The sequence below is a fragment of the Callorhinus ursinus genome, unplaced genomic scaffold, assembly GCF_003265705.2.
Source record: "Callorhinus ursinus isolate GAN/ISIS: 27379988/994484 unplaced genomic scaffold, GSC_fseal_2.0 scaffold9, whole genome shotgun sequence".
Lineage (NCBI taxonomy): Eukaryota > Metazoa > Chordata > Mammalia > Carnivora > Otariidae > Callorhinus > Callorhinus ursinus.
The window spans coordinates 8,770,143-8,840,698 of record NW_027397071.1 but is presented as its reverse complement, the minus strand read 5'-3'; the positions used below and the strand labels follow the sequence as shown (position 1 = coordinate 8,840,698).

The window sequence follows — 70,556 nt, the reverse complement described above, 5'->3', positions numbered from 1 at the left end:
GAGGCCCCAGCACTGGGCAGCATCTGTTAAATCCTGGTTACCTGTCAGGCTCCCTGAGAACAACAACAGTTCCACGGGGTGGGTGCTATCACCCCCCCTTGTCGATGAGCAAGTTGGGACTCCTCAAGTCCAGTTACCCAGACAGAAACCAGCGCTGGGATTCTGAGGCCGACCTGCCAGTCCAGTGCTCAGGCTCCTTGCCTCCTGGAGCACTTCTTCCCCCAGAGTGGAAGGTACTACTCAGTGAGCACTTACTGTGTACCAGGCGCTGTGCCAGGTGCCTTCCAATACACATTTCATCCTCACGGCTGCCCTTGAAGAGCATTATCCCCTGACCCCCATCTCTGCTTTATAAATGAGGAGCTGGGGTCAGGCTGTGGGAGGGAGGAGGGAGGCTGGGGGAGGGGTACAGAACCCCCTAGACTTCCTCCTTTCTCTAGATCAGGAGCTCAGGTTCAAGGGAAGAAAGCTTTTTCAGGAACTTTTAATATAGCAATTGCTCATCCACACCTTGCAGCCTCGTGAATCTCGTTGACAAAAACACCTGAAGAGGGTGATCCGATTCCATTGCACCTCGTAATTCCTAGACTTCTGGACTCTTCCTCAAGATGCTTCCTTCCTATATTTTCCCGGAGGCTCCCAGAGACCAGAGGGCTCAGGGGACAGAGTTGCAGTCCTTGGTGGTTTTTGCTGCAATGTCTTTGTAAGACCCAGCTGGAGTTGACTGCGCCAAGGGGGCTGTGGTGTCATGGCGAGGGGGCTAGATTTGGTTTCAGTGGCGTCCAGCTCTCTTGGATCTGTCCTATTGGGTCCTTTCGAGCTTGGGCAATTACTTTGCCTCTCTGAGCCTCAATTTCCTCATCTAAAAATTGAGAAAGTGACAAAGACCTCACAATTATTGTAAGGATTAAATGCGATAAGGCAGGCAGATTCTCCAGCACAATGCCTGTGCATGGGTGTCTTACATTTTGGTCAGATCTGAATTGTTTATTCAGTCAGCATGTTTACTGAATATCCACTCACCTGAGGAACCCTTCTTTGTCTTGATTTGATAGAATTCAGGGTCAAGGGCTTAGGTTAAGCTAAGAATGATCAATGCAGGTCCTAGGACTTTGTGAGGATTTGTCTGATTGTGTGTGTGTGTGTGTGTGTGTGTGTGTGTGTGTGTATAACCCAACCCTGACTCCAAGGCCCAGCATCTTATTTTTTTAAAAAAATTTTATTTATTTCAATTCAATGTAATTAACATATAGTGTATATTAGTTTCAGGGGTAGAATTTAGTGATTCATCAGTTGCATATAGCACCCAGTGCTCGTTACATCAAGTGCCCTCCTTAATGCCCGTCACCTAGTTACGCCATCTCCCACGCCCACCCCTCCAGCAGCCCTCAGTTTATTTCCTATGATTGAGATTCTCTTATGGTTTTCTTCCCTCTCTGATTTTGTCCTATTTTTCCTTCCTTTCCCCTATGTTCCTCTGTTTTGTTTCTTAAATTCCATATATGAGTGAGAGCATATGATATTTGTCTTTGTCTAACTGACTTATTTCACTTAGCATAATACCCTCTAGTTCTATCCAGGTCATTGCAAATGGTAAGAATTCATTTTCTTTGATGGCTGCATAATATACCATTGTATATATAGACCACATCTTCTTTATCCATTCATCTGTCAGTGGACATCAGGGCTCTTTCCTTATTTTGGCTATTGTGGACATTGCTGCTATGAACACGGGGGTGCAGGTGTCCCTTCAAATCACTATGTTTGTATCCTTTGGATAAATACCTAATAGAGCAATTGCTAGGTTGGAGGGTAGCTCTATTTCCAACTTCTTGAGCAACCTCCACACTGTTTTCCAGAGTGGATGCACCAGCTTGCATTCCCACCAACAGTGTAAGAAGGTTCCCCTTTCTCCACATCCTCGCCAACATCCGTTGTTTCTTGACTTGTTAATTTTAGCCATTCTGACTCATGTGAGGTGGTATCTCATTGTGGTTTTGATTTGTATTTCCCTGATTCAGAGTGATGCTGAGCAGTTTTTCATGTGTTTGTTAAGGACCGGCATTTTCTAAGGCACTAAGATCTCTTCAGTCTTGGAATTTGGGAAGCCTGTAGGAACCATTTAGATTCTAGTCCCTTGGGAAATGGGAAGGGTTTGGCCTGGGGGCTGCTGTGGGCCTGGGCAGGCTTTGGAGGGCAACTTCTCTGGGACCTGTGGAAGTGTGTGCAGTGGACAAGGCATTAGGAGTTGCAGGGCACCCTGACCCTGGACCATTTGCCTCCAGTGATTCAGACCACCTGTATGTAAAGACCAGTCTGACCCCAGAAGTGGAGATTAGAGGTCTCTTGTAGGGCCAGAGAGAAATACAGAAGTAAGGGAGTCCTAAACATGGCCATATCTTTGCTGTCCCAATGACATGAATATCTTGGCCACCATTGTGATGATGTGATGTAAATAGTCATTGATTCAATGAATATTTATTGTGCCTGGCACTGTCTCAGATGCTGGGGATTCAAAGATTAACGAGACACTTAAAGATGCCTGGTTTATGCTGGGAGAGAGAAGGCACCACAAGCCACCAACACAGAATGGCTGTGGTTTTGCTTCTCACATGGTTGTTGGTAGCTCCCCAAATGATCAGTGAAATAGTGTATATCTTCGTCAGAACAGACATGGGAAGAGGCTGATTTTCCTTGGTACAGAAAGCCATGCAAGTGGGAGATTTCCCTTCTAACTTCACTACAAATCATTAAGCACGGAGCTCTGGCTAGTGGTCAGGATGGAATAGGTACTGAGCCAAAAAGCCTTGATCTTTTTTTGATAAGCCAATCACTTGTGGATGTGTTGCTTACTGGCCTATATGAGGAGTGGGTGTGAGGGGTGGCCTAAGGGAACAAAAGGGAGAGAAAATCAGAGCTGACAGATTCAGAGATGTCCAGGCCTTCTCTGGTCAAAGAGAGGCAGACTTACCTCATTTGCCTATCATTTAAATAGCACTGATTTCATATCAGAATATGAGGTCTTTTCCCCACTGCCATGCTAATCCAGCTAGGGAAAGAAACTTCAGGTCTGAGGCCCAAGCACCGCTAGAAAGAGATGTCCTGGGAGTGGGGTCTGGTCTAGCTCTGTGTTGGGCACTCACTCACTGTGGGTAAAGTTTGTCTTCCCCTGGAAGGCCCATAAGGGCAGAGTATCCTAAGCACCAAGTGCAAAAATATTTTTTGAATAAATGAATTTTTCCTGAACAAATGACAGTGACTTTGGGACAATTACTTTTCCTTCCTGGGCATTGGGGAGAAGGTGTGGGATGTTAAGTCTGACTAATGGTTTTGACAGCTGTGGACACTGTCCATGGAAAAATGACCACACCACAATGTGTCATACAATTCCGGGAGTTTTCTAGACCCTCTGAAGTTAATTCTTGTATCTCTTAGCCCAGATTGGGAACCCCTGGACCAGAAGAAGTTGAAAATCCTTTGCCTTTTACATCTCAGATTCCTAAGCATCCTGGCCCACTTGGGTCTCTCAGGCATAGGAATCTAAGAGAGAAGATACATTCACTATATTTTTGGGGTTCCTACTATGTTCCAGGTGCTCATTTAATCCTCACAAGATAAGGTAGGCATCATGGTTCCTTTTATAGAGATGAAGAACCTGAGGTCAAAGAGAGTGAAATGGTTTCCTCGGAGCTGGGATTCAAACCCAAGCCTCTGGCCCCAGGACGAGGTGGGCTCGCACCCCACCCGATTAAGTGCCTCTCTTCATTGGGAGGCACCAGCTGGGCAAAGCCCAGAGCCCCAGCCTTTGTGGTGCACCGTGCACAGGGCAGGTGCCCCAGGCCGGGCAGGGAAGGGTCCAGTGTGCTCAAGTCTACACTTGAACTAGCGGAGCCATCCCTGCCACAAATGGCAAAAGGAAGGGGGACCCTGGTGTTGTAGCTTCCACACAGCCCCACTCCCTTTCACTTCTCCCATTGACATATCTATCTAACAAAATCTAAATGGTCGGGGTCAGACAAAACTCTCCAGCTCCCATCCCCCCGCCTTTAAAGGCAGGAGTTCTATGTCTCGCAGGAGAAAGTGGCAGGAGGGACCGGACCTTGGGAACCCAATTCAGTTTCCCATTTCTTTGGGGGTCAGGAGACCTATTAGGCACTATTGGTCTGCTTGGGGCTGTTCTGACGGGTCTAGAGCTCTTCTGGGTACTTCCCGGTTCCTACTCCATGCCGGAAGAAATGCCCACTGCAGCAGCTGCCGTCCCAAACAGCTCTCATCTCTTTATCACCCTCTGCCTTGTCACTGTAGGACCTGCTGCCCGGAAACAGCACCTTCTGCAGGTGAGATCAGGGTGGGGGGGGCCAGTTTCTTCAGTTGGTTGGTTTCCTAGAGGCAGAGTATGGCAGACCACGAAGGGGACATCATTAACAAGAGACTAAGGGCAGGGTAGAATGTGCTTGCTGGTGGCCGAGGGCAAGGACTTCTCTGTTGTCATACCCCATACCAAGGCTATTTTTGAGCCATCTGAATGCTGGGGAGTCCAGGGAGGGACTAGATTAGCCCTCAGAAGAAATCAGACAGATGTGCCTCAGCAGTGTGTGTGTGTGTGTGTGTGTGTGTGTGTGTGTGTGTGTGTGAATATCAAAATCTTTTCCCAGGAGGTGCCACTGCGTCACTGCATGGCTGGAGATCCAGGGCCCTCCTGGGGAGACAAAGGTAGAAGGTCCTCCTCACTTGAGTGCTGAGAGTATGGTTGATCCAGACCCCTGGGCACCAGCAGGAATGGGCAGAGGTAGGTGCAACTGGAGTTAAATGAGTCCCAGGGGTCTGACTGCCTTTGGTCTTCAAACCGGGCCCCCCCTTCCCCACACATCTCCCCAGCTCCACAGAAGATGCAAGCAGCACTGATCTAATGTGGGACAGGAGCTCAGACTCACCCACCCATTGTCCCATCCATATTCTCTGCTTCGTGTGCACTGGGCCCTCAGGCAAGGGCGGGTGGGCACAGGGCCAAGGTGGCCCCAGATGCAACCAGGGGAGCCCTCTTCCATCCTGCCCTGGTCTCTGGCTGGGCCCTCCCAGCCGCAGAAACTGGAGTGAGGGTGAGGTGAGCTCAGGTGCATGTTGTAGGGACGATAATCCGGTCAAGCAAGCAAGAAGGTGGAGACCATCTGTGTCTGTCAAAAATTTTATTTCTTCATTTCACACAGAATGATGTTAAAATAAATCCTCAGTAATATATATATTTATATACCTATTTACTTGTGTTGATATTTACAAAAGACTGTGGAGCTCTCTGAAGTCTATGTACACCCATAATCAGGTGGACAGGCGATGTTCATTGAAGCATTTATATACACACATATGTATAACCTATGTACAAATATCAGACCCTACTGACACAGGAACTCTCAGCTGCAGAAGTCCTGGGTGGGGCAGTGTTGGTGGGGCTGAAAGCTTCCAGAATATGTCAGCAAGAATGATAATACCTACACATCCTGTGCAATGCACTTACAGCTGGTGTCTCAATTTTCACGGAGCAAACAGTTAAATGCCTCCCTGACTCCCATGAGTCTTCCCCGCAAGTCCTGCTCCGCCTTCTGCTCCCATTGGTCCCCAGCCTCTTATCACCATGGAGACCACGGTTCCCTTTCGGCATCATCCTTACGAAGCTTTACCATCAGCCTTGGAGTCCCTTCTCCTATTGATCCCAGGGAGGCTTATTTATCTGCCTCAGCTTTTCGAGTTTTCAGCAATTAGTAGAGACAGGACACGGGAGGGCAGCTGCGGAGTCATGCATGGGCAGCAAGGAAGCCGGTGCAAGCCCTAATTAGAGTCTCTGCTGCATGAGCCTAAGTGAGCGGCCATTTCCACGTTTTATATATGTGTGTGTAATATATAAAATCTCCAGAGACATATCAGCACATAAGCACACAGGTCTAGAGAAGGAAACAGCATCCTGCACTCATGAGCTTTACAGGTCCGTCCCTGCTGAAAAGTGGAGAATCCTCCTTGATGGCTGGCACCATTAATTCTGAATGTTCCAAGATTACCTTTAGTGGAGAGAGGGGTGCAGGGATGCAGAAACCCAGGCAGGGGCCAATTTGGCCAGGGCACTCTTTGCTCAGCAGGCTGGAGCTAGATCATGGGACTTTCCAGCTTCCTGGGGCCCTTCAAATGAGGGAATCATCCAAGCACGACAACAAAAGGAAACTGGGTCGCCAGATCCCACGTGAAGGCGGAACTGGGGCAAGCACAGAGCATGTTCAGACCCTCTGGAGCTGACACTCACCCTCGCCAACACCAGCTGGGACACTCTTGCTCTTCTCCCCCATGTCCTAGCCTGCAGCTCTTTGCTCCTTTCCAGCCCTACCTGGCAGGGCACAGTCCTTGCCCTGCACTTCACAAGCGAAAAAGGCAGTTACGTCAGCAGCTGATGTGGAAAGTGCATGGTAGCAAAGTGGGCCCCTGAATATTCCCTTCCTCCCAGCCCTACCTCTCGCTCTCTCCAGCAGCCCTTGTACAAACAAGGCAGCCAGTGTCTAGGGGATCCTTTTTAGGGAGAAGCAGGGCTTCCGAGCCTCTCCTGAGGGCTGAGAAGAGACACAGGACTGAGTCCTCTGGGTAGCTACCGAAAGTCCAACACAGCCACACCTATGCTGCCCTCAATTATCTAGATGATGCAGCAGCTGTTCACATTATTATGTAACCACACCTGCCCTGTGCATCCGTCACTGGAATGATGCAGGGAGTTCTCAGCTGCAAACTCATCTGGAACATATCTGACTATTTTAGGAGTGCAGAGGAGCAAAGAGTCATATCTGTTTCCACGCCGAGGTTCATGCAGTGTAAGAAGCAGTCATCCAGACAGGCTGCCTCGGCTGCCCCAGTTTGCCCGCTGGTCATGCTAAGTCTGGGTGCTGGGCTTCTCCCACTGGGTCATGGCCAGCTTGGCTAGATTGGAGGACTGCTGTGGGTGGTGGGAGGTGGCAGTCACCCCTGCATGCCCCAATTACCCTGGAGAGCAGTGAGGAATCCCTCCCACCCTCGTCCAGGTAGATTGTGCACAGTCACATGCAGGACGTGAGGTTGGAGCTTTCTCCCATGGGTCTAACGTGCTGCTGGGTAAGATGGAGAGTGAGAGCGTGGCTCAGCTCAGAGCTAGCTGTTTCTCCAAAGAGGCCAGGGACTTATAGCTGCTCTCCTGCCCAGACCCACAAGCTACATTCGGTCAGGACAACACGGTGGGTTTGTTGCTTCCGTTGGTTATCACACATCTCGCCTTCCACGGGGCAGAGGTGTTCTTTAGTTCTTCATCAAAAATGTTATGTGCAGATCTCCTGAAATTCAAGTCTAGGACACCACCCATGGCAAAGAGAAAGCCTCACAGAACAGTCCTGGGCCACTCGATGTCCTTGAGCTTTCCACCCCACCCCCACCCCACCCCCCCAATCCAAAAGTTTGGAATAACTTTTTTTGGCTTCAGTGATGAGGTTACAGCCAACCTGGGCAGGCAGAACAAAGGATAAAGCACCTGGCCCTTAGATCAGACTTCCCTTTTATCCCTGAGTCAGGCAGCCACCTGGGAGGGAGAGGAGAGAGGTAATCCTGGAGCCTGATCGTTTGTTATGAAAGAACTGCCTTCTAGAGAGGTTCCTACATAGAAGTAAGAGAGCTGAACTGGAGAAGTCGTTAAGAATGCAAAGGGATGGCATTTAAAAATTCAAATAAATGCAGTTTATTCCTCGGATTGCCAAATTTATTCCACATTAGCGAAGCTAAGGGGGTCGGTCACTGTATAATTTTTGAAACAACGGTATACATATATACATATACACAGATATATGTATATATGGAAAACCTCTGATAACACAGGACCAACGAACCCAAACCTCAATTAACGCAAGCATTACGTTTTCTTACTATACTTTCCATAGAAAGAGGCAAATGACAGCAAGGGCATTATCTGGTGAGCCAGGATGTGCCCAAACGGCCAACTTCCGGTATGCCTTGCGGCCGGCGTACATTCAGCCTATCTCTTTGGTCTCCTCCGTCTGCACTTCCGTATGATGAGCGCTGAGGTTTACAGTGTTGACCCTGAGCAAATGCAAGGTCTTCTGTCGTCTTCAAACACTACTTGCTAAGGCAGGAAAGTTTATACTAACCTACTTAGGAAATGGGTTGCTTTTTTTTTTTTTTTTCAATAGCAAAGATTGAACCCAGACACAGGGTCCCATTCCCACTCAAACCACCATAATTGTAAAGCAATCGGGACGTTCCCTTCCCTGAGGATTTCCCCGTCAGTTAACAGTACAGTTTTGCTGTATACATGTGTATAGAGCAAGGTACGTAGAGAAGGAATGGACTAGGACCCTGGGGTTGCCAGCCTTTCTTGATTGTCCAGTCTGAATATCTAACCTTACAGATTTTTTTTTCAGGAGAGGGGGATTCTTCTGAAGCCCCCAGTAACGTGTGCAAATATTTGTGCAACTGCACACGGTAGTGGGGTGGTGGGGCTTTTGCTGCTCCAATGTCATGCCCTAACCACCCACTTTCTACCCCTCTAGACCTCTCCCCCCAGTAACTTGCTTCCCTTCACAGCTCTCATGGAGTCCCTTTTGGGGAAGCAAGCCAGCTTATTTTGAAGGACAGCCAGAGGGCCCTTCCCCAAATCTGCCCAGGGTACTGCTCCCAGGTATGAACCTCCAGGCCACATTCCCCCAGCATCCACCTCCCTGGGGGGGGCGGGGGAGGGAAACAAATGGATCAAGTAATGGCTTTTAGTGCATGGAAGTGATCTGTAATGGCTCAGGATGCTTTATTCTTATCTATTGGTAAGTGCTTTCCTGCAGGGTTCCATTACACCCTGCCAGATTGACTGAGAGTCAACGAGATGGGCTGGCGTGAGGTCACCCAAACTCAAGGTTGCAGGGCCTACAGGTTGTGAGAATGCCCTGGCAGACAGGGGTAGGCGGGAGGGAGAGAGGGACTGAGGTGCACACAGGGACAGAGAGCCGTGCACGTGGGAAAGAGAGCGACAAAGAAAGCCTTCTCTGGACCTTCCTCATGCATACGTGCATACATGCATGCATTGCACCTCTGCAGAGGTTTACCTTCCCAAGGAGGGTCAGAGCCCCTGAGGACAGGGGTCGTGTGAACATGCGGGAGGAAGAGGGAGCCACAGACAGGGAGCTAATGCCCTGAAGCCAAGGGCATTATCTGATAATCCAGGTACTATCACTTTTCAGTCCTGAGAACATGGTTTTGAAATAGCTATTGCTAAAGAAAACAGTCACTATTTAGTTTATTGCACGTTTCCTCGTTAAAAATACTCGAACACAAACTAGGAGAGATGGAGCTGAGCTTTGGCGGGAAGGGAAGCAGAAAAAAGAGAAAAGTGAACTAGATCAGTTTGAGAAAGAGACCCATCCCAGCTTGTAGAGGATCCTTCCCCTCCCCCAACCCTGCTTGCTGCTTTGATGAGGAAACGGGGCTGGTCTCAACAAGGGCAGACTCTGAAGATACAGATGATGGTCCTGCTAGCCACGTGGACACCTCCCAGCATCCAGCACCCTGCTAGTTGGCTCAGGTGGCTAACGATGTTAGAGGTTAAGGTCATGCGTTCAAACCTGGCAATGGACACTTTGCAGAGGCTGGGGGACCTCTTCTGGGTAGCCAAGGAGCAGCCCAGGCATTACGGCTTATGTGGACCAGCCTCTCAGACCAGGCAGCCATCACCCACATGGAGGCTGTTACGATAATGGCCCCCAGGAAAGCCAGAGCTGGAGCAGAGCTCACCATCCTCACTCCTGGGTAAACCATTCAAAGCCCCATGCTCCTCCTGCCTGCCATGGGGGCTATGGTGCTACCCTCATATGCAATATGCAAACTGTCCCACCGTCTCCTTTGGGGGAAAGTCAGCCTCCACCTCTTCTTCTTTCCTCCCCTACTGTGGGCCGCACTAAACCCCCACCCTGAGACTCTTCAGAGGGCACTCCCTCTCTCAACATGGGTTATCATTGATATTTTAGGCAGACTCTGAGGAAGTAAGTTGGCCAAAGTCCTCACTACGACGGAGTGAGAGATCCAGGGACAGCAGATAGGACGAGCCAGTCCTGCAAGCCTCCCCACCTGAGACAGCCACATGAGCACTCAGGCCAACAAAGCTCTCATGGAGTCCTTTCCACATCCAGCCAATGGAGTTTGGAGGCACACTCCCTGGGGGCTCCTTTCAAAAGGCTAACCTCCTGGTGACATGCCTATTCCATCCTCAGAAGCCCAGCTGAGAGGGACAGAAGGAAGCAGAGAGGAAGGCAGACAGTGTGTCCGACACCATAGAAGCTTCAGGAAGCAGAGAGCCTTAATTATGTCCTCAGCTAAGTTTCAGCTCCTGCAAAGTTTATGCTGCAATTTGACCCTCTCTTTCTGATCATCTCCCCACCTTTCCTGGACTTCTTTCTCTTTAGCCTCCTGAAAACTCTAACATACTTGAAAGTTTGAGCTCATGGAGACACCTGCTGAACCTGAAGGGAGAATTGCTCCCTTGACTTGGGAGCGCGCAAAAGACCTGGCATCTTGCCCTGAACATGCACACTGGACCCCATGCGTCCATTCCCTGCTGCTGGTGCTTCCTTCGTGGAGACTGGGAGCTGTGGCCATCGTTAGGAGGGACATACCTGGGAGGGCCACAGGAGTAAAGACGGACATGCCTGAGCCAATGCCTGACTTCAATTCCCAATTTCCTTCTGAGGTGACACCTTGGCCAACAAGCACCCAGCTACCAGTGGGAAGCAGCAGCTCTGTGCGCCAAAGAGGAATCTTATGAAGCATTTAAATCTGGCCTTAGAATGCAGGATAAAAATCAGGCCTTCTAAAAAATTGTTGCTTGCTTGTGTGGCATTAGGTTCCCATCCTCAATCGTGTTTTTCATAAGCTGAATTAGCGAGCGTTTCCTCAAGGCGCAGCAAATTGGATGGGAGGCAGGGCATCCAGGTAGAGACCCGGCGAAGGAGAGGAGCATGCCTGGGATTGGACCCCCATAAAGGGGACTCAGGAGTTGACCCCACTGGGCTTATGCCCAAGAGCAAGTCAGATGCACAAGCAAGGAAAGGGGGCTCATTTTAAGAGACAAGTCTTAAAATGAGTGTGGTCTCGACTTTCTCTGACCTGCCCCTGACAAAGCCAGTGGTCATGGAAGGGCAGTGAGGTCTGAGGACTGACAGAATGTTGGGGGCATCTTCACTCCGGTTTTGGGCTCAGGACCCTGCAGTTTCTTGAGCCATCACTGCTTTCAAGAGAATGGAGCTGAATCTAGAGATCCCAGGGGTTGGGAGTAGGGGAGCCTGGGCAAGGGGGTTGTCTATGTGGACTTGCTCCAAAGGCTAGGGGATGGCAAGGAGGTGTGTGTTAATAGGCTGCTGGCTGTCCCAGGTCCTTCCATACCCACATTTCTGGTGGGAGGAAGGTGAATAAGGAGAAGCCCTATGAGACTCCCAGTCTTAATCCGAGATCTGCTTTAACAATGGTGGCTCATCTTTTTGCTTTAAACCTCAGGGGCGTTACTTCTCTGAAATCTGGAAGTGGGAGAAAGAGAAGAGGGTAGAAGAAGAGGCTTCTTGAAGGCTATTGGGGGAGTACAGATGCAGGCTAGGGAAAGGTGGTGAAATCTCATCTTTTGTTTGTGCCTACTGATTTAGAGCTTTGGGGGCAGAGAGATAGAGCTGAGTATAGGTGTACCCTCCATGTGAATTATGTGTGTATGTGCTTGGGTGTGTGTGCTGTATGTTGTGTGCCTCATATGAGTAAATGCATTGTGTGTATAAACTGAGTTTGTGTGTATTTGGTGGGCAGAAACAATATAAAATATCCTTGGTGTACTGTGTATACATACCCATTGTGTTCATGTGGTTTTTATGCATTTTGCATCTGAGTTGTGGTTGTGTTCTTGTATGTGATATGCGTAGATCTTCTGTGTTATGTTCTGTATTGGTAAGTATGTTCTAGGTCTGTGGTGAATATGCCTATTTTGGAGACAGCTGTAGTTACATATCATCTGTGTATGCCCTTTTCAGTAATTGACCTCTGTGCATTTTGTATTAGTGTGCGGCAACAGTGTATCTATTTTGCAGTGGGTGTGTATGCATTGTGCCTGCACCTGTGGATATTTTATAGTTCCCCCCTGCCCCCGCCCCGTCAAGACCAACCGGATAGGAGATCTCCTCGCTGACCGAGGCCTTGGGTATGGGTTGTTTTACCATCTGTTTCCCAGGGTCTGCGCCCTTCCCACCCCATGTCTTGGAAATTCAGCACCACCTCCCATGAAGGAGAGGAAGAGAAGCATAGAGGCTTCACGCTGGGCATGGGGCGTCCTGCAGATCCCTGGGGATGTGGGTGACCAGGAACTAATGAGCACCCTGGGCCTAGCACCCTGAGCTGGTGCCCCACCCCCAAGGTAACTGTAGGAGCTAAACAGCCAACAGTGAGGCTAGGGCTGGAGCCGAGGCTGGGCGACCTGACCACACAACTCACTGTGTTTGGGAAATACAAGCTATTATGTCAAAAGGTGAGGAAGCCCAGTCTGGAAGGCGGAAGCTTCCCCACCTCAACCCATTCCAGGGCCAGCCTGAACTCCACCCTTAGGCAAAGTGCTCATTCCCTCTCAATCTGTCCCAGGGCACGGAATGATTATTTAAGCAGCTCTGGTTGCCAGTGCAATGGGGAGAGAGTTTGAGCTGGGCCATTGAAATGATGCCCGTGGATCATCTAGTGTCTCCATCCCTTGGCCAGGGACTTCTGGAGTTTCCACACTGAGGAAGCTCCCTTCAAGTCTAGACCTGTGGCACTGGGTCCCTGGTTTCAAGAAGGAGATCCATTCTGGCTCTTTATGGAAAGGGTCATTAAAGTGACTGATGCAGAGCCAAATGACAAGAAAAACTGAAGAGGGTGGGCAAAGATGAGAAGGGAGATGATGGAACATGATGGGCTGTAGAGAAGAGGCCTGGGGTGGGTGTGGCCCAGGGCAGCTGGAGCCGTGAGGGCCATGGGCCCTTGTGTACTCGGTGAGACAAGCTTCAGCCATGGAGAACTGAAGCTGCAGCACATGGAGGGCAGAGAGACAATTCTAACATCTAAGAATCCATGAAGACTGGAGTGTCTGAGGCAATGGCAGCAAACCCAGTCCCAGTGGGGTTATCAATGAGACAAACCAACCCATTAGGCCGCTCAGACAACCAACCCACCAAGCAGTGGATTTGCTCCTGAACCTGAACTCCAGAGAATGAATATGTGTGTGTGTGTGTGTGTGTGTGTGTGCATATATACATACACACACATATGTATGTATGTATATAATACATAATATATACATACATACGCTAGTGCACATAGTCAAACACATGCATAAATTGCCCTGTGTCAGAAATATTGCATAAGCTTATACAAGGTTCAAATGCAATTTCTTCTATAGCTAGCTAGGTAGAGGAACTCGTGAAAGAGATACTCATATATTTATATACACTGGATCCACAAATTCGCCTGTCCTCGGGACCAGGTGCCCTGGTCAGCTATAGAGTCATGCCCATGACTAAGTTCAATCGTAAGGTACAGTTATGTGAGGTGTTTGGGGCACTGCTTTCCCTGCTCCCTTTCCAGGCTTTGCAAAAGGTCTGTGCCCCGACGTAGAAGAAGGGGGATGGGGTCGGCTGGAGAGCCGGAAGTCGTGGTTCCCCATTCCAAATAGTCTCTTCTTCTTCTTCTTCTTTTTTTTTTCCCCTGACTGAGGGCTTTTGTCCTCTGATGGGGAAAAAAAAAACAAAAAAAAAAAAAAAAAACAAAACCAAAACAAACCCCTAGCTCCGTGCCACTCCGGGGCTATTGATACTCTAACTATGAATACTGTGTAGGCTACTAGGAAAATAGGTTATCTCCTGTGTTTTAACTACTGAGATTCATGCAACACACACCCATGCAGCTCTATCGCATCACTGGAAACTGCGCTGTGGTGTCAGGGCCACCAGCACCGCGCTAGGAAAGCAGGTGTCTGCGAACTCCAGCGTAACGCAGAAATCGGGCGTGTTTTGTGACTCCGAAGCCTGCAAAAATGGTGAGGTCCGAAGCTGAGAGGTCCCTTGGTCCATTAGCTTCTCCCCATCGGCCTAAGGGTGAACGTGCAACTGGACAACTTGCCTTTGGTCATCCTGACTGTCCCTCCCCCTGGGGTTCCCCCACATCCACACTGCAGAGAAAAACCAAAAGCAGACTTTTCCGTTATGAAACACAAGCCTCCGGAGCACCCATTGGGCAACTGTAATTCACAAACCCCAGCCCGTGACACAGAAAGTAATTCTAATATGCAAGACTGTGTGTTCTTTTCAATGCAAAAATGGGAAATGACCTTTTGAATAACTTCTGGTGCTTTCAAGCTAAGCCACCACAGTTTTCCTCTGTGAAGGGGGAGGTGGGCTCATATGGGACCAGGGGCTTGGGGGCCCGGAGGCTCGGGAGGGGTGGGGTGCGTCTCCCCGGGTATTGTGCGCGTTTAATTCGGGAGGGAAGATGGTACAGATGGGGCGGGTTATGTATTTGATAAGAGGTGGCCCCAATGTGTCTTTCTGAAATTCTGGCTCCATAGGTGACTCCCCTGTTTAGAACCCCCTAGGCCAGTGATGAAGATTTGCATGAAAGCCAGGGATAGATATTCTGTGTTCTAAATCAAAAATCAAAAGATCAAAAGTCACTTGCACTATTTGCTTTCCATGCAGAACCAGATACACACTGTAGAACACACTGACTACAATGCAGGCTATTTATGCAGTATCTGCAGTATTCCATGGAGCTGCGGGTAGGTTAATAGGTTTCAATCAGACATCAGTTAACATTTTGGTAATATTCACATAGTTTGTATTAGCCAAAGTGCAGTTGGCCGTTTTCAAGTTTTCCTCTCTAAAGTCCTCGTTACTATTGTTTACCCCCTCCTGGATCTCCATGTAATCGGACTTACTAATGGTAGAGGCACTTCTACTTTTCTTCAGGTCAGGGGAGGATGGGATCTTTGGACAGCTCGTCACTTGCAGGTACTGGGCCTGCTCCTCTCCCTCTGTCTCCCGGTGGTAGAAGTAGTTGAAGTTGGACACTATGACGGGGACCGGTAAGGCAATGGTTAACACACCTGCGATTGCACAGAGGGAACCCACGATCTTTCCCCCAATGGTAGTTGGAACCATGTCTCCATAGCCTACAGTTGTCATGGAGACGACTGCCCACCAGAAGGCATCCGGGATGCTGGGGAACTGGGACTCTCGCTCATCGGCCTCTGCGAAATAGACAGCACTAGAGAAAAGGATGACCCCGATGAAGAGGAAGAATATCAGGAGGCCCAATTCTCTCATGCTGGCTTTGAGGGTCTGACCTAGAATCTGGAGACCTTTGGAGTGTCTAGACAACTTGAAAATCCTAAAGACTCTTACCAACCGGATGACACGGAGAATGGCCAGCGACATGGCCTGCTGGCCCTGCTGGGCATCCTCTGGCTTCTCAGCCAGCTCCGTCCCCAGGGTGATGAAGTAGGGGATGATGGCCACGATGTCAATGATGTTCATGATGTTGGTGAAGAAGCCGGCTTTGCTGGGACAGGCAAAGAACCTCACCAAGAATTCGAACGAGAACCAGATGATGCAGAGGGTCTCTACGATGAAGAAAGGGTCAGTGAAGGAAGTCGACTGCTGGTAGCCGATCGTGCTGTTGGAGTAGGTGTGGAAGGTCATCCCACTGCCGTGCATGTCCTCGTTCTCATCCCGGAAGATGGGCAGGGTCTCCAGGCAGAAGCTGACGATCGAGATCAGGATCACCATGACAGATACAATAGCAATAATCCTGGCAGGCCCTGAGCTCTCTGGGTATTCAAAGAGAAGCCACACCTGCCTCTGAAACTCATTTTCGGGCAGAGGACGCTCTTCCTCTTTGATGTAGCCTTCGTCTTCCCGAAACATCTCCATCGCTTCTTCTCCCAGCTCATAGAACCGAATTTCTTCGGAGAAGATGTCCAAGGGCACGTTCACGGGCCGCCTCAAGCGGCCCCCAGACTGGTAGTAGTACAAAATAGCGTCAAAGCTGGGCCGGTTCCGGTCAAAAAAGTACTCGTTTCGGAGGGGGTCAAAGTACCTCATCCGCTTCTTTGGGTCCCCTAAGAGGGTCTCTGGAAACTGAGCTAAGGTCTTGAGTTGGGTCTCAAAGCGCAGCCCCGAGATGTTGATGACCACTCTCTCACAGCACTCGTGGTCGGCCTCGGGGTCGTACGTGTCCTGCGGGGGCCCGGGGAGGGCGGCAGCCTCATCCGCTGGCTCTCCGGTGGCCACTGTCATAATTGGGGCTGAGAGAAGGGCCTCACACTATGCCTTCCAGCTGCCTGGTGGCAGGGAGCTCAGGGTGCTGCTTCCGGCCCCAGGAAACACAGAAGCATTGGCCTGGGGTCCTGCAGGAGAGCCCCGAGGGCTCGCTGAGGACCAGAGACACAGCCTCCCTCGGCTGAAAGACAGAGGCAGTTAAGGCCGTGAGACCACTCAGCACTGGCAGCCCGACCTGGGTTGCTGCTCCTTGTCTCCTATCTTTGAGCCAAGAGCTCAGAAACATCACCACCACCACCACCACCACCACCACCACTAAAAAGCAAAACTTACCTTCACTTTGTAACCTGGCTGGGGATCAGAGGCAAGCAGGTGGCAGTCTCTCAAGAACGGTCCAGATTGCCCTGTGCTGGGGGAAGGTGGCTGGTACAGGCCCCCTCTGCACCACACGGGCTTCAAGGAGCAGCACAGCCCCATACTAGAGGCTGAAAGGGAGCCCTCTCCCAGGCACTGAACTAATGTCTTGCAAATACCTGCCCCCAGGGAGGTATTCACAGTGGTGGATCTTGGGCTTGGGTCTCCCTCACTGCCCCCACTCCAGTGACTCGACATATGGCTGTTATTAAAAATAGATTGATTTACCTGGCAAGGCAGGAACCTGAAGCTCTCTTCCTGGAAGAGCTGATCAGATACCGTGGGAATCCTAGATACACAAATAGGCAGCCCGATACACAAATCACGTCTTCTCACTTGAGCGAGAAATAATGGTGAGTCATTCTGGGCAGGAGGGCAGGCTCCAGGTCCTGGAGGTGAGCTCCAGAACTGCGCTGGCCTGGAGGGGCAGTGGAGGGTCTGGCCAGGGGAACGTGGGGCTGGAGGACGCAGAACTTGGGTCTGGAGCCTTTGGAAGGAAGGTGGCAAGATGCGAAGTCCTCCTGGCTGTCCTCAGGTGTGACCTTGCCTGGAAAAAACAGCAGCAAGGTGGAACCAGGGCTTTTGGGTGGCAGGTGCCAAGATTTAGGAGGGCTCTGGCGGCTTTCCTTCCATGCCCACCTTCCATGCTGGTGTCACACCTGAGGACTACCCCTCAGCCTCCCTGCCTCCTCTGGGCAGGCTTCCAACAGCTGGAAGCTTTTTCTCCCAGGGAAGGAGCCTTCAGGCCGGGCTGGGCCCGCCTCCTCGGGGGCCTGCCAGGGCTGAGCCAGATCTCCCTCGGTCCTCAACAGCCATCAGGAGGGACTCTGGGCAAAGCCCTCCAGCCCCCAGGTCAGGACGCTGCAACTCCCAAGGGGAGGGCTTCCTCCACTGCAGCCCGACTCTAAGCTCTGACCCCGGCAAGGTCCCGGAGGAGGAAGAACGCCTTCCCCCCTGCCCCCCCCACAACCTCCCCGACGCATACGCCTTCAGAGCCCATCTAGGGAGACTCCTCACACAGAAAGGTCGACTCTCCAAAAGCTGGCTGGCTTGCTCCCAAGACTTACTCTCCCTCGGGGATCCCTGGGGTGGAGACTTCCCTCTGAGCAGGGTGGCATGTGATTTGGGCAGGCGCTCGACCACCGATTTCTCCCCCAAGAGAAAAGCCCTCACATCTCCTCGGCAGGGAGCGCAGAACGAACGCCCGGCCAGCCTGGCTGCCAGGCGGCTTGGCAGCAGCGAGAGGGGGAGCCTGGAGGAAGCCGGCTTCCGGGCTGGCCCCCTGCCGGCCCAATCCCGCCGGCCCCGGGGCGGGGAGGGGTCCGGGCCCTCTCCCCATCGCCCCGACTCCGGCCGGGATTCCGCCAGGCGCGCTCCGCGCTCGGTTCCGCGCCGGCGGACCAGACCCACCAGCAGCTGGCCGCCGCGGCAAGCGCCGCCTTAACCCCTTCCTGCCCGGCCGCTGCGGGCCCGAGCGCAACCCGGTTCTCTCGCCCCTGGGGTCCATCTCCACCCGAAAACCCGGGAGCCCGAACTCTGGGGGGTGGGGAGGAGGGTGCTGCCCCCGGAGCTCCGCTTCCTCCTAAGCGCGGGGGCTCCGCCGCAGCGCACGGCCCCGGGGAAGCGGAAAAGCCCCGCTCAGCCGCAAAGCCGTTTTCGTTCGGAGCCGGAGAGGGGAATGCAGGCCGGCGTCCCAAGTGATTCGGGTCCTACCAACCGGCGCTATTCACCAGACCCGGTTCTGCCCGTCAGCTGCACTTCCCATCACCCGCCAGCGCCTCGCTGCGCCCTCCGCCCGCGCCGTGCGCAGCCCAAGGGTCCCGAGCCCATTCCGTGCCCTCTCCTTACGCAGGGCGCCAGCCCCCCTCGCCCGGCCCGGACTCAGCCCTAGTCCGCCGCGCTGCAGGCTGCGCCGCCCGGTGCCCCGCAGCCCCTCCGCGCGCCGCAGCCCGGGCAGGGGAAGCGGCACGCGCAGCCCCTACGCGCCGACACCGATTTACCCTTCCCGCTGGGCACCCGGGGCCTCCATGTTCCTGGGTGACCGCGAGCGCCGGCGGAACGGCGGCTGCGGGCGGCGGCAGTAGGGGTGCAGGCGGCCAGCCGGGAGCCGGCTCTGCAGTCCCGCGGGCGGCGCGTACGGAGCGCCCGGCCGCCGCCCGCAGCCGCACCGCGCCGCACCGCGCCACGCAGCGCCGCACCTGGCCCGGCTGCGAACTCGAATTAAAGGGGCCGGCGGGGACCAGAGCCGAGCAGGTGGCCGCTGAGTTGGCCCCCCGGGGATCGGCCCCCACCCTACGAGGAGAACACCCATGCTGTGGCAGAGCCCAGCTTACTAACCAGAACCTCGTGGAGAACTCAGCTGGGTGCCGCCGGGGCCGGGGAACCGGGGACAGAAGTTGAGGGGCGGTCATGAGAGGCTCCTGCCAACATAATGAAGTAGGCGAGGAGGAAACAATCGATAGCAGCTATCCCAGGCCCGATGAGGGATCCAACCCCGCGGGAAATGTGTTGCTATTATGATGATGCTGCCAGACAGAATCTGCAGACCCCCTCTCGCGCCGGCTCGCCCTCTCCTCCAGCTCTGCCTCCCCAGCTCTCTCTCCCCAGCCAAAGCCCTGGCTTCGCAAGGGAGTGCAGCAGGTACGGCCCGCAGTGTGGCTGAAACTCGCTGCTAGGTTTCCTGCCAATGAGCCCCAGGAACGGGCAGAACTGCAGAGCCGGCCCTCTTGGCTCCCGCCCCCCAGGGCCGGGCAGGGAGGGCTCCGGCCCTGCAGTAGCCCCAGGCCTGCTACTCACAAAACCGGTCTCCTCACAGACCTTAACGGAGCCTACTGGCCCACCGGGCTGGGAAATTGGGACGGTAGCTCTTGGTGCCCTTGCACCCAGGGACCGGGGGCGGGCAGAGGAGGATGCCCTTTGCTTTTGGAAGTAAGTGTATGGGAAGCCCAGCCTGCCCTCTGCTCAGGTGGTGGATCTGAGAGGGTCCAGGGTGCTCTTGGGAGCCACGTGACAGCCCCATGCCCCTGGGAGTTCTGGTCTCAGTTCCAAACAGTGATTCCTTGAGCCCAGAGTGCCCCAGACACAGAGCCTAGGTGCAGAGGGGCTCCAGTCCCAGGGAGGCTCCTGCTGGGCCCTCCTTGCTGAGAGTCTTCCTCTCTAGGCCTGTAGCTTGTGATGGAAGTTCTGAGGGCCTACAAGGTCCGGCTCTGTGGAATTCCAGCATTTCGTCAGGGTAGTCTGCTAGGTATGGTTTAAGACTGGGGGCCTAGCCAGAGCGGTCCAGGAGGGCAATGACCTTAGTGAGCTCTAAGGATGATAGATGACTATAAAGCAGGACTGGTTTGGTCTGGAGCTTCTAGAAGCTAGCCTCTCAGTGTCCCAGCCTGAGCGTGGCCTGGGTGTTTTGGAGCCAGCCAGGCTGGGACTGAAATCCCTGCCAGGTGCTAGGTGAATGAATTCAGGTCTCTGGACCTCAGTGTCCTCATCAGCAAAATGAGGGCTGTTGCAATGGTTAAGTTGTTCATGGGAAGAGTTTAGCCCCCAGCAGACACTCCACAAATGATGGTTTCTCCACTGGCTTCCCTGTGAAAGTCTCCATGACTTTCTCCACGACTTTCCCAGCCTTGAGCTTAGCTTGTGGCTGCTTCTCTAAGAGCCCGATCAGCAGGTTTGGCTGGCCCATTCTCTCTGCCTCCCAGTATACCCCACTCCTCAATTGCCCTGAGGTTTCAGCCATTCCTACGCCTTCAGCAAACTGTCCCCCAGTCCCTGCTCCACACTCCTTCTGGAAGCCTCTCCTGCCCAGCGCTGCAAGGCTCTGTTTCTCCTTCTGGCTACATCGGGTCCTCCTGTCAATGGAAGCACAACGGACATCCATTTGATAACACCTCTACGTTTTCCTTGCCCTCCTTTGTTAAAATGAAAGCCGTGGACTGAGAAAAGCTCTTGGGGGAGAATGAATAATCGTGCTAATTGGTAACGTGTGCCTACCATGTGCTAAGTAACCCCAGCGCAGCGGGAGGCTGGATCCTCACAGCTCTGTGAGCTAGTTTTTATATAGGTACCGTTTCAGGTGAAAGGAAACTGAGGCAGAGACAGGGGAAGGAATCAGCCTGAGGTCACTAAGCGGTGGCTCTGAGACACGAATCAGGTGTCTATGACTCTAGGACAGACACCCTTGGCTCCCACACCACCCTGCTCGGGTTCAGCGAGCAGCCCTCCAATTTCATTTCCGTCTTTGGGATCTTCCTCCGACCCCTGGCTCCTGTCCCATCTGATTGGCCTCAAGGGTATGTCATCCTCCTTCCCCCCTTTAAAGCCTGATCTGAGTGTCAATGACTGGAGAGAAATTAAGAAAAGAAGGAAAGAAAGAAAAAGAAACATAACACCGTTGTCCTAGGGCTCAGGGTGTGGGTCCCGCCCTGAGAAGTCTGTCTTGGTTTGGCCGTGCTGTGTGAGAAAAAGAACATGGACCCAATTCCCACCTCTGACACTTGCTAGCTGTGTAAACTTGGCCAAGTTATTTAAACCCTCGGAGCCTCAGTTTCTAATTCGGTGCATGGGACAGCGGAACTCCTCACAGGGTGATCAGGATTAAATGAGTTATAGTGGACAGCCAGTTAGCTTAACCTAGCTAGCTGTTTCATCACGGTTAGCTCTCTCCAGCCCTAAAGAGGTCACCAGTTCTTATTTTTGGCCACAAAAGAACAGCAGGAGTGCCCTCTTGATCCCTCCCTGGGGGCGGATCAAACCCCTAATGGCCACTCCTTTGCCCTTCAGTCAGGTTTCCTGCTTGGGGGCCGTGCCTTGCCTTCCTTGGAGTGAGCTGCCAGTGATCTGAAGTTGTTGCTTCCTGAGCTCTGTGACTACAGTCACTGAAAGGAAGAGTTTATGACAGGGTGCGTCCATGCCCCCCCGCAACTTCCAGCCCCCAACACACACACACACACACACACACACACACACACACACACACACACAGAGGCACTGCAGGTACAAGAGGGAGGGTCTCTTTATTTTTGCCACCACAATTCATGAGCACAGAGGACTCCAGCAGGTGTCACTCCCAGAGCAGTGGCTCTCCTTCCTTTCGTGACTGTCACCTCCGCAGATGCTTGGTCCCCCACCAACCCGCTGGGCCCACTGTGGCAGCACTGCCCCCCCTGATCCACAGGAAGCAGGTCAGGGAGGCATGGAATGTGGGTCCAAGCACCGGCTGACAGCTGTCCATAGGTCGTTTGATGGAATCCCTGGCACCACCTCGGGGGAAAGATGCCATGATCTCTATTTTATAGATGAAGATACTCACAGAGGACAAGTCGCTGTCCAGGGTAATTTAGCTGGTAAGTGGTGAGGCTGGGATGGAACTCAAGAAGTCTGACTCTACAAATCACTGTTCCATTCTGCTGCCCACTTCGACCGGTAGCCGGGTGCCAGCCCTCTGGGCTCGCTTCCTGGTCTTAGGATCATGGCTTCAGTCCAGCGGACCTTCCAGACCTGTAGGGCGTGCTGTCGAGTTTGCCCAACCTGATGGGAGGTCTTGTTTTAGAAGCTGGGTGGTGGTGGAGTCAAGGCAGTGGCACAAGACTCGGGACCTGGAAGTCTCCACCCTGTGCCCCTGCCTGGAGCAGCTCTACTGATGCTTGTCACATCTGCAGGGCCCGGGGCTGAGCATCCCTCCCCCTGGGGCTTTCGTCTAGGCATGCAGAGCTGTGTGACCCAAAGTCACTCGCTCAAACTTTCTGTGCCTCGGTCTATTTGTAAAATGGGAAGGATAGCATTTGTCCCCTGGCTCCCCTTGCTTCGTAGAGTTTAAAGAGAGTGGAAGGAAGGAAGGAAGGGAAGAGGAAGGAAACTAACATTCACTATTAGTGTGTATTAAAATCTCATCTGTTAGCATTGAAGAGGAGAGTTCATGTGAATACACTTGGAAAAGTGGGAAGCCTGGTCAGTGAGGAAGAGTGTGACCTTTTGTTGCTGCTGTCATGATTGTGCCCTGCCAGTGTGCATCATGTCTGATGTCCAAGGACTTCCCCTGGAAGTGGAATGAGCATCATCCCAGCCCCCTACTTACCTGAGGGCTGCCTCCTGCAGGAAGCCTTCCGAGATTAACTCCTGCTGCCTCCAAGGAACTCCTCTGTGGAGGTCTGGGCCTTGGCTCCTGTACTGCAAGCCTTGGCCAAAAAAAAAAAAAAAAAAAAAACAAAAAGAGGGCATTAAGGAATGATTGAAGGGGGTGGACTTTTCCTTCCCTTTTGGAGCCACTATTCTGGGTCAGGCACCATGCTGGTGGTCTCACCCTCTTGCCCGTGCTGATAACAGCCAAAGGTAGAATGGACCAGCGCTTGAAGTACAACCCCTGGTGCCGGTGGGTCTAGGGCCCACCCCCAAGCCTGCCATGTTTTAGCTCCAGGACTCAGTTCCCTACCGTAAACTCTCATTGGGTGGCTGGGATGTAAAGCATCTAGAACAGGGCTTATGCCATAGCACACGCTGAGTGTTGCTTTCGGCAGACCATCCTTGGCATTGTCGCCACGTTTTCTTTTAGGAATGAAAGTGGAGAGGTTCATGGTGGGCTGTGACAGGGACGCCTTTGGTATTCCAAACCACATCCCCTAGATCACCTGTAATTTCAGCTGCCTGTGGAGGGCAGTTCCGAGCACGCTGGCGGTGTCCCCTTCAATCACTGTGTCTCTTGGCTTTTCTGACTCAGGACTCTTTCTGAAGCTGTGGTGGCTTGCTCAGGCTGCCTGCAGTGGCCTGGATATTGGCGGGGTGGGGGTGGGGGTGCATCTCTGAATGTCCCAGCCTGCCAACTGTAAGAGGGACGATTCATACTGTACAGCTGGCTCGTTGGACGGCTCCCATCTGTACGGAGCCCCGGTGGCTCAGAGGTAATCAGCTCAATCACGTGAGCCAGCTGGCCTGGGTCAGGTCAAGGTCCCGAGCAAAGGTTTCCCAGCTCCTTGCACTTATGTTCCAGGCAGCTGAGCTGGCTCCCGGCCCTGCCCACGGCTGGCTCCCTGGGTGCTCTGTCTTCAGCTCAGGCCTGTCTCCAGAGCTGCAGGCTCATCAGCCTCACTTCCCAGGACTGCGTCTCCCTAATATTCCCCTGGTTGGGAGAAAGACCACCTTTTCCCCTGTTGCCGAAACCAGAAACTCGGGAGCCCTATCAGCTCTCTTTGCTTCCCCGACCCCAACATTCCTTGCACTCAGTCCATCCCTTGGCCTTGGCAACTGTTCACTTCTCTCTGATTCCCTCTCCCTCCCCTGCTACCCTGGTTTCAGCCGCCCGCAGGTGGGGTCTGAGCCACTTATGTTCAGACTAGCTCCCCCTGGTCCTTTCTCCCCATGGTTGCCATAGTGATCTTCCTAAAGTGTAAATCCAATCATGCCACTTACTTCTTAAGTCCTCCTTGGCTCCCTATTGCTGTGACCCAGACTACATGTTCTAAAAGGCAAGCAGAGCCCTTCATGATCTGGTGTTCCCCCCACCCCCACGTTGTCCCCCTCTTAAAAGCCCTGATGGCTCTACCTGGCTTCAAACAGACATATCAAATCAAGTCCTAAAGTCAGACAGACCTGGGGTTGAGTCCTGGCTCTGCGCTTGCCCCTCACGTGACCTCAAGGTGGGGTATTTTTCCTCTCCGAGCTCCAGTCTGTAAAATGGGACTAATGCCTAGCGCTTGTTCTGAGGACCAAATCAGACAATGTGCACAGAGACTTTATCTCAGTGCTTCACCTGCAGGATAGGCTCAAGAAATAGGAACTTCCAAAGGGTTCCAGGTCTTTCTGCTTTGGCTAGCAGCCTCTCACCCAGAACACCCTGGTTCCCCTACCCTCCATCACCCCAATGACTACTTTTTAAAAGACTTATTTATTTATTTGAGAGAGAGAGAACATGAGGGGGTGGGGAGGGAGGAGGGGCAGAGGGGGAGGGAAAGAGAATTCTCAAGCAGACTCCCTGCTGAGCGTGGAGCTCAATCTCAAGACCCTAAGATCATAATCTGAGCTGAAATCAAGAGACAGTCCCCCAACCGACCGAGCGCCCCAGGCGCCCCCCAGTGACTCCTTTTCTAATATTTAACTCATGTCACATCCTCCATGAAGCCTTTCCGGACCCTCTCCCTGGTCTCCACCCATCAATACAAGGCCTGCACGCTGCCCAGGGCACAGACCCATCATACTGAATTCTGGGGGCCCGTCTCTATCCCCCCACTATCTTCCACTGGGCAGGAAGCCTCCTGAGGGCAGATGCCTGTGTCTTCTGCCTGCATCTGTGTGTCTGGTCCAGGCCAGGCATAGAGCAATGGCCCCAGCAGTGTTTGTGAACCAGTGAATGTTGGCAGATGCACCGACTCTGCTGCACCCCGCAGCTTAACAATCCCCTCTGCCCTTTAGCTCCCAGACGGGGCATCTCTGGAAGGCCCCTGCTTCTGAAGAACCCGTTCTCTTGGGACACTGCTGGGGTAATTGCTCTTGGGGCCTTGCCGTTCTCTGAAAATGACTCTAACTTTCAAGTGGGCCTCACGCTGAGGTCCCCAGAGAAGAGCCTTTTGACCCAGGTGTGGCCCGATCAGCCCAGAGCGGTGGGGGGTGGGGAGAGCTGGGGTGGGGGTTAGCACTGCTTTTGTCACACAAACGCAGCCTGGCACACACTGACTCCTTAGTGTCCACGTTCCGTGGCTGGTTCGTCTGGGCCTGACTGTTACTCTGACCTCTGAATCTGAGGGTCCAGAAAGGCTTCATGGAGGATGTGACATGAGTTAAATATTAGAAAAGGAGTCACTGGGGGGGGGGGGCCTGGGTGGCTTGGTCGGTTGGGGGGCTGACTCTTGATTTCAGCGCAGGTCATGATCTTAGGGTCTTGAGATTGAGCTCCACGCTCAGCAGGGAGTCTGCTTGAGAATTCTCTTTCCCTCCCCCTCTCCCGCTCCTATGTCCTTCTCACCTCTGTACTGCCTTAGTCCATGGACCAGGAGAATAGAGCAGACAAGCGAGAAGCCACTTAACAGGGAAAATCCACCAGCCTGGCAGTTGCAGCCCTAGCTTTGCCATTACCTGGGTGACCTTGGGTTTGTGACCTTGGGTACATCAATTCCCTTCTTTGAGCGTCAGCCTCCTCATCTGTAAAATGGGAAAGCTGGACAACATGATATATATGACCCCCTTCTTGAGCTAGGACTAGTTCTTCGATCTCATCCCAGCTAAGGAACGGAAGCCCCGTGTAAACAAATGTACATATCTCATTAACTAGTATCATAAGTGCTCCTAGGATAACTATTTTTGCTGAGAGGACATCGAGGCTCAGAGAGGCATGTGACTTGTTCAAGGTCACAATGTTCATTCTAGATAGGATTCACGCCCAGGCCCCTCTGACCCCCAAGTCAGCAGCCCCCATCACGTCTCACTGCCTGCTTAAAAAGGGAGAAAGGAATTTTGGAGATGCTAAATCACTTTGGAATGAGTCCTGAAAAAATTCAAAACAGTGCTAACCTGACGCTCAGCGCATCTTAATGATGTTCTCTGAATCCAAGAAGGGTCATTACAAGGGGAACTCAGGGATTCTTCAGCTCTGAAGCCCTACGGAGAGAAAATGGGCCGACCCTGCAGCGAGAGAAATGGGGGATAACGAAAGGCCCTATGGGACATTTGACAGACCAAGAGACCCAAGGAAATCATAAAGAACAAAGCAGGGGCCTGACTGCCACACAGTCAGGTGTGGCCTTCCCCCTAAAGCTAAGGAGGTAGAGTCAGGGGAGTGAAAGATTGGAGAGGAGAGTATCAGGTGGCAAATATGTGTTTGTTAAATGGAATGAGCTCTGGTCTGGAGAGGCAGCAGGGCCTTGTCCAGGGAGCTCAGATCTGAGGTTCTGGATGACTCAGCCTCTCTGCCCTGGCTTTGAATTTAGGGACAAGGGAAAACAGAGAACGGAGGAGATGGAGACATCTTGGCAACTTTCCTGGTGTTGCAGAGCCAGGATGCACCCGGAAAAATGAAGGGAAGTGGACAAAGGCCTAGGGAGGCAAGGGATGACTAGACAGAGGGACAGGGAGTTGGAAACGGTGTTTTCCCCCCGCCCCTGCAAACTCCCAGCCCCGGCTTGGCTTGCCTTCTGGTCTCCGGAAATTCCGGGATCATGCAACAGTGCCACTCAGTGGCCACGTGGGAGAGGTGCAGAAAGATGCCCAGGAAAGCCGAAATTAGACGGGAGAAAGGAAAAGTACTAAGGCTCCCAGAAAAATAGAAAGCTCTGTGTTTCTTCCTCCCTTGAGGATGTGGCACAGGACTCCCCACAGGTCTCTAGTTCTAGGCAGAGCTGTTCTGTAATGGTCCACACACCCCAAAGGACTTCCTCTTTTCTCTCAACTCTGGCACTTAGAAGCTGCTGGGTTAAGCCAGCGCTCCCCTAATCCAGAGGTCCCCAGGCCCCGCTGGGCATGGACCTGAAGATACAGGGGTGTCTGCAGCCCCTCCCCCAGGCCCCCCTTTCTCGGGTGATGAGGGGATGAGAATGGAGCTGCCAGCTGGCCCTTCCCCTGGGTTGATATGGTCATGGTCAAGGTCATGGTTGTAGTGAGGTTAGCACGATGGGTCTCTGGGGCAGCAGTGGAGGGGGCTGGAAGTCACTTCACAATGGACTGCATACCATTTCTCTTCCAGCTGCACCTTCTCTGTGGTTCATGAGCTTTTAGGAAAGAAGCAGAGCTCTTCCTCTAAGAAAGGTGGGACCCCAGAGTTAGATCGTAAAGAAGGTGGCATGGTTCCTAAGAAAAACACAATAGGACCTCACTGAAACCCTTCTGCCCAGGATTATGTTAACTATAATATCTAACAGAGCTGGGTACTATTTTCATTCTCATTCTACAAACACAGAAACTGAAGCTTAGTGAGGTTGAGTTACTGGCGGGCGGCCACATAACCAGTAAACAGGTACGAGAGACAGGAGATGGTCTATGGTCTGTCTGACTCACTAGCCCCAGCTCTAAACCAGGCACGAGCTCCAGCACCACGGGGGAACACTTGACTTGCAGGCTTGACTTGTAGGAGGTGCTCAACAAACATTAGTGAAAGTAGATCCTTCAAGTTGTCAGCAAATGACTCTGACTCAGGGCAGAATGAATTGGCTTCAATTGAAGAATAAAGTACGACAGTGCCTAAGACAAGGCAAGCCCTCATAAAAGATGGGGTATTGGAGAGGTGTCCTTATGAAGAATGTCCAAAGGCCTTGAAGGGGTGTTGAGGCGAGGGTTGGGGCTTTCTGCATGGGGACGTCTGCACACCTCACCCCTGCATTCACTCCCTGCAGAAACGCTCTCCGGGCCAGCCTGACTCAAACAGGAACCCCTACCCTGCCCCTTATCATGCTGTATTTCTCTTCAGAGCATTTATCTGTACCTGTCAATTAGCTATTTACACATCCATTTACTGTCTTATTCCCTGCTGCTAGAATACAAATTCCATGAAGAGGGATTTTGAGGATTTTGCTCTTTCTTGTATGCCCAGGGCTTGGGATGCTGAGGCTCATCAATACATCTTTGTTAAATAAATGCCTAAATGGATGAGTAGATTCCAGAATAAGGAGACAAGGGGGTTAGAATACGGAAGCAGTGTTGCCTGTCCCAGGAATACCGGGTCGTACAGCAGGCCTGGAGGGAGCCGCGTGGAAGGACATGGGGAGACAGGAAAGGTCATTGGGGAAGATTGGGGAAGGCTTCGAATGCCATGCTGAGGAGTTTGATTCATCTTGTCCTATAGATGAGAGTGAACTTTTGAGGGTTTTGTGTAGGAGAGTGACAGGATCCAGCTAGATTTCAGAAAGATAACTTAGGAATGTAATATAATTCGTAATGAAATTTGTCATGAAGATGTAGTGTGGGGGCTGATCTGAGAGCAAAAGCAGGAACCCAGTGAGGAGGAGGTGTTGACAGGGAGGAAGGGCGACAGGGAGGAAGGGACTGAGCGGTGGTCAGGGTAGTAAAGAGAAAAGATCAGCAGGGAGCCACTGCGGGGGAGGGAGAGCGGCGAGGCTTTTGGCCAAGCGAGGGTCTCAGAACAGTGGCACGTGTGTGTGCCCCTGCACGTGTGAGCTCAAGTGGGTGTTGGGGGATGGAGCCCATGGCAAGGGGCGGTCTGGCAGACATGGGCGTTGCAGGGCTGCTATGGCTGGCCGGTCCTTGGCAACTAGGCAGGCTACAATGCTGGCCTGATGCTCAGGGGAGAGGCCAGGGGCTGGGGATGGTGTATTTGGAGCTGGGGCGAGGGGAGATTGAGATCCTCCAGGATGAGAGTGTAGATGGAATGAGAAGAGAAGAACACCCACATTATGGGCAAAGGAAGAGAGAGGAGGGGGAGGAGCCCGTGGAGTCATGGTCAGAGGGGCAGGGGGAAGGCCTGAGAGCCATTACCCAGACAGCTAGGTCTGGGCTGGGGCCTCCCTGACACGCTCACCTCCCCCACGGACACGACTTCCATGGCATCTGAGCCCTGTGGCCCTCTCCTTGGTTCCCACACAGAAGCGTAGGACATAGCAGGGTCTGACACCAACGGGGCCCTAGGTCGGGTCAGTGTTTGTACCACATTAGGGCCGACGCTTCTACTTCAGGAGGAAGCAATCATTTATTAGTAGTAGCCCTATCTTTCCCACTCGTCTGTTTGGAAGAGCGGACTGCAGTCTAGAGATGGGACCCAGTGTCCAGATGTGGGTTGGGAGGAAGGGGGGGCCGGAGGAGTTTTGAACAGGGTTTGTGACCTGGAAATACCTGAGCTCATAATGCACAAGGGGGGGGGTGGGCAGTGCTGGGCACGGTACATTCAAGGAGACGTGGTGGCCGCCTCCTTCCTATGGCTCGCTGACTGGCAGGGGAGACAGACTTGCAGACCTCAGGAGATGGGTGCAAAGATGCCATGGGAGCCCGACTCCCTCTGCCAGGTGGCCGTGGTGGTGGAGAACAGAGAGGACTCGGACTTGGCCTTGGAACGTATGGTCCCGCCTGCTCCCTGCTGGGGTCCACGGGTCCACACTCCCATAGTAGGATGGGCTCAGCGACATGAAGAGAGACCTGCCAGCTTGCATAAAAGTGTTTTCTCATCTTCTAATTATTTTTTGGAGGGTCTGAGGAGCCCAGAATCTCAAGGTTTACTCTGACTTTGCCATTTAGTTGAGGCGTGGCCCTGGAAGATCAGCGATGCCCTTTGGTCTTTCTGTTTGGAATAACTGCTCTGGGTGGACTTTCCTTCTGGGAGGTGGAATGGAGGAGGTGTGGCCCTCCAATGGGAAAGAGACCCAGGGGGGTTTATGAAAGAGACATAACGAGAGGAGGAAAAGGATAGAGAGCCCTGCTCGGGTGCACTTGACCTCATTACCTAGATTTCCAACAGGCAACTCAAACTTGGCATGTCCCAAACAGAATTCTCCTTTCTGCTCCTTTGCCCCCAAACCTGACCCTCCCCCATTGTCATTACCATTGCTCACTCAGTTGTTCAGGCCCAAACCCTGGAGACAGCCTTTTACTAAGCCATCAGCGAATCCTATTGTCTCTACCTTCAAAATGTATTCAGACTCTGATGTCTCGGCTTCTCCAAGGAGCGAGGCAGGTACCAGATACTTCCATCTCTCACCTGGGCTCTCAACAGATCTCTCTGCTTCTATCTGTGCTTTTGCAGAGAAGCCAGAGTGAATTTTTAAAAAATGTAAATGAGGTTGTGTCATGCCTTTGTTCACAATCCAATGGTTGTTTACTGGCCTTAGAACTAAACCTACAGCTCTTCTGTGGCCTGGAAGGCTCTGCACCATCTGTGCCCTGGATACCTTTCTGACCTCATTTCCAACCACCTCCCGTGTGCACTTGGCTGGGCCAGCTGCCTCTTTGCCTATCCCCAACCCCAGCAAGCATATCCCTGTTGCAGCGCCTGTGTATTGGCTGTCCCCACTCCCTGGAAGACTCTTACCCCAAACCTTCTCAGGACTTGCTTCTTTTATGGGGTCTCTGCTTACATGTGATTTCCTAGGAGGAGCCTGGCACATATTGAAGGTATAAATGAATGAATGAATGAATGAATGAATGATAATACCTGTATTAGCCCAGTGCCTGGCACATAGGAAGGGCTTAATAACTGGCATGGAATAATAGCCTGGCCTAAGCTCTCTTGTCTTGGCTGTGAAATCTGCTCCCACCCCCAGCGGTTCCACTGGACCTACACAGAGGTGGAAAATCAGCTCTGCAGAAAGGACCAGATGCATGTACTGTGCATAGCCACTAGAGGGCGCCACACGCAGCGTCAACTGCACACTGCGGCACAGGCTGCGTCTGCCGCCGCCTGGGGACGTTAGAGGCACCCTGCCCAACCCCCCAGGCTCCCCCAAAACGGGAGAAATGGGAGGTAGACATTCTGAACCAGCACCTGGCTCCCTGCATACCTGCTAGCCAAGGGCTTCTTAAAAAAAGGCAGGTGAGATTTTGAAGGTTAAAAATATTCCCCCCCCCAACTCGTTTATTTTATTTGTTTTGAATCAAGATTTCTTTTATTGGCAAGTGGTTTACCATGGTTACCTTTAGGGGTGAGGTTTATGATGGGAAGGAGTCCCGACGGGACTTTTGGGTTTTCTTCCACTTATTTATCAAACTCCAAACCCCAACACCTCCAGTTACCTGAGGTCCTGTTACTGCCATCAATCCTCCCACTCCCCACTCTGCAAATAATGTCCAGAAACTGGAGCTGTAGTGTAGTTAAGTAACACAAACCCCTCTGCCGGACAAGCCCATTTAAGCACCCACTCGTCCAAGAGCAGCATTCCCAGCCTTTCCAGGCTGACTTGGGTCTAGCGCCCTAGGAGGCCACTGTTTTTGTCTGCTCATCTCCCATAGCAAGTGCTGCTCTGAACTGTAATTGTGTGACTTTCCCGAGAGGGGAGGGAGAGAGAGGTTAAGCACTCACTTGGTGAGCACTCAGGGCCAGGAGGCTATCAGACTTCTTGGCCCCCAGACAAAATTTGACATCTCTAGCATCGCGACTCACAACCTGTCCTCATACTTACCGTCTCTCCTCCGGACCCCTCCCTTCCCCTCTGGGTGAATCCTGTGCAGGCAGGTGAGCACTCAGTACAGCGGTGTCTTAGAGGTACCTCCCCACTTCTTGGGCACATCCAGCATGCTGGAAACCCACTGCTCACTTCCCCCAACCCCATCCCCGGTCCTCAGGTGCGTTTTGGCACACTGGGATTGGTGGAATGTCTTCCTGACGGTAAGCAAATTCCCTCTCCCAAGCACAGCTGCCCATGATCTCGCCTGTCTGTCCCACTGCTACTTCTCAGGGGCCGAAACTTGTGTCATTGAGAATGGGGTCTTTACTTAGCAGAGGGCCAGAGAGTGGTGGGAGTGGGCAGGCATGACAGGGCAGGGAGTGAGGTGGTGAACTGTTGGCCTCGCCAAACAACATCCTGAGGTGAAGATGTGCGTGGGAGTCGAATAGGGGATCAGGGCCAAGTAACACCTGAAGTGGGCTTAGTCAGGCTCCCAGGTACTCCCAGCCTTTATAGCTCTGCTTTTTGGTCATTCCCACTGAAAACTTCTTTTAAAATATCCTCCCCACCCACCCCCAGGAACCCCATGTGTGGGATCATTTTGCCTGCAAAACAAACTGCTTTTATTATGTAATGATGAGTGTGCCTATCCACTGTAAGCAATGTGAACATTTATAACAACCAACATAGCTTCTGGCTAGCATGAGAGGCTGCTGACTGCCTCGCTCAAGTGTGAGAATTCAGCCCAAAGTAAAGCCACTTGACATTCTGTTTTGCCTGGGCAGCCTTGTTACAAGTAAAGGTGTGACTTTTCCTCAGGGTTTTTGAAATTCTAAAATAACTAGAGTGCTGCAGTATTATCCCCTCGGACACCAAGTCTCTAGAGATTCCTGATTGTGGACCCTGGATTTAGCATCTGGACAATTTTTGTCCTTCAAAGTCCTACTCCTTAGAATGCTGTTCTTTGGTGGATGAATAATGGTACATTAGCTAATTTTGCACAAGCTTCCATAAAAAAGTGAATTAGTGGACTAATTTTAACTCTAGCCCTCCCAGGTAGCATAATGCTTTAGCTCAATAAAATACGAGTGTCTTTGGAACATAAAAGTCTAAGTCCATTAAAAACAACAACTGGTAAGATTTCCAGCTATGGCAAATCCTCTCATCCAAAAATAATGTTAAACTGGACAAAATTGTCAAAAATAATCATTTCAGGGCTCTGAAAGTTGATCAAATACAAAATAACACACTGAAAAATGTTTATTCATAAAAAATTGTTGAGCTCCTAGTCAGAACAATGGGAGTCTGTGGTGTTCTTGTTCAGATCTGCCCTCCTACCTCCAAGCTTGGGAGAGGCAGAGCTACCAGGGTGTGGCTGGCTATGAAAACCAACAGTATCATTGCTGGAGGAGGCTCTCTTGATTTGGAGGGGAGAGCAAAAGTCCCATGTTCAGCGGAGTTTTCAGTAAAAGTAGCAAATGTGGAATGAAACAAATGGGAAAGCCTAGAGCCCTGTTTGCTTGAAGATTCATGCTGCTTGGGGTGGGCAGCAGACCAGTAGAGTACTCAGAAATTTAACAGGAAAATCTGGAAATAAGATAGTCACAGAGAGACTAGATAAACACTCCACACATCTCTGTCTGACTGGGAGGCTGTGCTCACACACAGGCAGGTTCTGGGAGGATCCAGTGGAAAATAAAAGCTGACTTAAGAACCTGCCTGAGCTTTGAATTTGCTCCTCAGCCCACACTCAGATCCATAGGTAAGGGGTAGAAGCTTTACTGGTTCAGGTGCTTGAGTACGGTCTCTGACCAATCATTGGCTGAATATCAAGCTATGCAGACCAAGGGTAGTCCTTCTAAAGACAGGCAAAAACAAAACAAAACAAAACAAAACAAAAAAACGGAATAAGGGGGGGAAAAAAAGAAAAAGGAACTGAGCAGATGCATCAGTGAGGCACATTGCAGAGAGACAAATAACCACAAACTAAACCGAGGCAAGTTACTCAAAAGACAAAACCAAACCAAACCAAAACAGTAAAAATTCTCCGAGGAAAAAAATCAGAACCCAGAGTTGCTACAAAATATTACCTAAGAATTTCCAGTTTTCAACAAATTATTAACAATAATAAGAATGTAACAAGGACGACGATGATGGTGATGATGATGATGATGGCAGTGGTTATAACCACTATTTCCCAGGAACCTTCTGTGTTGGCACTGTGGTAGGTGTTCTTTTGCATCTCTTTTAATCTTCCCACCAAAGAAGGAGGAATTACCATGTCACACACAGGAAACTCGAGCCAGAGATGGCTCCGCAGAGTGACCCGAACCTTAATCTTAATATCTGGGGTCACGTGGGCCTGGGCTAGACTCCCAGCTCAGCTCCTTCCCGGCTCTGTGATTTTGGAAAGCTACATCATCTACAGAAGCTTTAATTTAATCGTCAGTGGAATGGGTATAATAAAAAGTTCCTACTTGAAGAAGTTGTTAAGGATTGGATGAGACATTGGGAAGAAAACATTCCGCACATTGCTTGGCACATAGTAAGTGTTTGGTTAGTGTCCAGTCACAGAGTGTTTGTAGTTGCAGACTCCAGCTACTACCCAGTGTAGAAGTCTCCCTCCCTTGAAATGTGAAGCCTTAACCACCCGAGCCTCATGTTATCACCAACAACACCATGCCAGCTAATGCCATGTTATCTCTACCTACTTCCATGTGTCCTTATCAGTTGGACTGTAAGGGCTCAGGACCAGGACTAGCCCTGCATTTCTCTGTATGGATACTCCATGATCGAACCTGGCACTTAACAGATACTCATTGAAAGTTTGTTGATTAATTAAATCTGAAGAAAGACGGTAGGCAAAGGGACAAAAGGTGGGAGAAGAAAACTAAAATAAAACTAGAGACATCTTAAAGACTAGTTTAATTTTAGAAAACATTGGTGCCAGATTTGGTCAGGAGGAAGTGAGAGGCAGGAACCGTATGAGGTGGACAGGAAGCAAAATAGCAAGGACAGGAATGGGGAAAAGAGGTATTGAAAGTGGTCCCATGCATTGAGGAAACATTTATATTTAGAGAGGCTGCTCTTGGGCAATGTTGAGTTTCCCCTTTTCTTGAATTCAATAAGATATTGAGGATTGAAATGAGATTCCAAAGCCCTGCTATTCCCAAGTGCCTTACCCAATAAAGCCTTATTGTTTCCAGATTATGGTGGTGGTTGATGGGGCTTTCCACTGATCACAGGCTGCTCATGTGCCCTGCTGGTCAGGAGAAAGCAGTGTGCAGCTGGGAATGTTAGTGGGCATGGGTCATGCAAGGCCAAGAAGCAATCCCCAACTCTGTCCTCCACCCTGGGCATGTCCTGACTCTAGCAAAATAGGTGAGGAGGAGTGAAGTGCTTTCCTCTTCTTCCATGTTCACCCTCAGAAATCCCACCCATCTTTTAAGGTTTGCTGCAAAGGATCCTTCTAGATGTCAGAACATCTAAATCTTCTAGATGTCAGAGCTGACCTGGCCATCCTCCATGTTCCACAGCACTGGTTTCTACTCTGTGATGGGGTTCACCCCAGACTGTTTCATGTGAGAGGAATGAGAAAGAAAAATTCTTCACCCTAGTCTGTGAACACCTTGAGGGCAAGGATCTTTCTTCTTCATCCTTATACTGCCTCAGGGGCTTCATCCACTGCCTGGTACCTGGTGCCTGACATATAAGAGATGCCCTGTACATTTTTATTGGTCCAGTTCTCTCTTTAGAGGGCTGGAAAAGAGCAGATGATGTAAAGGGCAGGGAGCCCAGATTAGATGCCCCACCGCAGTGTCCCTGTGGCACCCTGGACATCCTGCATCTTTTCAGCAATCATACAAGATTCTCTTGTATGTTTTAGACCCACACCCCCCCCAACCAGATCCTTGAGAGCAGAGATGGACTGACTTGGGCTCAAAGCAGGCACAGAGTGAGTGTAGAATGACTGTTAAATGGTGGAAACAACTTTGCAATGTCGTCCATTGACTTAGAGCCCGGCAGAGCTATTTCCTCTAGGAGTCATGGCTTTGCCCTTCAAACCCAGGAGCGAGTCCCTGGTGGCAGGACCTCACCTGCTCTCCTCAAACTCCCATCTGATTTCATTCATCTTCCGGACCAGATCCATGAGGATCTGCAAGAGTGGTTCCCAAACTTGTGCATTAGAATCTCCTGGAGGAGGTTTAAAAATTCCTGGTATCCAAGCTGCATTTCAGATCAACTAAATCAGAATGTTTGGGGTGGGTAAGAGTCTGGCATCAGTGATTTTTAGATTCCCAGGTGATCCCAAGGGCCTCTAAGTTTTGGAACCACTTGTTTGGGAGATATTCCAATAAACTGGAAAGGTAAATTAAGGACACCCATACCTCTGACACAACATAAATGGGGTAACCATCCTAGGACATTTATCAAAGAGCAAAGGATCTGCTGTGACAGCCGGAATTTACAGATCACTGGAGAAGTAGGCTCAGTTAGGCACCTCAGCATGGTTGCTTTCTTTTTCCTGTGTGCTTGTTCAGTCTTGTGATTGTTTCTTGCCATGTTTTTGCCCTCACCCGACCTTGAGCAACTGGAGAGGAGGACCCACGTCTTTATAAGCACACCAAGTGCCTGACCCGCAGTGGATGAGTGATGTGTTTGTGTAATAAGCATGTCCATGAGTTCATTCATTAGTTCATTGACTAATTCATTCACTTATGCAGGCACGCAGTCAACAAATGATAATAATGGCAGACAGAAGGTATAGCATGGGCAGAGAAGAGGATTTAATTAGGAGGAGTGAGAGAAAATATATAGATTCCATGAGGAGATAGAATCAAAAGTAGGGGAGTAAAAGCCAAAGAAGAAAAGAGAAAAGCGTACTCATTCATGTAATGCAGCCGTATGCATGTCAGGCTGGAAGAAGCTTATGTTTTTTTAATCAAATGGACTCAAAAGTTAGTTACCATCTATAAGTACTCTGTACTTTTTCTCCTATTTAGTCTATTAATCACAATAAAATCAATTAATTACTATGGTACTGTTTGCATAATGTCTTTTTCCTCCTCCAGGCTGTTAACTCCAGGAAGGCAGACCTTATGCATGGCACTCACCTCCATGTCCCCAGTGCCTAGCTCAGTATGACATACAATGGTGCTCAGCAAATATTTACCAAGTGACTCAGCAGATTGCTCATGGCTTCAGTTCTTTCTTCTATTAAAAAAAATCATAATATACTCATATCAAGGTTGTTATAAGGAATAATTAAGATAATAATAGATCTAAGTACCTGGTGCATGGTAAGCATTCAACAATTGTTAATTCATTATTATTATTAAGAAAGAGAAAATGCCTACTCTGTGCCAGCCTGTGCTAAATAATGGCCAAAAATAGACAACTGAAAGAGCAAAAGAATTGCACCTTTTAGAAAGAGTAAGGATTTGAGGACCCCAGTGTCACCACCTTTACAGCTCAAAGAGCCTCAGCAAACTCCAACCTCCACTCACAACACCCTCCCTGGCCGCCCCCACCTCCGTGACTCCTGGAACCACTAAGACTGTTCTTCCACTCCGCCACCACCAGATGGCAGCACAAAGCCCACTGACTGCGGGGGGGTGGGGGGGGTGGTGCCCAAAGCAGGCCCTAGATGGGTCCGCGCCCTGCACAGGGTCTCTATCTGAAACACTGGAGAAGGAGGGGACTAACCCTCTGGTCTTGATGTGCTGTTTGGGAGTTACAATCAGTGCTGTGGTATTGGCCTCTTCCTTTCAATTTTCAATCCTCAGATTCCAGCCTATTGCCCTGGGGTCACCTAAACACCTGGAGTGTCCTTATTCAGAATCCTTCCCAAAGCACCTTCCTTTCACCTTCATCCCACTACAGACCCCCATATTGCTTTTTGTGAAGGCTCAGAAAACCCTGTTTGGTCCTTAAGATGTGTCCCCAAAAAGTTCACCGCCTTATGCCTGTCACTCCTCACTATGGTTCGTGAGGCAGCGCCTGTCCTCTCTGCCTTTGCTCACATCATTCCTTGTCTGTTAATACCCACCCATCATGCTCATATTTGCTGCCCCTCTTTTCCTCTCACTCCTTGAAGACCCAGCCCAAAGCTCACCTCTAGGAAGTCTTCTAGTTTGACACTAGATTAGAGCTCTGTTGAGTGCCCCATCAGCACTTCCTTTCTTGGTAAGTGCTCTCTGGGTTTCAGGTTTGGTGGTTTGACCTGTTTGCATGATGCTTTACCAACAATCTCCAGGTGTTTCCTGTCACCCCAGTAGGGGAGGGCAAGAATAGGTCTTTCTCCTCAAAGGAAAACAAGTCCTTTTCCCCTCCTCTGGCCTGTGCCCTGCATTCATCAAGCCCTTAATCATCATGGATGAGTCGAAGAGAGAAAGAAGGTCTGTGAAGGGTGTGTGGGGGGGGGATGAGAGCAGAGGGTACCCTGGAGAGAAGCTTTGGGGAAACCATCCAGATCCCCTGTGAACCTGAGGCTCCTTGGTGAACAAGATGGGAAGGACACTATAGAAGCCAAAAGTCCCAGGGAAATTGGATTTTTATTCTTCTTGGAAATCTAGTGCCTTCTGAGACTTACTAAGAAAACATAATCTCCTCTTTCATTCGTTCATTTTTTCAGATCAATGTTTTGAGCACTGACTGGTCTGTAGGTATTAGGAACACAAAGATAAGACCCAGTGCCTGTCCTCAAAACCCTCAAAGCCTAATGGGGACACAGGCTAGTGAACAGCCAGTTACTGTGGAGCAGGAGAAGTGCCACGAGGGAAGAAAGTGCAGGGTGCTGTGGGAGCCCAGAAAGGGAGGGGCTAAGGGAGGCCATGGAAGGTTCCGGAATCAGTGACTAGGAGTTGAGCACCAAAGGGCCAGTAGGAGCTAGTTAGCCATGGGAAGAATTAGGAAGAGGAATCAGCACTTGTGAAACCATGAGGGGAGACAATACGGAAGGTCCAGGGATCTATAAGCAATTCATTATGACCAGAGCATCCCGTACAGGAAATCACGGAGAGGCACATGGAGAGGGTAGCAGGAGCCAGATATCACAGTGTCAGTCTGGAAGGTTCTGCAAAGGCTATTTGGGCTTTTCGTTGGAGGTAGATAGCCTGGAGAGATTTTAAGCAGGAGGGTGACATGTTTGGATTTTCCTGTTAAGGACATTCGCTCTGGCTGCTGAGAGACAGATGGGAGTGAGTGGTGCAGGGGGTGGGAAGGCCAGAGGGAAAGTTATTGCTTGTCCCCGCAGACACCATGTGGGCATGACCTGGTAAGAGATACTGCAGCAGTGGGGTCACAGGCTCAGTGACCTGGGTGGACCTTGCAGAGTCTGAGGGGTCCATGGCAGGCCTGAGGGGTGAATGCAGTGGGATTTAGAGATCTCCTGGAGCTCAGGAGACATCTGGGGCTGGATCCCCAGGGAGATCTGGAGTCTGCATGGATGAGGCCTCCAACATGGATGAGATGACACTAGGGGCAGGGTTGCAGAAGAGAGGGAAACGGGGACATTTAGGGACCTGGAGGAGAAGGAGGAGCCACCAGGGAAACGGAGAAGGCAGGTCCAGAGATTCGGAAGGTAAGCTGGGGGCAGTGATAATGGAGAAGTCCCAATAGAGGTAGGCAGCAAAGTCAAAAGCAGCTGAGCTCAGGCATTTGGAGTTAGCAACATGGAGGTGGTGGTTTCAGTGGGCAGTGTGGGGCAGAGGCCTAGGCCATGGGCCAAGGGGGGAGTGGGATATGAGGAGGCAGGGAAGAGGACTCTGAGCTACCCTTGGAAGAAATCTGAATATAAAAGAAAAATTAAAATGGCAGTGATAGAAGGAGATGTCAGAGTAAAGAAGAGTCTTGTTTGTTTGAGGCCTTTTGGTTCGGGATGGAAGAAATATACGGAGGGAAATGGCTACAGAATGAGCAGTTAAGCATGCAGGAGAAGTAAGGGAAGAGAATTCCCAGAGGGAGGATGGTGGAGCACAGATGGAGGGAGAACCATCAGGTAGGGCTTGGAGCACTTGTTTGATGAGAGAGAGGGAGGTGGGCTTTGCTGAGAGCCAGGCTGTGTGGAGTCTGGTCTCAGGAGCTGGAGCAGAAAGCTGTTCGCTGAGGCCGACTGAGCTCTGTCCTGAGCGCTGTGGGAGGGAAGGACGGGGCAGTACTCTTATCCTCATGGTTCTGCCACTTTTTCCATCCGGACTCTGTAGTCTGGGGAAAGGAGTCAGGAAGGCACCGTAGTCTCCATCCAGTTCCGGGGTGTGATTTGCTGGGGAGGGAGAATGACAGCAGTACAATGAGGGTTCTTAGAGTTGAAAATACAGCCAGAAAGTACTTAAAGCAACGAGCAAGGGTTCTGGGCCACCTATTAGCCCGAGTGAAGAGAGGAGGAGGGGAATAGGCTGGGGGAATAGAGAATGATCAAAGGTGAAGGTATTGATAAGGTGTCCAAGCCAAGCAGAGGGAGTTGGGAGAGCTTGAGGGCTGGGTGAGATGGGGTGTTGGAGTTTAAAACTCCCAAGAAGCAGCAGGTCTCATCAAAGTCCTGGATGTGACCCTGGGTGGGGAGTCCGAGTGGAATCAGAATTTGGGATCCTGGAGTGGAAGAGGGAGAGGTGCTGGATGGACAGAGCACAGGAGCCTGATGTCAAGATGATGCCCAGACTTGAGGGGAAGGCTTCGGGCCAGGAGCCAAGGCTTTCCATGACTGGAGAGAGACTGGGTTGTTGACAGGCACCGAAGGAGGAGGGGAAGCTGGTGCTGCAGCCAGGTCCCAGGAGCTTCACTAGAGCAGAGGTTTTTTTTTACTTTAAATTTTTATTGTTATGTTAATCACCATACATTACATCATTAGTTTTTGATGTAGTGTTCCATGATTTATTGTTTGTGCATAACACCCAGTGCTCCACGCAGAATGTGCCCTCTTTCATACCCATCACCAGGCTAACCCATCCCCGCACCCCCCTCCGCTCTAGAACCCTCAGTTTGTTTTTTAGAGTCCATCGTCTCTCATGGTTCATCTCCCCCTCCGATTTACTCCCCTTCATTCTTCCCCTCCTGCTATCTTCTTCTTCTTTTTTTTTCTTAACGTATATTGCATTATTTGTTTCAGAGGTACAGATCTGTGATTCAACAGTCTTGCACAATTCACAGTGTAGAGCAGAGGTTTTTATAGGAGGGCAGGGGGTAGTGGCTCTGAGAAGAGGGGCATGGAGGACAATGAACCATCGCTATCTGAAAGGGCTGCAGACTCCGTGGCCGCAGGCGAGAGTGAGATTTCCTTAAGGTGAGGAGTGCAGGTGGTGCTGGATCTAGCCCCAGCCTCAGGCCAGCTGAGATACAGTGGTTTGCCTGAGTACAGGCAGCTAGAAAGTGGCTGAGACAAATTTAAAATTGACCAAATGTGTGTATTCACTTACTTTTCCTACCTGCCCAAGCTGCCCATTTGTACAGCTGTTTTGGCGCATTGCAAGCTTGGTCTGCAGGTCCTTTTATTCTGGCTGAATTTGTAATATGTATTTACCATGTGACCTTGGGAAATTCATGACATGCTCTGTGGACCTCGTACAATGTGGGGTTGAACCAGGGGTCAATGTCATGTCATTAGAGCTCCAGTGACTCAGTGGAGGAGGCTAAGGGGCCCCCGGGGGCAGGATTGCAGGGAGTCTGAGTGGGGGTGGGCTCCTGGCGCCACCCTGGTGTCCACCCGAGCAGCTACCCTTGGATCTGCCTGAATACTGTGGTTCTGCATGAGATTTTTGTTTGGAGGGAGGATTCAGCTGTCCAAAATAATGTTAAAATCTGTGGTCTCACTTGGCCCTTACCCTGCATGAGCCTTTCACTGTTGTGTGCTATAGGGCATGTCCTTGGTCATGCGTCTTTATCTGTGGGCCCCTGTCAGTTTGAGTGTTAAGGACTTGGTGGGCAACTGGACAGCTCCAGGACCTCTCTGCACCGAGCTCACTGAAAAAACAGCGCTCTTCTGTGGTGGTCGTGATACCCTTCCAGAAATCTGATTTTACTAAAGTAGTTGTGATGGGCTGAGGGCTCGAGTGCAACACAGTAACTTCGATGATGAATTACATCCTGAGTCTAGCAAGTGGGACAAACAGGTCCTGTAGCCAAGGGACAAAGCCTGGACCTGTTTTTCGTCACCTCACACCAGCTGGAATCCCTTGTCGCTGGGCTGGCAGCTGTGAGGGATCACTTGGCCACCAGGAAACCTTCCCAGCTGGGACCTTTGTGAGAGTCTGTGCCAGAGAAATGACATCTGTGAGTCACTGCTCAGGGGAAAACCCAGCTGCTCTGCTCCATCCCGGCCCCAGTGGCCATGGGAAGGGCCAGCAGGCAGAGCAAGGGTAGAAGATAGGCCACTTTGCTTTTCTTAGTTTTCACAGCAGCTTGCCAGATTTGCATTTCCCCATTTCAGAAGGGAAGTTGGGAGGTGGGACTAGAAGCAAAGAGGCCCCCTCCCTGTGGCAGATGGGAAAGCCCACAGCTACTGAGTGTGGAGGGTTTGGGCTGAGCTGTTGGAATTATTTCTCGGACCCACTGGGTTCTCACCATGGACGCACCCCCTTTGTTTCTGACCATAGGTGGTGACAGCCAAGCTTTTAGACTGCACGTGGTATGCTCTGGGCAGTGAGTGTCAGGAAATGGGGGTGAATCTTACAATGGGCATGCTGAATCATGTTAATGTCCCCTCAGATATCAGGATAGGGGAACTGGGAAGGAGGGTGAGGTTTGTTTCACAACACAGAGGGATGGATTCTTGGTGCCATGCGCAGTCTTCTCTGGAAGGAAGGTCAGCCAGGTGTGGGCCTGATAGCCGTAGGTGTTAGCTTGCTAACCCTGGAGCAGTCCCTGCAAGGACTGGGGTGATTCTTTGGACCATGGTGGGAAGCGCTGGTGACTGGGGATGTCACTCCCCACAACAGGGGCAATGACCTCGGAGACTGAGAAGCCCTTCACGGGTGAGAGGGACCAGAGTCTCTTCACTTAGCCTGAGGCAAATCCTCAGCTCCCAACAAGCCAAGTGGTCTTGGGTTCCATTCTTGGGCAAGTCTTTGTGGGGCAGGGAGCCTGCCTTGCTCTACATGGCACACACAGACCTCAAATATAAGGCTCAGTTCCAAGCAGTGGATTTGGGGAGTCCTGTGAGCAGGTGGGAATGTGCCTGGGCCATGCCTGGAGGAACAGCCAGCATGGCCAAGGTCTTGCAAACCAACCAGGAGGGGAATGCTTGAAGCTGTTGGGGATGTTTAGTCTAGAGAAGAGGACAGGAGAATAGTGTTTTGGAACGCTTGTTGCTTCAGATGGCAGAACTGAGGCCAGCAGATGGAAATAACAGGAAGAAAAGTGGCAAATCACCAGACATAGACCTATCTAATCATTATAACGCAGTAAAGGCCGGGGATTAAGACCCTGGGCTCAAAAGGCATGGTCACGAACCTGCTCACAGATGTGGTTATGAGATCCATTCAGTGTTGACCTGCATTGTGATTTAAAAAAATGCATTGGTAATCAATACAAGTTGGGAAGTTATGCTTATAAATCTATATTTATAATTTCTCTTGAAAAACCTGAAGGGCTGATCACCCAGGGGCATATTCTGTCATGGAACAATACACCCAAAGAAGGCAGTTGCACCCCAGTCCATCACAGGTGCCACCTCCTTCCACCTTTCTTCCACCTTTCTTCCACCTGATCCACAAGTGCCCAGCCCCTCAGTGGGACTGCAGTTTGCAACACTGCTCTAGTTAAGAGCTCAGGGTTTGAATCCTGACTTTGCCACTTTTAAGCAATTGTGATCTTAGACAAGTGAGTCAACCTCTCCAAGCCACCATTTCCTTTTCTGAATCTGGGAATCATAACAATAGTCCCCTGGTGAGACATGGAGTTAGAGACATGGACAGTGGCTAACACAGAGTGGGACACTTGGTGAGAGCTTGCCAACTCTTAGCTGCCTGGGAGTGTCCAGCAGTGGAGGGGACAGTCTCATAAAGCCTTGGGGTTCCATCACCAACACCAGGCCTGCAGAAGCTCAGGACTGGAGAAGAGGAAAGCCACCAAAGATTTCTGAAATAAATGGGTCATGTGCCAGTTCTCCTTGGGCCCTCCCCAATGGCCAAGTCAAAGGTTTTGGTTTAGGGCTGCCCCGATGCTCTTTAAAATCAGATTTTGTCTGAAAGGAACTTTGAGGAGCAGGAAAGAATGTGTTACCTTGGGACGCCTGGGTGTCTCAGTCGGTTAAGCATCTGCTTTTGGCTCAGGTCATGATCTCAAGGTCCTGGGATCGGGCTTCTTGCTCAGCAGGGGGCCTGGTCCTCCCCCTGCTTGTTCTCTCTCTCTGACAAATAAAATCTTAAAAAAAAAAAAAGAATGTGTTACCTCGAGTACCTTGCACCTGCTTGGCAGGCTGTTGTATGCTCAGAGTGAGGTGGGGTTCCGGCCATAGCTGCCACTTCCTTTCCTGCTGCAGGATTACTTTGTGTTCACTGGCAGCATTTCCTCCCTCAGTAGCTGGCATAGGCTCATCAGTCAGCTCTGCAGAGTGAGCAGTCCCAGGGCAGCCAAATCCATCTGATCGCTTAGCTCTGTGATAGAGCCTTCAGGATGTCAGGACCTGCCTGGGACCTGGGTCTCCCTCTGGGTGAGGCTTGAGCAGTATGAGTGCCCTTCAGAAAGTCTGATGAGAGAGATTTTGGTGGCTGGTTCCCATCAGGCCCTGAGAAGTCCCCTGCTGAAACAATGTGGGGTGACTGAAAGATTTGTTTCTGTGTCCTAAGCCTTCATGCATTTCCTGACTCTAGGAGCTTTATGTACTTGGGATGCTGAGCTGAGAGCAGACACAACCTTTCTTAGGGAGGTATCCAAGGAAAGGAGAGAGTGGATCTACAGTTCATGAGCATAGAAGTACAAGGGAGACAACCCATGTGTACCACATATGCTTGGGCAGAAGTTTGGGGGAAACGGGGAGGGACCACTAGGTCTGGAGTCGACAGGAAGTCAGCCTGTTGGGATCAGAAGGTGGTGGCTACAGGCATGGGTGCCAAGGATGGCAGGTGAAATGGGGTGAGTTGAATGAGTGGGGCATTCACTCCCTGAATCTCTTTCCCTCATTGCTTCTCTACTCCTCCATTCTTCTTCTCCTCTCCTCTTTGGCATCCACTGTGGCCCCAACACCTACAGACTGTTACAGCCAGAGAGCATCTGTCAGGAACCTACCAACTTTCCTCCGCCCTAGGTGGCATTTCATGTGCTTGGATCTCCCTTCCAGATGGCCTGAAGAGAACATGGAGCAGCAGGAGGCTGATGCTGGTCCAGAGCCTGGCCACCTACAGAATCTTTAGGCCAAGCCCTGACCCGTGCCCAGCTTATCCAGATGTCAGGGCTCAGGCTTTGGTTCCTGTGCTTGAGCTAATTGTTCTGTTTGGAGAAACATTTCAGCCTCTGCCCTCTGGGCACCTCTTCCTGGGAAGCTGCCCTTCATTCAGCCTTGGCCTTTGTACTGGGCCTCTGTAACTGCTGAGTTATCATTCTAAGCCATGTCTGATGGCCTCTGGCTTAAATCTGGAAAGCTGAAAATTTGTCCAGACAGTAGAGTCTAAATTAAATATTAGATCTGGGAAGGTTTCACATACTTCATAGTGTGACCTCATTGGGATATGTATTTGCTGTTCTTCTGGTTCTCCCAAATTAATAATTGAGTAAAATCCTGTTTTGACATTCAGAGCTGATTTGCTTACATTCTCCTGAATGGCACCTGCTCTGAGAGAGAGTGGGTGTGTGTCAGGAGGCTGGGAGAAGTGGGGCAGACAACAGAAGCTTTAATGGAGATGCATGGCTTGAGCATTTTATACATAAAATTATAATTCAGCCCTAAAACTGTGGGTCACCTACTATATGATAAGCCCTGGATTAGACTCCGGTGGCAGAATAAAGTCATGGATGGTACCGTCTTCTCTTAGGAAGTCTGTGTTGGGGAAATAATACACAAGCACCTGCTGAACAGCAGAATATCCCTCCTTCCATTGCACATACACTCACAATCAGCTACACATCTGTACATATCTGGCCACACATGGGAAGACCTACCCAGGCTGTGGATTTTGAGATTTTGACCATCAAAACCTACAAGTAAACTCTCCCTCCCTTTTTTTTATTATGTTATGTTAATCACCATACATTACATCATTAGTTTTTGATGTAGTGTTCCATGATTCATTGTTTGCATATAACACCCAGTGCTCCATGCAGAACGTGCTCTCTTTAATACCCATCACCAGGCTAACCCATCCTCCCACCCCCCTCCCCTCTAGAACCCTCAGTTTGTTTTTTAGAGTCCATCATCTCTCATGGTTCATCTCCCCCTCCGATTTTCCCCCCTCATTCTTCCCCTCCTGCTATCTTCTTCTCCTTCTTCTCCTTCTTCTTCTTCTTCTTCTTCTTCTTCTTCTTCTTCTTCTTCTTCTTCTTCTTCTTCTTCTTCTTCTTCTTCTTCTTCTTCTTCCTTCTTCTTCCTCTTCCTCTTCTTCTTCTTCTTTTCTTCTTCTTCTTCTTTTAACATATAATGTATTATTTGCTTCAGAGGTACAGATCTGTGATTCAACAGTCTTGCACACTTCACAGCGCTCACCATAGCACATACCCTTCCCAATGTCTATCACCCAGCCACCCCATCCCTCCCACCCCCCACCACTCCAGCAACCCTCAGTTTCTTTCCTGAGATTAAGAATTCCTCATATCAGTGAGGTCATAGGATACATGTCTTTCTCTGATTGACTTATTTTGCTCAGCATAATACCCTCCAGTTCCATCCACGTCATTGCAAATGGCAAGATTTCATTCTTTTTGATGGCTGTATAATATTCCATTGTGTGTATATACCACATCTTCTTTATCCATTCATCTGTCGATGGACATCTTGGCTCTTTCCACAGTTTGGCTATTGTGGACATTGCTGCTATAAACATTGGGGTGCATGTACCCCTTTGGATCCCTACATTTGTATCTTTGGGGTAAATACCCAGTAGTGCAATTGCTGGATCGTATGGTAGCTCTATTTTCAACTTTTTGAGGAACCTCCATACTGTTTTCCAGAGTGGTTGCACCAGCTTGCATTCCCACCAACAGTGTAGGAGGGTTCTCCTTTCTCTGCATCCCCGCCAACATCTGTCATTTCCTGACTTGTTAATTTTAGCCATTCTGACGGGTGTGAGGTGATATCTCTTTGAGGTTTTGATTTGGATTTCCCTGATGCCGAGTGATGTTGAGCACTTTTTCATGCGTCTGTTGGTCGTTTGGATGTCTTCTTTGGAAAAATCTCCCCTTTTTGCATCTGCATTTCATTATAGCATTGTGGTCTGGGATGGGCTCTGAGCCAGAGGGTCTGGGTGAGAACCTGGCTCCCTGCATACTAGCGGTTTGAATTTAGACTCACCATATAACCTCTCTGTGCTTCAGTTTCCTCATCTGTAAAATAGAGATTACAGCATCTACTTCACAGGATTGCCCAGAGGTTTAAGGAAGGGAAAACAGGTGCAAGCTTAAAACAGCACAAGACAACATGGGCAGTGCTCATGCCATAGGGGGAAAAGGAGGCTCATTTTTAGGATGGGCACAATTAAGAGAATATTTGCCTGGTTTTAGGAGAGGCTAGGGTCCTCGCCACTTGATGTTCTCCACATGGCCACTGAGTCCCAATTCAGTTCCACTCAACAAACATACATGAGAATCTCCCATGCATACATTATGTAGGGTTGTGGGAAAACAGAGATACTTGGGGCATGGAATCCACAGTCTACTTCAGGAGGTGAAACAAATAGACAGATAAAAACAAAGAATAGACCATGAAAAATACCACAGAAACTTAGGAAGACTCATTAAGTTGTGGGTAGGGAGGTTAGGAAAGACTTGTGGGTATTGGAGGGAAGGTGTTGAGGGTTTTAAGAACAGCATGGACCAGAGGAGGCAGGAAATTTTGGCATGTATTTGAGAACAGGGAAGAATCTAATTTGGTTGAAACAAACTGGAATAAGAAGGGTTGGTTTGGGTTACCAATGTAGAGAGGAAATGCAAAGCCAGGGTGAGACTTGGCACTTTGTCAACAGGTAACAGAGGGCCATCGAATGGGGTAGTCATAAGAGATATTAGAGGTCAAATCCTTTTATATTTTAAAACTGATAGAATATAGTGGGTGAAGAAGATGAAAGAATCAAAGATTACAACATAATTTTCTAACCGGGTGACTGAGGGCATGGTGATATTTGCTAGAAATAGGGAAGTCAGAAGAAGGCGCTGGTTTAGTAAAAGGCAGAAATTGCTCTGTTTGGACAGTTTGGGTTGGAAATGCTGGTGAGTCATCCCAGTGGCAATGACCTGCAGACTGTTGGAAATGGAGGCACCAAAGAGAGAGCCTAAGGACAGGGAGAGGTATCTGGGAGCTATCTTCAAAGAGAGTGACACCATGGGAATGAATCATGGCCCAGGAAGGGACTGTAGGACAAGGAAGGAGGACTAAGGCTGGACTTTGGTGACGGAACACTAATGGGACAGGCAGATGAAGAGGAGCCATGAGGAAGACTAAAGAGGAATAATACTAATGAGGAGAAGCAAGGCAGTTCAGTGTCATAGAAGCCAAAAAAAAGAAAATGGAGACGTCAAGAGGGTAAGACCCCAGAAAAGGCTTGTTGGAGGCTGCCAGTGACCTCTGAGAGCCATCTACGTACAGTTCTGGGATGGTGCCATATTGACAGGGTCCAAATAATTGTTGGTTATTGAAAAAGAACAGACTATGTGAGGACCAAACGTTTAAGAATAAAAGAAAGTAAGGAGTGAGAGAGTGAGGTAGTGCAAGGAAGAGGCAGTTCAAAGAGTTATGAGAAACCGGAGAGGCTTTGTAGACTAAAGGAAGAGACGCACGGCTGAGCTCACCCTGTCCCGCCTCCCTTTGTAATGCAGGACATTAAGATCAGAAAAGAGAACAAGAGAAGATGGCTGGATGGTTGCCGGACACCAGAGATGAAGAAATTGAAGTGAGTGGGAGACGGCATATATAAACTCACCATTGAGAAAACAGAGATTAATTACAAAATAGAATTGCCTGGTTATGAACTAAATGCTGAATCAGTTAAAATATTTTAATTTTATTCTTTTTCAATAAATAATAAATTTATTGATGATATCAAATATATTCAGAATGCTGGGCAGGCAAAGGGGAAGCAGCTCATGGTTCTTTAACCCCACCCTTGACCAGCGCTGTGACTTTCTGAGAGTTACTGACCCCTCTCTGTCTCAGATTTTCATCCGTGTAAAAGGGATGGTAACACTTCACAAGGTTGTTGCATTGTTGTAAGGACTGGATGAGATATTCAGGAATCAGAATGTGTGAGAGCTATTATGCCGGTGCTTTCCACGTTGTAAGCAGGTGCTCTGTAAATACCGGTTATCATTACAGTAAGCTTTTCTTGGCTGTCTGTTAGTGCAGTCTTGGAGGGAGTAGTTGGGCAGTCAGGGCCCTGGGATTTAGCTGGACAAATGCTAACACTTGCCCTGGATAGATGAATGCAGCTGATGTAGAGGTGAAAGATTGCGTGTGACTTCACAAAAGAGAAAAGGGAAGAGAAGGGGGAGATTAGGGAATATCAGAAGTACGTGTGTGTGTGTGTGTGTGTGTGTGTGTGTGTGTGTGTGTGTGTGTAGGGAGAGATGACAAAATTAGGGAAAGGCAGCATTCCATAACTGGTAGAAATGGATTCCACTGCACCACTGCATGGCTGACTTCAGTACAGGAAACCCAACCAAGTTGTGGCTTCCCAATTTGCACTTGTGAATATTGGAGCCCCTTTTTAACTCCCCAGCCAAGCCTGCAAATATATAGTCCAGAGCCACAGGTTTCTCTCATTTTGACTTTGTAGCAATGTTCTAATCAATGACTATCTATTCCCCTCCTCCCCAGCCTCTACCTCAAGAAATGAGAGGAATACTGAGAACATCAGACCCAAAGATTTGATGTATGGTTCAAATTCATGATCTATCTTCTCCAAGTGTTGGCTTTCTCCTCTCTGATGATGACCTACTATGTACATTCTGAATGTCTATGGAGTTAACTAAACTTACTTCTCCAAGTATTTGGCTCAGGTGTGTGTTCTTCTAGGATATGGTGATCAAGTATGATCAAGTATGTATTGATATCACCCAGAACCTTTGTTCTCGTGCTTCATTTTTTTCCAGCCTGAGGATCCCTTACTCTGCCTGGGGAGACAACTTTTCTGTCTGGCAACATTCATCCCTTCAGTCACGATATCGGAGTTCCTGAGCCCTGCCCCATGTGCATGAGGGCTGACCAGTGAGGAAGCAGTAGAGTGAATACTGTACCCCAGGTGTATGTGGTATGGCTCGCTGCTTTGTAAGGTGATCTGTGGGTTATCTGGGGCCAGCTTTTAATCCCAGACTACTTTCTCCTTAACCAGCTTCCCCTTGTTATCTTTCAGAGTGTGTGGGGCAGGGGAAAATGCAATCTCACTTAAAAATTAACTCAAACATCTGCTGGTAGCCTCCACTACAATATATTTCATGCATTTCCAAGTCTTAGAAATAACTCTTGGACAATGTTTTGTTTATCTCCAGCACTGCTCCCCTCCAGGAGCAGAATAGCTATAGAGCTGCTTGTGCATATCTACATGGACATCTCTCTCTCTCTCCTCTGACCCTTTCCACTCCACTCCCCACCATCCCCCAAAGCAGAAGTGTTAATGAGTGGGGATAGCGCATCGTTTAAGCTGTCACAGTGTGTGATGAAGACAGACTGAAGATGATGTAAGCCATCAGTATTAATTCCATTCACCAGGAGAGATGGGAAATTCTTGGGTGCAGTGGGTGTAATCAGTTTATTTCAGTCTGTGCTGAATTCCATGGGCTACTGTAGGGTGGAGTAATCCCAGATTGCTGAGGCTGGTCTCCCATGCATCAGATGAGTGTGAAAGTACTCGGTAACCTGTAAAGTGATGAATAAAAGTTATCCTTTTATCCTAGGTTCCCGCAATAATATATTTTGGATTCGTTATATATGAATTTATCTAATGTCTAGTGAGTGGGTGGAGCTCCCGACAGTCCTGATCTTTCTTGATCTGCCTGGAGGAAATCAACAATCCAGTAGTAAGGGGTGGGGATGAGGCATGGTGTTTCCAGAACCAGTATCTAAAAACATGCACAGAGTTCATGGGGGATAGTTCTCTGGAGGATGGCAGGAGAATTCCTGCTTCCTTGTGAGATATATTCATTTCTCCGTAAATCATTTGTCGACGCCATGTTGCTTGCTGACCTGTGTGGCTGAGCCATGTGGTAAAGCTGATCACAAAGATTTACCTCTGCCAGGCTCCTTGCACTTTGAGGAAGGGTATCCCCTCGTGAGGCCCACCTTCTGCTTCCCAGCTCATCACTCAGTCTGAAACTCGTCTCTGTCTCGTCTCTCCCGATCTGTCTCATTCCATTTGTGATCACGTGTCACTCAGACTTCCTCTAGTTCCTTTTCTCTATTTACTATTCCTTAGTCTTCCCTGCTCTTTGAAAACTGAGGGAGGGCTGAGTTGCCGTGGCAACCCCCTATCCCCACCTCTTTTCTGTTTTTCAACAATTTTTCTACATTTTAATAAAATCACTATTTAGAGTGTGCAAAGCTTCAGTCCCCTCCACCGCAGCTCTGCAAAGGAGGTTTCCTGTCTGACCAGAACACTAATGACTAAAACATGGCTTTCCAGGGAGGCCAGCAGTGAGGGGGCCGTCCAGGGCAAGCACTTTGGTAGACATATGTGTTCAGGACCAGGGTTTGACCTGTATACTTGAAGAACCGCAGTGGACAGGGCTGAACACCCAAGCTTTGTAAAATATATCATGCTGGATACATATAAAATATACATGTTGAATTTGGCTTGAGGGGAGGAGGCATGAGATAAGGTGTTCTTACCTTTGTTACACTGACAGAGGGAACTGAAGTCCTGGGCTCTGATTGCACCAAGCTGAGATAGAGCCAGCCTATTAGGAATAGTTGGCATTTGCAATATGGAAGGTGGCTCAAAGCTAGTGTGGAATCATGGGGGGATAACACAGAGGCTTCATCTTTTACCAGCTCTAAGACCTCAGTGTTCTCAACTGTATACTCCTATCTACCTTGTAGGACTGCTGTGAGGGGCAGAGATATCGTACCCCAGGCATTTGGTGATAATATGGCTAAGCGTCTGGGCTCTAGAGTAGGCTTCAACTCCCAGCTCTGCCAACCTCAAGGCAAGTTACTTAACCTCTCCATTGATCAGCTTCCTCATCTCTAACATGGGGACAATAATAACAGAATCTGTCTTTTAGGGTTGTTTTGAGAATTCAATAAGTTAATATGGTAAAGACTTGGAACAGTGCCTGGTAAAGTGTTTACTGTCATTGATTATCAGCATTTGATACATGAAAACTACTATTTTACCAGTTTATCAACACTAATGAAGACTAGCTCAAACCTGGGGCTTTAACAAGGGTTTATATCTATTGAGGAAGAGGTTTGGTAGAGGGCCATTTCGTTATGGAATGAAACATTTAGACTGCACTGAGAAGTAGAATCTGATTCCAATGGAAAGATATAGTAGCTTTTCTATTCTTAGTGTTCACGAATGAAAACATTCATTCTTCGCCATGGTGTTTTTGGACTTTATAAAAACAAATTTATACAGAAGCAAGGTGGATTATTTTAGCTTAAATCTGATTTGAATTTAAAATATCGTTCAGCCACTCTGATGGCTCGCAGGTGGAAAGTCTCTGAGTGAGGTGATGTAGTAGCCCTCTGATGGCAGTGTTTCTTAAACTCTCATGTGCCTATGATTTTATTAAAATTCAGATTGTAATTCAGTAGGTTTGGGGTGGAGTCTGAGATTCTGCATTTCTAACAAGCTTTTAGGTGATGCTGATGCCGCTGGTTCTCGGGGACCATTTAGTAGCAAGATTAGGTTTTTGAGTCCAGCTCTTCCCAAAGATGACCTAAAACAGAGCTGTGGGTTTAGAGGAAGGGAATCCTCCCATTTCTTATCCATATACAAAGCTGGAATCACCCAATATTAATATTGGGTGGGCCCTCATGAAGGAATGAGATTAAGAACGACCAGTGGAAGCTAGAAGCCTCTTTTTTTTTCTGAGATCTTTTTGACAAAGGAAGTCAAGTAAAGCTGTATGCAATTGTCTGCCTTTTTGGCCAGAAAGCTCAGAGGTGCTCCGACTGCATTATATAAGCACTTTCCTCTTGCTTTACAAGTGTGGTTACTCACTTTGTTTTGTTCTTGAAGTGTTTTTAGAATCCAATAAAGCCCATCATTTTTAGGGTGGCATTTTAGGATGGGGAGGCATTGTTTGATTTATTCAGAATGTTTTGAAGAGATGATTGTTGGACTGACACCCAAATGAAATTGAGCCAAATAAAGACATAATTATTAAAACATTAACTTGAAATTTCGACTCCTGCTTAATAGCACTGCTTTCCTACTATAAATCTCTGGCAATCTGTTATTTCAGTTTAAGCTTTGGTTAAAAAAAAAAAACACCTCAAAACAAAACTCTTGACATGGTTGTAACAACTAACAATAATGGTGATATATAACAGCTGCAAGCTCACTTCTGAATTACCAGTGGAGGAATTAAAGGTCCGTGTTATAAGATGAGAAGTTTAGCTACTTTATAAGATGAATCAGCCAGTGACTCACAATTACCAGTTGTGTGATTTAAAAATCCCAGTAGTTGTGAGCTTTACTTTGGAGAATGGGCAATCTTTGAAGAAATATGTGACATTAGAGAGAAAAATTTGAAGTATACTTTAAATTCAAGATTGACCATAATTCAAAAGAGCATGGTAAGACTATATATGCTCCTTTCATTAAAAAGATCATCTCAATTAGATTTAGGTTTTTAGCCATGTGATCTACCGCTTTTAGTCAAGGCAGCATTGTACGGTCACTTCCACTAGGTTATTGAATAAGGTATGCATCATCCCTCTAAAAGGTCCACAGATTGGGGCGCCTGGGTGATGCAGTTGGTTGAGCGGATTTTTGGTTTCGCCTCAGGTCATGATCTCAGGATCATGAGATCGAGCCCTGCATCATCAGCCTCTGTGCTCAGTGCAGAGTCTGCTTGAGGTTCTCTCTCCCTCTCCATCTGCATCTCCCCACCACTCTCTCTCTCTCTCAAATAAATAAATAAATCTTTAAAAAAAAAGGCCCACAGATCAAGAGATGTTGATGCCAGCTAAGGGGGCAATTGCCCCTTTAATATCAGATTTAACTCTTGTAGGTGCCAACCCAGTCAGGAGATGGGCAAATATGACAGAGATGGACAGTAATATATATTTCAAAATACAAAGGTTTTTTTTTTTTCCCAGCATTAGATGTTAACAGTCTTTTCAAATGGAAACCACGCAAATAGGATTCCAGATTAAAGTCTCCTCAGTTGGCATATAACCATTGGGAAAAATGAAATGAGATTTATCTGAGAATTGCTATTATGACCCATCCTTAAAACAGAAGAGCTTTGTTCCTTCTGAGCTAGTGGAAATCTGTTACAGTAGCAGCCTTATAATTTGTCACTGAATAAATCACCAACACCAAGTTACATTAATTATATCTTACTCTTTGGTTCCCTAAATTCTTCTTTAATAGGCCTGAAGGAGTTGCAATGAATAATATGGATTGTGACCCATTTGCAACCTTTAGAGTCAGTTTTTCCTTTCCAGTAAATCTATATTCTTTCTCTTTTATCATAACAGGAAAATCCATATTTGAAGTTTTGTTAAGAGGTTTGCTTGGAATTATCGGTAACTAAACTCTTACTTTAAGTGAATGGTGCTTAGTGATTGTAATGATCTAAAGTTTGGTGCCTTCTGTAGGCTTGCTTCCAGCAGATTCCACACGAATAAGAGAATGTGTATATATTTTTGAACTGGGAATCATTTTGACTGAGGGTTTATAGAGATATCAACAGGCAAATTCTGTACAGTTTAAGCACAAGAGCTCTTGTCCAAGTGGAATACTTCAAAGGCTCAGAGATTGAAGTAACTACTGGAATGTTTAAGTGCTGAGGTTAAAACTACCCTAGAGATAAAATCAGATTTCCTGTTTCTAAGTCTGAAAGCTTACAATAAGGACCTTGAAGGTTCCTGTAATAATAAACAGATCTTCTAAAACAGCAACAGGATGAGGTAAGTGTGGCTGACTTGAAAGTACAGATTAAGTTCCTCAACACGACCCATGTGTTTCAAAATTAAGAGGGAAAATTTCCAAGAAAGAGATGTATTTAGAGCTTTAATGAATCCAAAATATTTTTAAGTACTGCGAAACTTTGACTTGTTTTTTTAAGGTTTTTCCACTGCTAAGACAACTATCTCCTTTCCTCGGAGTGCATTTGTTTTACGAATCTAGAGTTGAGAGCCTCTCATCAGCAGTATCTCAATGTGTAGCAGCTTTTGCAATTTGTGCAGGACAAGTAATCTGGCCCGGGCTGCAAGGAGCTGAACACCCTTCCCCCTCCTCATTTGCTTCACTCAGTTCTTTCTACTTACTTACCAAGCCTGAACTTCTGTTTTCCAGAAAGCCCTTGAGCTGGGCTAATTGTCCTTTTCATCTTTCTCCTAGTACCTGGAGCCTACGTGGTGTAGAACTTGTCACCATGCCTTAATCATAGGCTTTCTCATTTCCCACTAATTCTGTGAGGTTTTTGAGGACAAAAATTCCATCTTCTCAGCGTCCTATCTGTTCAGCAAATGTCTAGTAAGCAGCCACTGTGTAGCCGGCCCTGTGAATACTACAAGAACTAGGACACAGAGTCAGTTTTCCAGCTGCTCACAGTTTCGAAAAGGAGACAGAAGAATGGACAGTTATATTTTGTGTTAGGTTCTTGGACAGAGGTCAATTGAAGGTTCATCAGAAGGGCACTGAACTAAGGTCTTCCAGAGGAGATATCACCAAGTTAAGTCTTGAAAGATAAGTAGCAATTGCCCGCCTGAGGAGAAGAGCATGGATGGGTGGCATGGGGCAAAAAAACACGTGGGCAGAGGGAGCAGCAGATGTGAAGGTATGTAGAAGAGAGGGCATATTGCATACAAGGAATTCACAGTAACTCAGGGTGATGCAAGCAGAGAGCACCTGTTACAGAGTGAGAAAGAATGAGGTTAGCAAGCTCAACAGGAGCTAGATGATGAAGCGCCTTGGATGTCATGCTAAAAAGTTTGTGCTTTTTTCTAAAAGGATAAAGGACAAGTCACTGAAGTATTTTAGCCAGGAGAGTCATCAGCATATTTTTGGTTTCCAGGGATCACTTTGGCTGTAGTCGGAAACATTTACAAGGCTACGGCAGCAAAATAGGCAAGAAATTACAAGACGACAGAAGCAACTCAGAGGCGGAAGGGTGGAGGAAGTTGTGGCAAGAATTTATTGGCTGTAAAGAATGAGCGAGAAGGAGAAGTCTGAGATTAGATGATCCTCAGACTTCTAAATAGCAGCATTAAGGAAAAGTGGTTCCATTCCCCAGATTATGAAATACAGTTAGGGTGCAGTGCGGTGCTGGGTGTGGAAAGTGAGTCACTCTGGGATGGACATGTTGACAGTGAGGTACCTTGGATAGCCTGGAGACCACCCAGTAAGATAGTTCTATCAAAGAGATTGGTGTACAAAAGATAAATTGCGTGGGTCAGAAAATCCCATAAGGCTGGCAAACAAAATCCTGGATGTGGGAAGGTTGTAGAAGAATCTCATTGAACCCAGTGGCAATGGGTAGAGTTGGGGCTCCCACATACTGGAAGTTTGTCTGTAGCTGCTACCTGTCTTTCCCCGAGGCAGTCCTATTGTTCTACTTTATCTCCGTTTCATTCTCTTTGCTTCTCTACTAGGCTTAGTACTGCTTCACCAGAACATGGATTACGTGGATTTAGGGTTGTCAAGAGCCTGACCTTGGCTCAAGTCCACAAAACCTAGATCTCTGCTTAATTTTTTCTGCCTCTACATCTTCAAGTCTCAATTACGAATTCCAGGGAGAGACAATCTAATTGGCTCAGTGTGGGTTGGGTGACCACTGGTGGACAGAGAATGGGTTTATGTGGGTTCCAGAGCTGTCCCTTCTAGACTGTGGGTTGCAGGTTCTCTAAGAAGAGAATGTGAACAGGGAGGAGAAGACTGGCTGAGAAAGCAACTGATATCTGGATACAGTAAGAATAGGACTTGGGAACTAGATCTGGGCTGAAGAGAAGGATCTAGGGAAGCCCTTAAAACTAAGGTATTGGTTAAGATAACCCGGGGGGAGAATTTAGACTCTGAGAGGTGAGGGCTGAGATCAGAACTTTGGGGAGCAGCAGGATTTAAGCAGTGACAAGAGGAAGACAGGTCAGTGAACATGACTAGGAAGAGATGGAAAGAGGTAAGAAGAAGGACAGTGCCACAAAACTGAAGGAGGGAGGGGTCAATGGCATCAGATTCTACAAAGATCGGGTAGGGCAAGAACTAAAGGCTGACAAGGAAACCAGAAGTGGGGGACTATCCAGTGAGGAGGTGTAGACAGAAGCCAGATGACAGTGGGATGACATGATAGTGGAATGTCAAATAAATGAGGGGTGGGGAGCAGATACCACTTCTGTCTGAAAAGATTGACTTTGAATGGAAAGGGGGCAAAGAGAGCTGGAGATGGACACATGGTGGAGGAAGCATTTTCGAAGTAATCCAACATCTCAGCATGGGGAGGTATTGAGTCCACAGCCAAGAAAGACAATATTTGATGCAGTCAAGTTTGGGAGGAAATTGAACGGGATGAACCAGAGCTCCGGAGGTTGAGACACCATTTCCACTGAAGTGAGAGGGAGAAATGGCATATAAGAGGCACCAAATAAATATTTTTTGAATCATAAATGAATAAACTCATGGAATGGTGGTTGAGTCACTTTGCAGAGCTTAGGTTTCTATTTCTCTTGAGGTCTCACTTTCAGGTAAGAGGATTGGGTCTTGCGAGCGCGCTGGGCAGGATGAGGCTTGCCAGCTTGAATGGTGTAGGACAAGTACAGTGGAAAGCCCTCCTTCTGCTCTTCTTCAAGATACCCTGAGGATAACTCCTCAGATGCCTCACTGTTAGGGCAGCCAGAATCTGAGACAGCAGGGGTAGCGAGGGATGGAGAATGTGGCTGTGCATGAAAGCCCCTTGGATCAGGAGTCGGAAAACTTTGGATTCTAGTCACTTTCTGAAATGTCCTGATCACATGACCTTAGACAAACTGCGTTACTATGCATCTAATTTCTTCATTTGTAAAAAGTGTGATAATACCTTCTCTGCCTATTTAACAGATTACAGATTTTATAGGTTGCTTTTAAACATCAATCGACCTATATCTACTTAAAACATTGTGAATATTGTAAAGCCCAGAACAGCAGTAAGGCCCTATTACTTTATACTCCAGGCATGCAGAAGATGTGGGCTGCCTGTGCGGCGTGCCCCGCAGAGCTGTCTAATCCTGTCTAACTACACATACATGTAGAGCATGGACCTTGGAGTACTGTTTGCCAGGTTCCTTCCAGTCGACTACACGTGTTGAGAGCTCGGCCTGAGTGCAGCGCATTCCTGCGGGTGTAGAGAGTGCCTGGAGGGAGAAGCATATTAAAATCACAAACTCATTACTTTCTCAAGACCAGACATATAAAGTTCAAACAGCTTTATAAATTGCCTCCAGAGATGATAAAGCAAAAATTAACTCTGCCTCAAAAATTTGCATCCGCGTTATGAACGCCACGTTCCTCTCTCTCATAGTGATTTCCATCTCCATCACCAGAAACCAAAAGGCAACACAAGCGTTCTCCTCTGCGGAGTTCCTCAGCATCTCTGGAGAGACAAATGAAAACTAAAGACATCAGGTATGCTTATCATCATTGACCCTGGCTTCCGGATTCCTATTTGGTCCTTGGATTAACTTCCCTCATGCGGTCCCTGATTGCTTTTAGAGTCGGGTCATGTGGAAATGTTTGTTTTTGTAGCAGGAATAATAGGTATAAATTAAACCAGTAATACCTGGCATCTACTTCTCACCAACATTGTAAAGGTTAATGAGATGTGCCTATGAATCAACTTGTATTCTTCATCTTCATCTAAAAACATTTATTTTGCCAAATTGGACGAGACACGGGTGAGGGACTATCCACATACACTCATTTCCTTGGCAGTGGTATGCTTTGAAATCAGATTTCTGGGTTATTTGCCTTGTTTCTCCTCTTGTGGCTTCATTTCCAAAACAATGATTTCACTGACTTTAAATTTTAAAAGACAGTGTCATCCACAGAGGGTTTAGTTCTTCATTTGGCTTTTTCTCCTCTGCCATGGCTCAAGTTATCAGGTACCATTTAGAGAGAATGAAGAAGGATTAAAAAAAATAATGTAATTCATTTGGCTATGATTAATGGAACTTATAAATACATGATAAATGGGCCTAAGGGAGAGAAAGGCACAATATTGATAAAGGTTATAATGCAAAAGAAAGTACAGGAAAGAGAACTGAGGATTGAGTGGGCCCTAACCCACAGAAGGTGTGCAGCAATAATAATTATGTACTAATTTGCTTCTGCTAAGTCCAATAGAAAAGTGAGAATTCTCTTGGAGGAAGGCATGATTCAAAGAGGATATTTGTAATCATGCATCTCTTAATTCACTCTGTAAATGTTCGAGAAGGATTTAAAGATTTAGTTCCTTAACATGAAATACAAATTATGGCTCAGGAGTCCACCACCAAAACTGCATGACCAGAAATCTTAAGAACAGTTCTTTCTTATATTAACCAGAGGCTTAGAAAAATATGTTTTGCTCTTTAAAGCTATTTACTACATGTGTAAGGCAGCCTAAATCTGCACTTTTTTTTTTTTTTTTGGTAAGACAAAGTAAAATTCCAGATGGGAACAAGAGGGCCTCTGTTTTGGTGATATAGCATGTGTTGACATTCCAAAAGCACAAACACTTTTGAGTAACTAGCTGCTATTAGGAAAAAGAATTAAGATCAACATTGCTAAGCACAAAATAAGAACAATGGGTATGCACAGGCTGATTAGTAGAAATTATAGTCTGTCATGGTACAAAAAAAAATACTGGACATAACAACAAATACACATCGCAGACAAAATGTGCTTATTTAACACTTGACCGTTCTGGATCTAATAATGAGAATCCTAACCTACAAGTTTAGAAATATTTCTATACATCACCTGTTAGACTCTAAGGTGTCTGAGAGCAGGGGCACTGTTGTATCCACCTTCATACATTTGCTTTGCTTCAATTTTTTCATATAACAGACACAAAGTATGAAGGTACAGGCTTATTACAAATACTTTTTTTCTTCCTTGAGATTCTTCTGGGCCCTCAACAATGTATGGTAGGGAGCAAAGGAAGAAACCCAGGCCATGTGTTGGCATCCACAAGACTTGCTAAGTGTAATACCCAGAAGTCCACTTTATAGTCATGTGGGAAGACACAGAACAGTCCCTAAAGATTGATGATGTTTATGCTGCTGATAATAGCCCAGGTTTTGATGTTTCCTCTTTTGCAAAAATAAAACAGGAAAAGGCAGATAGGCAGACAGAGAAAAGAGAGTTTGGAACTAATTCATATGAGTAACGGGATTTTTTTTTTTGTATTTATTGAATTCTGCACATAACATTTGCAATGAAAACACTTTAAAGCCAATGACAAATCTTAAAAAATGGATCAGATAAAAACATCACATAATCAACTCACAGGTATTTACTGTATTTACTCAACAGAAGGCTCAAATTTATTATGACAAGAACATTAGAGAACATGGCATAAGAACTTATTTAAACTTTACATTAATATGCGATAAATTAACATAATTCAATATCGAAAGATGAATATAGAAAAAAGTGATTTTATTTTATTCAGAATTCCATTATTTGTTATTATGCCATTATTTAAGATTTATTATTATTTCATTCCATACAAAATAATACTTGTTTGACTTATCTGTTTGATAAAGAGAACTAAATTTAAGGTTAGAAAATTTTAAATTCCAATATAACATAGCATATGTTCTACTTAATTATGCACAGTAACACTGCATTGCTAGTCAGTAAAAGTACAGAATGTATCACAGACTGTTGATTTACAAGGGAAAGCAGTAACAGTGCCTCTCTGTTGTTTAAAAAAAGAATAAAAATGTTGTATTCTGTCATGGTTTTAACACATGAATCTTCTCCATGTTCAAACTGAGCAGTCATCAGATTTTAATTTTATCTAGGAAATTACCTAATTTTTAAATATGTGGATGAGGGCACCTGGGTGGCTCAGTTGGTTAAGCGACTGCCTTAGGCTCAGGTCATGATCCTGGAGTCCCGGGATCGAGTCCCACGTTGGGCTCCCTGCTCAGCGGGGAGTCTGCTTCTCCCTCTGACCCTCTTCCCTCTCGTGCTCTCTATCTCTCATTCTCTCTCAAATAAATAAATAAAATCTTTGAAAAAATAAATATGTGGATGAACTTTACTGTGTATTTGAACTGTGGCTAAATGGTAATGATACAGTTATCTAATATTTGATAACAAATTCTTTTTGAATAGTTACAAGAAATAAGGAGTTTACTTAAAATGAGGACAGTTTTTCTACCCACTCCCCCTTGCCTGTCTTCTGCTAAGCACAGAATACATGTGATGGGAAACAACAGGCTGAAAGTCGGTGACTCCGGTCGGTCTGAAAGTATGTTTTCCCTGAATCAGAATAGCTGCTGTTTCTTGGGTTATTGCTTCTTTCAACTGTTCAGTCATTATGGTAGGTTTTATAAAAAGGAAATTACATCAGTGAAGAAGGTAACTTTTCAGTTTAGCATTTTGACATCACATGGACTTGGTGTCTGTGGTCAGGATTTGTGGACTTAATATGTTCTAGATGGAAAATGTTTGGCTCTCACGCTGTGTGAGGACTATCTTCTGGAAGTATCTAAGAAGGTCTGACAAGAGCAAAAAATACCTTGTCCTCTAAACCTAAAACTTCCCAACATATTATTTAGAATTAGATTTTAGTAAAGTTTTAAACATAATGGCAATTATGGGGGCAAAAGAACATGACAGAGGGAGAAGAGGGTAAGGAAAATAAGATTTGGAGCCATTTGCTGGCCATATGATTTGGGCATGTCACTTGATCTGTTGTTTAATCTCTAAACTTCAGATGGTATTATCACTTCATATGGATATTTTAAAGATTAAATAAGATGTGAAGGATCTTTGCAAAGTATGACATAATAAACAAGTGTTAGACATAGCTATGAAAAAATTGTATTTGGATATCTGCATGATTACTATCTAAGGTTTCAAAAAGGGATTACTGTTATTATTACATTTAACATATGACATAGAAATACTACATACACTGCTTGCTTTCCCTTGTAGGAACTTATAACCAAAATTATACCATATTATGGGGTAGTTCCAAAAATGGCCTAAACTGAAAAAAAGAAAAGTATATTACTATTTGGTTTATAATCATACAATTTTATGGCATATAGGAAAAACACTTTGACAATTAGTTTTAAATAAACTAAATACTTAACCTTCCCACCCCAAACCCAGCATTAAGAGATCACGCCATGGATACAATTTACTGGAAGAGATACTACTATAGTTTGTTTCTGTATGGTCAGTTCACAAATGGTTGCAAGATACAATATTGACACAATTTGCTAGAATCACCACTGAGCAAATTTCATCAACTTTAAGAAAATGGATAAAATTACTTTTCACAAATATCACTAATACGAATATGTAAGAGACTCAATTACACCTAAAGTGAATTCACAAAACCAAAAAATCATCAGATTAAATGTTTTAATGAATTGCTCGGCTAGTTAAAATATACATTTCCTATTATGATAGAGGCCTTTAAAAACTGCCCCCTTTTCTGAATGGAAGGATATAAGACTAAACCTCTGGACAAATAATCTCATTATGACAAAATATTTCTGTATTACTCAAATGGACTATCATTTTAATAATTTCCCTAGTGTCCATATTTTAGCATATTTCTATCCTTATCTCTTTCTACCACAAAATCAGCAACCAGAATATACTCTTATTTTTCAATGGGTACAATTATCTCTTATCTATTTTGTACAAAAGCTATAACCGTTCTTTTTCCAACTGTCCACAAAAGCCAAACAGAAGCGTTTGGGTTATCCCTGAATTTTGTTTCTCACTCCTGAGCAAAATTAATTACAATATGGCTCTATCAGGCCTCTTCTGTATTCACGAAAATTTACCAAATTTTGTGACTGTTACTTCAAATTAAAGCCATTGATTCTGGGACTAAAACAGCATTACCTTCTTAATGTGACAAAAATCCCCCTTGCAATCAGCTACAGTTCATTGGCAAGCATAATATACTTAATTCTGGTTTGCTAAGTGTTTATTAAACTACAAAAATTTAAACAGAAGGTTCACTGGAACAGAAATTTTGTTTAGATAAACTCAACATTCAAAGATGAAATGTAAGTCATAATAGGTAAGCCATGGTCAAAATTAAAAGTTACTTTTTTTTTATGTCTTGCTGAGGGTCAATTAGAAATATGAATGTTTGGATTGGCAGTCTGTTCAGTCATGTGAGCAGAGATCTGTGGCATCTTAGTGACTGGAGGGGAACAACATGTACACGTATATGTGTATCAGAACATTCTGAAAATGTTATAGAATTTTCAAAGATGTAAAACAGACAGATTACTAAATTTAAAGTCTTCATTGTACAGCTAAAGAAGCTGGGGCTCAGAGAGGTCAAAGGGAATTTCCTAGGGTACAAGAGTTATGAGCAGAACCAGCACTAAAGCACAGACCCCCACTTAAACTCTACCCAACCGCCTCTCACGAAAAAAAAAAAAATCAAGAGATCATAAGGTAAACACTTCCATCTCTCCAACCTTTCCCCATCTTCTACTCTGGGTTTATAATGTTGAGTGTGCAGTAAAGCTCTGGTACTGCATTTCATATACAATTTCAAATCACATTAACATCTAATTACATTTAACAAATAACCTCCCCTCCTTTCCAGCAATTTCGTTAATCTGTTCCCATTCTGCAGAGTGATTTTTCTACTTTTTCGTGATCCCATTATAGGCCAGTGAAAATTCTTAGAGGAGAAAAAAATCCTATTTCCTCTTCTCACACTCAATTTGAAGAATGGTATATTGATGACACTTTCAAGGTTTAAATTTTATTTCAATAAGTCTTTCCTTCTGAGATGCATAAGAAATCTGAGTACTTTAAGTATTCTTCAAAGCCTTTTCAAATGTGTATAAATGAGGATTTGGAGGCTGGGAAAGGGCTTTGGGGATTATTTAACCCAGCACACCCACCTCGGAATTCGGGAAACTGAAGTCTAGCAATGGTAAGTAACCTATCTAGTGTCCCACAGGTAGAAAGTGGATAAGCACTCTGGTCTCATGATATCTAGACCAATGCTATATTTTTGTTCCACATTTGGTGAACCATATTGGATATGACAGTTTCCTCATCTGGTGCCAATCTGTGCTTTTATTGCAAAGTCCAGGTTTTGTCTTTGTTTGAAACTGTGGCCTGTAATAATAATGCAGATATGATATTAAGTATACATAATGCTTAAAGTTGTGTCATTGGTGTTTCCTGAAGGTAACAAACTTATGTCTATGTTTGTAATGCCTACTGATCCTTACTGAAACATATGAATGTCTAAGACCTCTCACAGGACAGTTAATTGGTTTGTTTCAATCATCCCAATAGCTGATGTGAATTACTTTACTGTTGAACAGTCTGTGATCATCAGTTATGAGTGTTAGGTGGCTAGAATGGATTGACTATTTCCTGGGCCTGTGTCCCTCCTATGTGGGCTAACACAGAATAAAAACATGGTGGTGGCTTTGGCTATGTTTTCACTTTAATTACAAATCATCCAGATGGGAGGTTCACAGAGCTCAAATCTGAGATACTTATCACTCTTTTACTTCACTTTTGCCTAGAGATTTGGTCTCAAAATTTTGATCACAGAAAAAATACCAGCAGATTGTACAGAATTCATTGTAGACATTGCCTCAAAGAAAGTTACCTGGATTGTATCTCCAACCCATCTGTTGCTGCTAATAGCTATAACACTGTTTCAGTTACCTATTCTTATACGTTAACAATGAAATTCATCACCTGTATTTCCTTCTACATGGCATCAAAAAGTATTTATAGTCTTGGCTTTGCTACTGAAATATTTTATAGTTATTAAAATTCTACAAGCCCTCTTATTATAACAGCATCATTATGCCCTTGAATAACAGGAAATTGGTTATTTACGCATTTGTTCAGGTATGTTTCAAAAATAAAATATGAAAATGAAAAAAAGTCTTCATTATACCAAGTGTTCACAGTTTGACTTTCCATAAGGCTTATTAAATAATATACAAATAGCTACCATTCTGCTGAAATGTCACAGTAAATACATTAATAATGGCACAGAAGTGAAATGTCCCCAAATGGGAAATCATCTTCATGACCTCCTAAATCTCTTTTCCAACTAAAACTTTGCTTTTTTTTTATTGGAAAACTTCCATTTCTAAAGGAATAAAATACAAAAATAGAAAATGAGTCAAGAAAACTTTTACAGATATAATTTTGAAGGAAATTTTATAAACATTAGATGAAATATTATATCTTTAAGAATGTGCTTTGTGTCACCACACCAAACAGCGCATGAAAACTAACTTGAATGAGTATATTATATAGGAACTGCTGAAAACTATAACTAAATATTAAAATTTCAGTTAAAATAGATAACTTAAACATATATTAAGTACTAATATATTTTTAAATTTATGTTCAGCTAAAACCTATCTATGAGACTAATTGTAAATCTATCATTTTGAATCAAAAAATAAAAGGATGTTTAATCAAGCAAGGCACATTTCTTGTAGGCCAGTCTGTTTAATACCATTCATCTGGGCACAGTGTAGACTTCACTTATTTATGTGTAAAATGGGCCAATCTATGTAGGAGAGCCTTTGGTACAAAACACACCTTCACAAATAAGGTTTCACATAACCCAGAACACAGAAGAGAACATTACTATATCTCATGATTCAACATAGTCCAGTGATTAACTGAAAGAAGAAAACAGTACCAGTTGGCTTGTTACAAACAAACGTTTAGGTTTTATCAGCAGTACTGATTAGTTTTTGAGTGATTTGATTTCATCAAAATGTCAAAAGGTTGAAATGATCCCTTAATATTTTTTGACGTTCTTCTTCATCTCTTTGTCACTATCTTTGATATTGCACACCAGTTGAAGAGAATTCTCCAGTGTTAGAGCTGCTTCCTTTATAAGAAGTGTTTCTCAGAGACAGGTTATTTAATGTCAACTAAAACAAAATATGTGCTAGCAGACAGATCACCGCCCATCAACGATAGAACCAACACCGCATTCTTGATGTAGGCAATTTAAAAATGAGTATCCTACTGGTCAGTGCAGCTCTACAGTTCTCTATGTGGGACTCTTCAGGTATCTGTTGGGCAAAGTAAGCATAATAATTTACTGTATATTTAGTGTTTTAAAAAAGTATAGACTCTATGTCAATATAAAATAGTCTCTTCACTATACTTTTCAAAACTTCCTTTTTTTTTAACTGGTACCCTGAAAGTTCAACCAACTTAATTTTCTAAGTTTATCAACCACATATCAAAGCTTTTAGTTTGTATATGAGAAAAAGTTTCAGAGTATGCTGAAATTATGAATTTTTTGTCCTTATTAATACCCATTTCCAAATGTAGTTCAAACCAATGTGATTGTTTGCTTTTTGAACATAAAAATTTATCTTCACCTTTAGAACCATCTGAAATGTTCTGAGTGCCTACTGTTTTTTAGAAAAATATTATGTATTAATTTTCTCAATTATTTCCAAGGGTTGGTTTATTTCCTGGCAGTACATCTCACTGTGGTGACCTAAGATGAGAAGTTTTTGAAGTGAATGAAAAGTCTATGGCTCAGATAAGTGTTATGGAGAAGTGAGGAGGGAAGGAGTGTGGGAGGCAGAGGGGGGGAGGGAGAGAAGGAGACTGAGAGAGAGGGAGAAACAGTCTCAAATTGAGTATGGTGAAAACTATGTTCTAATTATTCTGCCTGTACTTTATCTTGTCATTACACAAGTAACTTTCAAATCTGTTGATCCTTTAAAATATAAACTCTATATAGTTATGTACCACTTCAAGAAATCACAAATTAAGACAGTAACTGTTTCACCAGGGTCTGTGGAGAACCAAGAAATAAAAGTTCAAGGTTTGGGGCTCTCCTCTGCCAACTAGAAAAAAATCGTTAGAAATGCTGACAGTAAAGTGCTTCTTAAGAATTGCAAAGGGCAGTATGACTATCTTGTTCACGCTACGTCTAGAATCTAGAATGGTGTTTGGACATAGTAGACAATTTGTGTGTTGAATGAATGAATAAATCCCTGTCACTCTGCATCGTGTCTGACACATAGCAAGTACTCAGTAAATACACACTGAGCGAATAAGTGGATATATAAAAATTAGATTCATGTATTCTAGAGGTTTATTAACCGTAGTAGAAAGGATACATATAAATACACAAATAGAAAAAAGCTAAACTCAGTTCCAGGTTTCAATATGTGAATATTATCCATCACAATACATAGAGAAGACTGTTTCCTACATACACTCCTGGTTTTAGCAGGTATCTGAAATCCAGTGGTAAATGCCTACCAGTGGTGATCTGAAACTTGAATGTGCTTTTTGTAGAAGAATCATCCACTTACTAAACCTAATGTTGTATGTCTACAGTGTGCTGGGCAATCATCTAGTGGAAACTTTTCCCTATTGGCCTGGATTATACTTGATCATCCTTCATGAAAGATACAACTTCTTAACACCAATCTTTGGCCATACAGCAGGAGTATACTTTTCATCACAGTATTCTTAATTTTCATCATGAGAATTTGAAAATTACAATGGTCGAATAGCTAGTAGTGGCTACTAATTACAAGAAATTACAACATGAATGATCTGAATGATCATTTCCTAAGTGCCTGGCTTCTGCTCAATGCTACTGTAGCTTTGGTTATCTAAAGATGGTTTTATTAAGGTGTTCTTTTCTTGCTACTATTACGTCCTTCTTATATAAGAAATTGAGCCTTTTTTTTTTTTAATCTCATGTGTCAGTACCTGCCTCAAGGCTCTTGGGATTATTAAATAAGTATGGTATAGCTTGGCATCCTAATGGACTGTAGGTGTAGAGGGAGCTGCAATTTAACAGAAACAAGAAATCAAAGTGACATTTGAATGGTAATCATAATGTTTACATTAGTTACAGTACATTCAATGAGAAAAGGCTAAAGGGCTTAGAAGAAAGGACATTGACTTAAGTATCAAAATCAACTCTACAAAAACAGAGAGAGGAAGTGTAATAGAAAATGGTGAGACCTATCATTGAAGATATTTGACCAAATAAATGTTCTAACATATGAAGGAAGAAGAAAGGAGAAGGACGGTCAAATTTCTATAATTATTAAGCTTGTGAAGAAGTAATACCTCCACCAAAGCCGAAACAAAAGAGGTACAGAAACCCAGCTTACTTAACTTTGTATTTGATGAGAAAAGGGGTTACAACCATCCCACAACACGGAATTTTATGGGAACTTTGTTTTGATGTGTCTATACTTTGACATCTATTAAACAACTTAGAGTTGACTGCACACCAACAAGCTCTATAATTTCTGCCAACGAAATGGTAATGAATTAGCCCAAGGACTAGAAAAATTTCTCGTTAAATTATGTATGATTCTCTAACTGGCCTCTAGGAAATTATGTACTCTTGGCAAGCAAAAGAAGTTTAAATTCACTCAGTAATTAAAGTTGGTAATGTGCTAAGATCTGAGCTTTGTCAAAAATCTAGAAAGTCATGGGAAAATGAGCTTGAGGGTGCCTGGGTGGCTCAGTTGGTTAAGCAGCTGCCTTCAGCTCAGGTTCTGATCTCAGTGTTCTGGGATCCAGCCCCCCCCCTCCCCTCTACTGGGCTCCCTGATGCTCAGCCGGAGTCTGCTTCTCCCTCTCCCTCTGCCCTCCCCTCATCCCGCTCGTGTTCTCTCTCAAATAAATAAAATCTTTTAAAAAATTAAGTTATTTTATAAAAGAAATTATTTTATTGGGTAAGGCCATATCTATAGTAATGTAATTCTTTAAGGTGATTCACTGGTGAAATATCTAATGCCTTATTCAATCAGCTTCCATAGTAAGGAAAACCCCATGGATATTTTAGGATTCACCATTAACTAAAACCAAGACTGAACTTATAGCAAAGTTTCTTAGAATGTCTGCTAGATAGGTAAATTCCTGGAGATAGCACTTATTTGTTCTGATTTTTGCTGTACTATGTAAGCCAGCCAGTCAACAAGTGTATAGTATTATTTACAAATAGTGCTTTATTAACTGCTAGGTAGGAAACAGTCTCTGTGAAGCATTCCAACTCCAGGTAGCCATGGTGATTAGGAGTGATATATAATGTTATATTTAAATTATTTATGTTAAGGAATTCCACCCCCATAATTAGATAGTACTTTGTGGGGGAAAACCTGCTGGAGCATGTTTTACCAAGTGGAAGCCTTCTCCAGTGAACCAGGTACAAGAAATTTTATCCCTAAGAACATGATGAGGAGTATAAGCCTCACAGTGATGGAATGAAGCAGATACACAACATGAAAATTTTGCTTATAGTTTAAAAACACTCAAATTGGAATTTCCTTCCTCTCATCCCTTCCTTGAACAAATACGAAGCACCAACTTGATTCCAAGTCTTGAGGCATACAGTAGCAATGAGCAGACAAAAATTCTTCATTCTCATGGAAGGGAAAGGAAGATGGACAATAAACAAAGTAAGTAAAATATCTCGTTAGAGGAGAAAACAAAGCAGAGACAGGATAAAGGAGAGTGCTGTGCGGGCTGCACGTTTAAACAGAGTGACCAGGGAAGGCTTCATGGTGACAGCTAAGGAGGTGATGGGGCAGGCTGAGCAGATATCAGATGTTAGAGCATTCCAGGCGGGTAGACCGGCAAGTGCAAAGCCCTGAGGGAGCGCATGCTTGGTCTACCTGAGGAAGAGCAAGGAGGCTGGCATAGCTGCCGTACAGGGCCAAATGGGAGAGGAGTCAGAAAGGGGTTCTGTCAGAAGGGTAAGGCAAGGAAGACTAGGTAGGGCCTTGCAGGCCATGTGAGGCCTTCAGTGTGTAGCCTGTGTGACATGGAGAGCCAAATAGGGGTTTTGCTGCAAAGAAGTGACATGACCTGGCAAGTGTTTTAAAGGGTTTTCTCTGGCTGCTATATTGAGAACAGACTCAAGCAGGGCAAAGGATGGAAGCTGGGGGACCAGTCAGGAGGGTACTGTAAAAATCCAGGTGAGAGAGAATGATGGCTTGGAACGAGTGGCTGCAGAAGTAAGACTGGAAACATTTTAAGAGTGGAGCCAACAGGATTTGCCAATAGCCTGGATAAGGGGTATGACAGAAAGAGAGGAATCTAGGATTATTCCAAGGATTTTAGCTTGAGCAACTGGAAAGTTTAAGTTATAGTGATAGAAAGGGGGAAAGGGGCAAGAGACATAGGTTTGGTGGCGAGGGTGGGGGAGGAGAGGGAAGCTCAATTTTGGACATACTAAGTTTGACATATCCATCTGATATACAAGTAGAGATGTCAAATAGGTAGCTAGGAATTCAACCTGAAGTTCAGGGGAG

At 47.0% G+C, this 70,556-nt stretch overlaps 2 protein-coding genes and 2 long non-coding RNA genes across 22 annotated transcripts in view; 1 reads left to right on the top strand and 3 right to left on the bottom strand.

The window, feature by feature from the left end:
* Positions 1–13,700: 13,700 nt before the first annotated feature.
* Positions 13,701–19,227, bottom strand: KCNA2 (potassium voltage-gated channel subfamily A member 2). Of its 8 annotated transcripts, none has more exons than XM_073896170.1 (4): positions 19,089–19,227; positions 16,980–17,298; positions 16,671–16,746; positions 13,701–16,518 (listed from the first exon to the last, which is right to left on the bottom strand). In XM_073896170.1, exon 4 carries the CDS (start codon positions 16,353–16,355, stop codon positions 14,856–14,858), a length of 1,500 nt encoding a protein of 499 aa, XP_073752271.1. In that variant the 5' UTR covers positions 16,356–16,518; positions 16,671–16,746; positions 16,980–17,298; positions 19,089–19,227; the 3' UTR covers positions 13,701–14,855. The 8 variants fall into 8 exon arrangements, with proteins under 8 accessions (XP_073752271.1, XP_073752270.1, XP_073752274.1 ...); XM_073896169.1 differs by lacking the exon at positions 19,089–19,227 and adding an exon at positions 18,752–18,903; XM_073896173.1 differs by lacking the exon at positions 19,089–19,227 and adding an exon at positions 18,600–18,673.
* Positions 19,228–21,744: 2,517 nt separating this feature from the next.
* Positions 21,745–38,001, bottom strand: LOC112824493 (uncharacterized). Of its 6 annotated transcripts, none has more exons than XR_012379328.1 (6): positions 37,890–38,001; positions 36,889–36,988; positions 34,957–35,033; positions 26,247–26,357; positions 22,825–23,566; positions 21,745–22,277 (listed from the first exon to the last, which is right to left on the bottom strand). It is a non-coding gene; the product is annotated as an uncharacterized lncRNA (long non-coding RNA). The 6 variants fall into 6 exon arrangements; XR_012379327.1 differs by lacking the exon at positions 34,957–35,033 and having other exon boundaries at positions 22,825–22,924; positions 23,375–23,566; positions 26,247–27,518; XR_012379326.1 differs by lacking the exon at positions 34,957–35,033 and having other exon boundaries at positions 26,247–27,518.
* A 72-nt stretch (positions 38,002–38,073) lies between these two features.
* LOC112824494 (uncharacterized) lies at positions 38,074–58,840 on the top strand. Of its 3 annotated transcripts, none has more exons than XR_003208457.1 (4): positions 38,074–38,172; positions 48,731–48,804; positions 49,728–49,909; positions 58,577–58,840. It is a non-coding gene; the product is annotated as an uncharacterized lncRNA (long non-coding RNA). The 3 variants fall into 3 exon arrangements; XR_012379330.1 differs by lacking the exon at positions 58,577–58,840 and adding an exon at positions 50,003–51,539; XR_003208458.1 differs by lacking the exon at positions 49,728–49,909.
* A 3,446-nt stretch (positions 58,841–62,286) lies between these two features.
* Positions 62,287–70,556, bottom strand: part of KCNA3 (potassium voltage-gated channel subfamily A member 3) — a 17,849-nt gene continuing 9,579 nt past the window's right edge. For all 5 annotated transcript variants that reach the window (XM_025872377.2, XM_025872378.2, XM_025872379.2 and 2 more), the window contains one exon: positions 62,287–66,323. The gene's annotated coding sequence lies outside the window, so the exon portion shown is untranslated. The remainder of the gene's footprint in view (positions 66,324–70,556) is intronic.

Bases quoted from the DNA above. Each gene is read 5' to 3' on its own strand.
- KCNA2 (XM_073896170.1), bottom strand. From the start codon at position 16,355: ATGACAGTGGCCACCGGAGAGCCAGCGGATGAGGCTGCCGCCCTCCCC.